We start from the raw sequence: 72,089 nt of genomic DNA on the forward strand, positions 1-72,089 counted from the left end.
AAGTGATCCAGTTTGGTGCATGTGCAAGTGGGCTCAGCTCCCATCTACTTTGCCACCATCTTTTTCTCCCTCAAAACAAAAATCAAATTTTTAAAAAAGATTTTATTTATTCACTTAAAGAGAGTGAGGGGGAAAAGGAGAAAGAGAGGGAGAGAAACAGCAATGTTCAAGAGATATATGCTTGCCTTTCACACACCCCCAACCCGGGACCTGGCCCACAACCCAGGCATGTGCCCTGACTGGGAATCAAACTGGGTGACCCTTTGGTTTGCAAACCAGTACTCAGTCCACTCAGCCACATCAGCCAGAGCCATAAATCAAATTTTATCTCATGCCCACTCCCATTATACTTGCAGTTAAGGAATATTTTAGAAAGTGGTTAAGTACATGTGCTTCTGAGACAAACAAATCTGGCCTACAATCATGACTGCCTTTAACAAGTCATTTAACATCTCTAAGCCTCAGGTGATTCTCTTTCTTCAGGTGAAAAGTAGTAATAAGTAACACTACCTACTTCATACAGCTGTTGTGTAGATTAACTGAGATTCTGCTTATGTAATCCAGATGTCAGCTGAGAAAGTCTTCTTACACTTAAGATCTTGGTAACATTGGCTCAAACTCCTATTCTCTTTCCCCAAGATGTCTGCTAATTTCTGGGGGTTAACAATTGAATGATACTATTTATCTCTGGATTTCTCCCACTCTGAATTCCTGTTCTTCAAAGTATGACCATTGGAGGTTTTTTTTAGCTCCCTCCCAGTTTTAGCCCAAAATTAGAATTCAAACCTTTTATTTGATTTCAACAACAAACTATAACAAAACAAAACTACATCCAAAATATTAACAACCACAAAAGCAATGATTCACAAAACCTTTACTGTATATAACATACCTTATTAAAGGTTTGGGCAGGTAGAAGAAGTTGGTGTAGCGCAGCAAACACCTTAAAATTGAAAAGGCTCTCCAAAGTCCTTTGGCCACTCCTCCAAGTAGCTCAGCTGGTCACTCTCTGCTTCCTCTCTCATGGAAGCAGAGGAACATTTTTTTTTTACATTTTTCTGATGCAAAGCAATTCATCTCTCTATCCCTTAACCCTCCAGCTTAGCATTTGGCTTTTTTTTTAATTTTTTTGAATAAGCAAGGGTCTGGCTGAGTCTTAGAAATGACCTCCTAAAAAGGACCTAATTAAGTTTTTAGATAAGTTGCCAACCACCTACCTATTTTTAATAAAGTGGAGGGTGACTTTTTCTCATTATACATGTAAGGTACTTTACACAAACCTCATTCATACTAAGCATACAATAAAATAACAGCTGTTGTTATAATAACATTTGGACTTATTTGGTCATAAATTAATAAATATGTTGTACATTTATTTATATTAGTATAAGAGTCAAAGGAGATTATCTCTAGAATTGCCCTTAGAGATCTAGTATTTCTCAAAATGTGTTGCTTAGAACACTATTTTCACAGGCTGTTTATACACTATCCAAGAAACAAGATTTTCTCCCCTAATTGTAATAGTCATGCTGCATACCATGTCACACTCTTTGAAACATGAAATACATATTTGAGCCCTGGCTGGTGTAGCTCAGTGGATTGAGTGCGGGCTGCAAACCAAAGTGTCGCAGGTTCGATTCCCAGTCAGGGCACATGCCTGGGTTGCAGGCCATGGCTCCCAGCAACCGCACATTGATGTTTCTCTCTCTCTCGTTTTCTCCCTCCCTTCCCTCTCTAAAAATAAATAAATAAAATCTTAAAAAAATACATATTTGAGTCCATTAAAGGCCTTGAGAAGTCCTACAATAATCTATTAAACTTTGTTTAGCCTTGTATTCTCCACTTGTATTTAAACATAAAATTCTTGATGTTCACCAAATAAATGTTGTGATTAGTATATCATCAGATTTACTTTGGGATATGTTAACCTGTGGGGGAGCTTTGCCCACAGAGCCCCCATCCACTGTGGGTGAGAATAAGTTTACCAAGACATGATCTGCTTGGAGAGGAAAGGTGGCCAGTCTGTCAAAGGAGAAGGACCAGGAACCTTTTCTTCAATGGGCTTTTATTGGGTTTAATTTGCATAGGAATACAGGATGTATACATAAAACTTGTCAATCATTATCAGGCAGAAGTGATCAAATAATAGATAACATTCAGAGAACTCTGAGGGTTTATTCTGAGTCAGGCTCGGATAGTTAAAGGGCCATAAAACTTTGGGGAAAAAACTCATTTCATGCTTCAACCCTTATCATTTAAATTGAGGGTATTAACAAAGTAGGTTTCATAGGATTTTATGCATTCTTTCTTAGGCCTGATCACCCTATAGAACCTGCCCTTTCCAGAACAGGGCCTCACCCACCTCCAGCATTGTTTCAGGTTTAAGGCATTGTTTCAGGCTTAAGGCATTGTTTCAGGCTTAAGTCAGTCAGGAGAAGTAAGGCAGCCAAGAAATTAGAAGACTTCTTGCAGACAGAATGAAGACTCAGGCTATGTGAAAGCCGAGGGGCAAGGTTTCATCACCCCCTTTTTCTATAGCCCCCCCCCCCAAGTCCTTCCCTCAGGGCCCCTTTGTGACTGTGCCTGTCTTAGGTTGTCCCTCCTTTGAGGAATCTTACCTATCATTGGCTAACCAGTCATCTGTTTGGGGCCAAGCAGGGTGAAGTAAAAGGGGCAGAGGCAGCATCATTACCAGAAAGATAAGCTTTGTCTCCTTAATGGCTTATGGTCCCAAGGTCTTTTTACTTATCCTTAGCCACAGGGGATTGCAGCTTCTGAAACCAGGCAGGGTGGTTCCCAACATTAACCCTACTCCAGTCTCTTACAAATGATTAAAGTGAGATGCAAAAAGGAAAGGGCGTAAACCAAAGGCACCCAACTAGCTAGTGGCTCCTGAGTGTGAGGCAGTAACTGAGATGGAGATTGTGAAGACTGTCTCAGAAAAGATCTAAGTATATCTAGTGTTTTCATACTATTCATCTACTTCAATTTCATACTCCTTGAAGGCCTTTGTTCAAAAAGGGTTTACTGGAAGACTTATATTTACACTCTGTGCTTACCCTTCTTTATCTCCTCCAATCCATATTAATGAGGCTTCAAATTCAACTGTTTAAATGAATTTGCTCTTATTAAAGAAACCAATGACCTCCTTGTTAACAAATGTAGTGGTTACTTCTCTGTCCTTATCTTACATGACTTCTTGGCAGCATGCAACACAATTGAACATTCCCTGTTTCTTGAAAATATTCTCCTTTCCTGATTTCACATAACCCCTCACCAGGCTTCATTGTTGTTGCTCTTTATTTTCATTGGTGTTATTTGTTTAGAGACTTTCTTGAACAAAATCTATAAAGTCTGTATTTATTTTCATGTGTGGCCACTGAAGTTTCTTTTTGGTTAGTCTAGTGGTTAACTAAGAGGTGGACAGAGATTTCTTTAAATGTATGAAAACATTAATTTTTCCAGTCTTTGTTGGGGGCCTATGTGAACATGTTGGAGCACATTTTAAACACTCTAGCAGGTAGTTGTCAACTCTGCCTTAACCTTCACTTCCTGCTTTCATATAGCTGCAGGGTTATCCCAAGGTGAGAGATAAGGGCCTTCTCAGCTGTGTATGAGTATGTGCATGACCTTGTGCACATACATAGTCCTACACATGCATGTGCCCTAGATTTCCAGGAGTATGCTAAATATCTTCAAAGTCCCTCATGAATATCTCAGTTCCCAGATTTTCAATTTAAACTTTTTGTTTAGTCTATTGTGTGTCCCAAATTTCATACTGCTGATTGTTTTTGACAAATACCCATGTGAAAAAGCTGTTGGCACTAGGAAAACTGGAGTCCAGCTAGTGTTATCTTTAAGCTATATCCTCAATACCCCCACTTCTCACCATTGCCATCATCCTGATTCAAGATAACATCATATCTCCCTGAATTACTGTCATAATCTCCTAACTGTTTTCTCTGACTCCATTCTGGCCCTATCCTACACACAGAACATCTTTGAAAAATGTTCTTCAAATCAAGTTATACCACTGTTTAAAATTCTTTAGGGGCTTTTATATTATCCTTTGGAGGAAATTCAAACTCTTTCTATGGTGTCCTAACCCCTGAATGACCTGGCTTTTGCCTGCCTCACTTGCAGCAGCTAATACTTTCCCCCTATTGTACCATATGCAACATTCCTGTTTTTTTCTTTCAATTCCTTGAACATGTCAAGCTCTTTCCCACCACCAGGCCTTCACACTACAGATGCAAATGTCCCAGTTTTCCAAAAACTTTCTGGTTTCAGCACTGAAAGTTCCACATTTCAGGAATCCCTCCATTCTGGGCAGAGTGGGACAGCTGGTCATTGTACTTCATAAACAAAGTTATCTCTAATAAGAATACTGTTCTCCCCATTTTAACATGATTATATCCTGTTCACCCCTTAATCTCAGTTTAAATAATCTTTCTTTAGATAGGTCTTCCCTGAATGTATAATTAGAGTAGGGCTTTCCCACTTTTCTCTCTCATAATTCTCTACTATTTTCCTTAGTGCAATTTATAATGATTTATAACTATGTACTTATTTTATTTGCTTTTATTGCATTTCTCTTCCACTAGACTGTAAACTTTATGAGGGTGATAACTGTTTTTGCCTTATTCATTCATGTATTCTCAGCATCCAGCATGATATTTGGCACATAGTAGGAACTCAGTAAATACTTGTTAATGAATGAATGAGTGAATGAATGAATGAATGCTACACCATCATAAGTTGATCTGTCACTCTCTATTTAATGTTAAAGCAGGTGTATTCAGTTGAGTTTTGCCTCTGTGGCCTAGCTGTACTCCTCAGGTGGAGTTAATGCACCCTTCTTACACAGTGACACTGTGTGACTCCTTCCTACTTATTAAATCCCCCAACCCAAAGAAGTCAACAAATCCAGGGGCAAACTGTACCCCTGTTTGAGCAGAAAGGGAAGTCCATATAGTGCCTTTGTGTGAATTGGAGAAAAGTGTCCCTCAATTCAGGCACAATTCTGGGGGGAAATGGCTTGGTGAACAGGGCATAGGCTACATTTCAGTCTTGTTTTGTGTTCCTCACTAGCTATGTAGCCTTCCTTGTATAGGTCACAGATTTTACAACTATAAGTCACTACTTTTATTCTGAAGGGAAATTTGTAAGCAAGGTTAGAGTAGAGGTGTTGAAAAATAAGCAACCAAGACCTAGAAGATGCATTGTTTTCCTCTGGCAGAACCTGAGGTTCTTTTGCCCCTTAATCTCAGTTTAAGGGACAAAAGAAATTTGCAAGTGGCTTTCACAAGCCATTTGAGGCCTGGCTGGTGTAGCTCTGTGGATTGGGTGTGGGCTGCGAACCAAAGTGTAGCAGGTTCAATTCCCAGTCAGGGTACATGCCTGGGTTGCAGGTCATGCCCCCAGAAACCGCACATTGATGTTTCTCTTTCTCTCTCTCTCTCTCTTTCTCCCTCCCTTCCCTCTCTATAAATAAATAAAATCTTTAAAAAAAAGTCATTTGAGCACTGGCCAGGTTTCTCAGTTGGTTGGAACATTGTCCCATACACTAAAAGATTGGGGATTTGATTCCCGGTCAGATCACATGTGTAGGTTGCAGGTTCAATCCCAGTCAGGGAGCGTACGGGAGGCAACTACTCCATATTTCTCTCTCACTTCAATGTTTTTCTCTCTCTCCCTTTGTCTCCCTCTGAAATTGATAAACATGTCTTTGGGTGAGGATTAAAAAATAAAAAAGGCATTTGAGGAGAAAGAATAGAGAAAGATTAGCTCAGTCATCTCAACTCATGGCAGTAGTTAAGCATCAAGAGCACATGTTCTGGAATCCTACAAGCCTAGGTTTGCATTCTGGTTCTACCTTTTGCTAGCTATGTGATCTTGGAGACATGCCTCCATTTTGTCATCTGTGAAACGGCTTATAAAGTCATTGTGAACATTAAATAAGATCATGTATATATGTTTATTACAGTGTCTTATACATAGCAAGTCTTTAATGAAATCATTGCTATTATTGATACATAATATTTATTTATATAAAATGTAATACAGGAAATTTTAGATTTTAAAGAAGTCAGAATGAGTTTCAAAGGTAACTTTGAACAGCATCCCCTTTCCCTGGCAGCCAGTCTTGACTTTACAGCTCAGATTTTGATTAAAAAATAGAATTGGCCCTGGCTAATATAGCTCAGTGGACTGAGTGCCATCTGCATACCAAAGGGTCACCAGTTCAATTCCCAGTCAGGGCACATGCCAGGGTTGTAGGCCAGGTCCCCAGTCTGGCAAGTGATAGAGGAAACCACCCATTGATGTGTCTCTCCCTTTCTCCCTGTCTTCCTCACTGTCCAAAAAAAATAAATAAATAAAATCTTTAAAAAGTAGAATTTGAAAGCTTCTCAGATGGTAGAGCCAGCCCAGTCCCTACCCAGCCTGGTGACGGTATAGGGTAATAAGCAAAGTCACTAACTTGTTCCAGTAGAGGCCTCATTTCCTGTTGAATAGCATGGATGGGGTGGGTTTAGGGTGCTGAACAAGATATAAATAAGCCCCCAAAAAGCCATACCCATACCAAATACCCACATGTTGTACAGTGGCTACCCACAGGCCTGTCCTCAGGAAGAAGGTGCACAGGCATCAGGGATGACTTAGCTCTCTTTGAGTGGCCCAGGCTTCCAAGGAAGCTCTTTGACAGGGGAAAGCATAGCCTAGAGCCCTTGGTATTCTGATGGTGTCTAGGTGGTAGATGTGGTGGGCAATAGGAATGTATTGGCTTAGATGAGGTGAAGGGCATGGAAAAGAGAGAGTCAACCCAGCACTAGAGCATCTCTGTTTGACACTATGATGTTTCACTCCCATAAAGACATATGAACCCATTAAAAATGGCCCAAGTGAACAGCTATAAGCCTTGAAAGGGAAAGAAAGGAAGGGAAAATAGTTAGGGGTCCTAAGTACCAGAACTTTTGAGTTTTGGCTGAGAAGCCACATCCTTTACCCAAGATCACTCAATTGGTAAAAATCTCCACACCCAAGTTGGCTATATAGTACAATGGATAATAACAGTGACAGCATTAATAATAATAGCAGTTGCTGAATATCATATCATGGCCTGGCCTTGAACCAAGTACCTGCAAAGACTACCTTGTTTTGTCCTCTGTACAAGTCAGTGAAATAAGAACCATTATTATCTTTATTTCACAGAGGAGGAAACTGAGGTTCATAGAGGTGATGGAGCTTAGCCCAGGTAAGGCAATGAAACCTGCATTTGATTCAGTGTCTCTTTGCTATTAAAGTTCCTAACCTCAAATCAGAACACATAGCATGTAATTCGACACCAGACATCTCCAGGAGGAAAATCCAGGGCCTCTGGTCACTCACTCCCTGCACATCCCAGACCCTGAATTCTGAGAGGCCCATTTTTTACTTGCTTAGTCCAATCATTTACCATCATGTAACTTAACTAGCTATGCAACTTTGAGCAAGGACTTAGCATAGTACCTGGCACATAGCAAGCATTCTGTAATGTTAGCTCATACAGTTATTGTTATTAGCCTTCCTTAGCCTGTTTCACCTGGATAAAATTGGAACAGCAATGCCCACACTACCTACCTCACAGGCAATAAACTTCACAATAAGTGAAGTCAAATGAACTAATGGATATTTTAAAGAACTTTGTAAACTGAAGGTCAGTGTGAATATACTGTGCTATCATTAATACATTCATCTTTCCATCAAGAAATTTGTACTAAATGCTTATTGTGGGTTGCATTAGACACAAAGCTAAAGTAGACAGGGACCCTGCCCTTGCATTTTCACATGCTCCTTGAATATCTTAATAATTATTTCTTTGTTTCTCACAGGGTATAGATTTTTCACTGCCATGACATAGATTAGGTTAAGTATTAGTTCCAAATCATATAGCAATACAGTATTAATAATAGGTATCTGTGATTGCAGGCAAGTTACTTAGCCTGTTTGTGATAGGTTGAATAATGGCCCTCAAAATATATAAGTCATAGTCCTGGACCTGTATATGTTACATTATATGAAAAAAGGGACTTTGTCAATGTGATTCAATTAAGCATCTTGAGATTCAGAGAATATCCCAGATTATATGGGTGGGACTTAAATACAACCACATGTGTTCTTGTAAAAGACAGGCAGAGATGAATGAGACATAGACAAAATAGAAGGCAATTTGATCATGGAGTGACCACAGATTAGAATGATGTGGCCACAAACCAAGGAATTATAGCAGCCACAAAAGCTGGAGGTGGCAAGGAATGGATTCTCCACTAGAGCCTTCCAAGGAAGTGTGGCCCTGCTGACACCTTGACTTACACCCAATAATACTGATTTTAGAATCCTGGCCTCCAGACCCATGAGAATAATTTTCTCTTGTTTTAAGCCAACAAGATTGTGGCAATTTTCTATAGCAGCCACAGAAAACTAATGCACTTGCCATACCTGTTTTTTGTGTCTTGGGAAATAAAACTAGCAGGATCTACTTTATAAGGTTATTGTAGGGGTTCATTAGGTTAATGCATGACTTTCAAGCAGTCCCTGCCATATTCTAATCACCATATAACTATTAGCTATTGTTGTCATTTCTATTATTGTTATGTTATTATCATTAATGGAGTATTTACTATATTCCAGGCCTAATTCTTAGAGATTTAGATATATTTCTTCGTGCAAGTGAAAGTGCTAGACCTGCAACCTGAGTTTTCTGAATCCAAAATCCATGCATTCCTCTTAAACATTTAATTATAGTTATTATTATCATCACATAAAGATTTCCTAAGAAAAGTTTGTCTCTAGCCTTTACAACATGTCCATTCTATACCTTGCCCTGAATCTATTGTCCCAGAACTCAGGGCTTCTTGGGCAGGAACTCTGCCTTAGTAAGGCAGATGCTCCTTGGTAAGTAAGCCCAGCCCACCCCCAGCTGTGAGCTCCCCACAGAAAGTTCTGGAGAGTGGGGGATGGAATGAAGTGCTATTCCTTACTGGCATTGAAATACCATTGTCTCCTATTTGTAGGACCAAGGGCATCATCACCTTTCTCATTTCTCCTCTGAGAATCTGGCACATGTTAACATTCCATAAATATTCGGTGAATTGTTGAATCTCTCTGGAATGGTTGGAGACAAAATTACATTACCCAAACAAAGACTTTGAGGTCCACAGATACTATGTGAGCACATTCACCATGGAACTGGCAGGAAAGAGATAGTGTACCTAGAGGGAGAAAGGGGAGAGACTAAGGAAGGGACTACTTATGAAGCTGTTAGTTGGCAGGGTAAAGGGAGCCAACAAGGAAGACAACAAGTGATGGCAAAAGACCCTAGGTCTTGCCACAGCAGGGTCCGCTAGCCTGAAGGAGTAAGGGAAGGGAGTAGATATAGAATCCACTGAAAGCTATAGCTGTGGGGAAAGGACTACATAGCAGCAGATGTGGATCTTGGTGAAGATAGGCAGGCTCTGCCAACCTATGTCCCAGTATCTTAATCTATTTAGGCTACTAGAAGAAAATATTATAAACTGGTGGTTTATAAACAATTTATTTCTCAGAGTTCTGGAGTCTGGGAAGCCAAAGTCAAGGCACTGGTAGATTTGGTGTCTGGTAGAGTTGCTGCATTCTTGTTCCTAGATGGTGGTCTTTTTGTTGTGTCCTTACATAACAGAAGGGGCAAGGGAGCTCTCTGGGGTCTTTTTTTTTAAGGATACTAATCATATTCATAAGGGCTCTGGATCTCATGATCTAATCACCTCCAAAAGGCCCTATCTCCTATTAACATCACACTGGGGATTAGGTTTCAATTTATGGATTTGGGATGGGGATGGGAGGAACACAAACATTCAGGTAAATAAATATACCCCATTCTCTCTCTCTCCTTCCATACTTCAATCTTCTGTCAGTGCTTCTCATTGATCAAAGCTAACTGGAGTTCAGGAGATTAGAAAGCCCAGGTGATGCAGTCCACCTGAGTCTGCCTCCTGGCGCACATAACAGGATGGAGAATGGTGGCAAGCGGATCAGGAGGGATGAATGGAGAATATCCAGTATGGCTATTGTCCTGACATCATTCAGCAACACCAGAGCTAAGTTGAAAATAGGACTTTTACTCACTCTGGGCTCATTCCCTGAGGCTTCATGCTTCTAAACATCCTCACCTGGTGATGCTTTAGTGATTGCCCAGGTGCTTGTTATCCTCATTTGTTCTTAGAACTTATAACATTTTCCCCCATTTCTAATGGGTATGAAAAGTAAAATATCTCTAGCATTTCTCAATTCTTTTAATTGATTTTTGATGACATCTTATTTTTAATTATGTTTTCCATAAGTCACAAATGAGTTAATACAAAAGATAAATGAAGAACGTCTCTGTAATATTCCTACAGGCTATACTTATGTGCTTATGCAAAATTAGAACTAAACTCTACATGTTTTTCTGAAACTTTTGGTTGATATTAAATTAAAATTAGAAATTAGCAAAATTTCCCTGGGATATTGAACTTAATTGCCCAGAAATACATTAGCAAATGACAGAAGAATATTGACCTGTCTGTTGCAGGTATTGCAAGCATCAGATCCTTTATTCACATGGAGGAAAAGGCCTGGACACTCTACCTTTGGGCCTTCCAGGTGGCCACTCACCAGTATATATTTACCATGCATAAGTCAGAGGAATTGGCTACTAGAAGCCTGGACTCTGGAGTCAGCCAGATCTAAGTTGGTTTCCAGCTTTGCTATTCCCTTGCTATGTGGCCTTGGCCAAGTCACTTAATCTCTCTAAGCCTCAATGTCTCCTCTGACAAAGTGGAGATATAATGTGCCTACCTTTCAGAGTTGCTGTGAGGGTGAAATGAAGTCATGCTGTAAAGCCTTTAGTGTGCTGTCTGGGGAATGGTCAGCACTCTATAAATAATGCAACTGTTAGTTGTAGTGCTGAACTCAAGAACCTCTCTTTCTTCCCCACCCCTGCTGGTTCCCAGCTAGGGTGTTACACACCATTTCCTGGCTCCACATCTGAACTTCCATGCATACTTCTGGTTACCTTGCATGCAAGAGCCATCTGAATTGTGCTGGAATCATCTCTCATCACTTGGTTGATCTCAGATAGAACACTTCATCTCATTGAGTCAGATTTCTCTCCTATAAACTGGGAGGAATTATAGCCTTTACCTCATAGGATTATGAGAATTCCAGTTATCCCAGGACTCACTTATGTTAGTTGTGGTTGTATGTAGTCTCAAAGACCATGAGACTCCAGAACCTACAGATAAAAATGAGGCCACAGAGTTATATTTCACTGACCTGTTACTCCCAGCAAAATAACCGTGGGTCCCTAGCCCTAATCCCACTCTGCCCCAAGGTAGCCTGAAAAATCACTCCAAGGACACATTCTCTTTACTCCCTGCCAGCCTTCTCTGTAAGGCTTGCACATGATAGGATCATCACTTTGGGTCCCATCTCGCAGGTGAAAATGGCATCGATGTAGTCCTAAGTGTATCCAAACCAGACTATATTCTCAGAAAGGAGAATGGCCCCAACACACACACACACACATACACTTATACAAGGGATCTCAGATTTAGTCTATACAGATTGGATGGGTACCTGAAGCACTGCTCATGTTTCTTTACTTTTTAACATTTAATATTTATTGTACTTTTCCATTACCACCTAGTCCCCCTATATCCCCCTCCCCCAGCAACCACCACACTGTTGTCCATGTCCATGAGTTCTTTTTCCTTTTTGCTCAATCCCTCCACCCTCTAATCCCCCCACCATAGTTGTTATCCTGATCTTCATTATGAGGCTGTCTCCATTTTTCTTGTTAGTTTAGTTTGTTAATTAGATTCCACCTATGAGCAAGATCCTATGGTACCTTTTTTTCTCTGACTAGCTTCTTTCACTTAGCACAACATTCTCCAGGACCACCTATGCTGTCACAAAGGGTAAAACTTTCTTTTTAACGGCTGAGTAGCATTCCATTGTGTAAATGTCCCATGGTTGTTTTATCCACTCACCTACTGATGGACACTTGGGTTGATTCCATATTTTGGCTATTGTAAATAGCACTGTAAGGAACATAGGGGTGCTTATGTTCTTTTTAATTGGTGTATTGGGTTCCTTCAAATATATTCCCAGAAGTGTGTGTGTGTGATAACTGGGTCAAAAGGCAGACCCATTTTTAATTAAAAAAATATTTTTAAAATTTATTTTTAGAGAGAAACATCACTGTGTGGTTACCTCTTGCATGTCCCTTACTGGGAACCTGGCCCACAACCCAGGTATGTGCCCTGACTGGAAATCAAACTGGTAACAATTTGGTTTACAGGCCAGCGCTCAATCCACTGAGCATGTTACAGGGTGCAGCCAAGGGGGGGCAGCCCAAATAGGCATTTGAAATGGGGTCCAGAACTTAAGGTGTCCAGGAGATTTTAAGATGTCTCCATCCCCCACCCCAGGGTGTGGGTTGGGGGAAGGGACAAATGGAGCAGGGCCATTGAGAGCTGTTTAGCATAGCAGCAGCCTTGCAGCTAAGCTCTGGTGTGGTAGTTTGGCATATCTATAACCTTTGACTGGTTGCATAGATATGTTAAGTAGCTGTGATCAGCTCTAAGCCAGGGGAATGGAAGTAACTTCCCCACCCAGATGTAACTGGGGGGGCGGGTCCCCTGCGTTACAGCGCCTGCGTGGGAGCTCAGAGAGGATTGGCTCCAGGACATGGGGCCACACCTGCCCAGACTCATGATGGCAGCCCAGTAAAGCTGGAAGGATACGAGTTCTGGCTTGTGAAGCTGAGTGTGGGAGGAGTCGGAGATGGGGCTGCAGAGGAAGATTGGCCGCGGGGATTTAAAAACCCAGACTTGGCAGCCATTGAGAGGAGGAGAACCATGCTGCTTTAGGGAGGAGAGCCATGCACTGCCCTGAGAAGAAGAACCATGTGCAGCCATTGGAGGAGAACCATGCTGCTTTAGAAGGGAGAACCATGTGCAGCCCTGAGAGAGGGAGAACCACGCGGCAGCCCTGAGGGAGAGAACCACGCGTCTTTAGCAGAGTGGAGACTCCCGAATCCCAGAGAGGGAACCACACGGCAGCCCCGGAGGAGAGAACCACACAGCCTGGCAGAGTGGGGAACCCCACAGCTTTAGAAGGGGGAACCACCACCTGGTTTTAGCAGAAATCCCGGCGACTCAGCTGAGGGTGCCGGGAACCCAGGGAGTTCTCCCAGTCGAGATGGAGTTCTAACTGGGAAGAACCAGAGGACTACCTGAGCCATGGACTTCTATTTCCTTTCCTGAGATACGGTACTCTGGACTGGACAAAGGGGGAAGGAAAGAAGGACTGTGTGTTTGTGGGTGTTTTAAGGGACTTTGGGATTTTGGTAAAGACATTAGGTCACTACTTTAAGTTAGTATAGCATTAAATAAACATTTCCTTTCCTTTTCATGAATCTCTGGCATTCAGAGACGTCTTTCCTCTGGCGGTGGACATAACGGACCCAGGGCCTTCTTTCAATAATAGTATATCATCCCAGGCCCCCCTTGTTGTGTGTTCTGTAACAAGCACACCAGCCAGGGCTGGATCTTATTCTCTTATCTATTCAGCTACCCTATATCTTTGGTTGGAGCATTTAAGCCATTTACATTTAAAGTGATTATTGATAGATACATATTTAGTGCCATTTTATTATTAGACTATTTTCCTCTGTCTTCTTCTCCTTCTTTTTCCTTCTCCTTCTTCAAGCAAGCCCTTTAACATTTGTTGTAGGGCTTGTTTGGTGTTAACAAATTCCTTTAGCTTTTTCTTGTCTGGGAAGCTCATTATTTCTCCTTTGGTTTTAAACAATAGCCGTGCTGGGTAAAGTAGCCTGGTTGTAGGCCCTTGCTTTTCATCAACTTGAATATTCATACCATTCCCTTCTGACCTGAAATATTTCTGTTGAGAAATCAGGTGACAGTTTAATTAGTTCTCCCTTGAATGTAACTGCTGGGAACTCCCCTGCCTGATTTCAGAAACTGTAACCCCTCATGGCTAAGGCTGAGTAAAAAGACCTTGGGACCATAAGCCACTTAGGAGACAAAGCTTATCTTCCTTATAGGGACACCACCTCTGCCCACTTTCACTTCATCCTTCTTGGCCCCAGATGACTGGTTAGCTAATGATGGGTAAGATTCTGTGAAGGAGGGACAACCTAAGACAGGCATTGTGTGAAGGGGCCCCTGAGGGAAGGACTTGGGGGGCTATAGAAAAAGGGGGTGATGGACCCTTGCCCCTCGGCTTTGACATAGCCTAAGTTCTCATTCTGTCTCCAAGAAGTCTCCTAATCTCTTGGCTGCCTTACTTCCCCTGCCTGACTTAAGCCTGAAACAATGCCTTAAACCTGAAACAATGCTGTAGGTGGGTGAGGCCCTGTTCTGGAAAGGGCAGGTTCTATAGGGTGATCAGGCCTAAGAATGCATAAAATCCTATGAAACCTACTTTGTTAATACCCTCAATTTAAATGATAAGGGTTGAAGCATGAAATGAGTTTTTTCCCCAAAGTTTTATGGCCCGTTAGCTCTCTGAGCCTGACTCAGAATAAACTCTCAGAGTTCTTTGAATGTTATCTATTATTTGACCACTTCTGCCTGACAATGATTGACAAGTTTTATGTATACACTCTGTATTCCTATGCAAGTTAAATCCAATAAAAGCCTACCAAAGCAAGGGTCAGGGTGCTCTCCTCTTGAGAGAGTGGCAGTACCATCCCTTTTTCTCCACAGGACTCAATTGTCCATGTGAATTTGCCTCGTCTCATCCATAACATTGTAGACACTGCAGGCCAGTGTCTGCAACATGTAACCACCTGCTTTACTCTTGTGGCTTTTAGGGTTTTCTCCTTATCTTTAACCCTTGTCATTTTAATTGTGATGTATCTTGGTGTAAACCTCTTTTGTTCCAACTTGTTTGAGACTCTTTGAGCTTCCTGGACTTGTATGACATTTTCCTTCACCAGATTTGGGAATTTTTCAGTCATTATTTCTTCAAATAGGTTCTCGATCCCTTGCTCACTCTCTTTTCCTTCTGTCATTCCCATTATGTGGATGTTGTTATGCTTAATGATATCCAAAATATTTCTTAAGATCTCCTACCTTTCTTAATTTTTTCTTTGTGCTGCTCTTCCTAGGTGTTTTTTCCTATTTTGTCTTACAAATCACTGATTCAATCCTGTTTCATCTAATCTATTGTTTATTTCTTCCAGTGTATTATTTATTTCATATATTGTATTCTTCTGACTGGTCCTTTTTCATGGTTTCTATGTGTTGTTTTTATGGACTTGAGTACCTTAAGGTCATTACTCTAAATTCTGTATCTGACAAATTGCTTGCTTCCATTTCATCTAGCTCTTCTACTGGAGAATTCTCTTGTTCTTTCATTTGAGATCTTTCTTCTTCTCATTTTGGCTACTTCTTTGTATTTGTTTCTATGTATTAGGTAGATCTGCAAAGACTCTTGTGTAGCTTTTGTCAGACACTGCTTGCAAATAGCCCTGGTCAACCCGTTTGGAGCTATCAGTGATTCACTGTGTGTGGTTTCTTCTGCTGGCCTCTGCTGGGCTTGTTTGTGTGAAGAAAGAACCTGGCTGTACACCAAGTCTGGCTTTTATCAGCACATGCTATAGGTAGGGTTAGCTGAAGTCTCATAGAGGCCCAGAGATCCACCTTAATTGTTAAACTACTCAGTGATATAGCCTCTAGTCGTAACCAGCAGTTTGGCTTATGCTCCACAGGGTGGGGTAGAGTAGTAATTCCTGCCTGGGGCTATTGCTTCGCCTCAGGCTGCTGCCATTTGGAGAGGAGTGCTGTGCCTGAAAGAGATGTCTCCTGCAGTATGGGAAATGACTCAGCACAGGGATCTTGGTGGCTGACCCTTCAGTTTGATCCCCAGAGCCACCAGTCCCAGACTCCCCTCATGAGTCTCTAGTCTACTCTTCCCTCCCTCTGCTGGAGCCCAGGGTTAGTGGCTACAAATGAAATTTTGTGCATTGGCACTTTAAGAGGTTCTCTGACTCCCCATCTGTCTCTTTCTGGCAGACATAAACCCTGCTGATTTTCACAGCTAGGTGTTATCTGGGTGCCTTTCCATCTCTGGTGCTGTTGGTTGGGGAGCCTAGCTTGGGGTTTAGACCCCACACTTCTCAGAGGGAACCCCCCAGCCATTGAAATACCCCTCTAGAACTTTAGCTATTGCCTGTGAGAACCCCACCAGCCCTCTTGCACCTCCTCTGTACTCCCTATCAGTCTCATTGTGGTGAAGTGGTTTCTTCTGTTTGTCCATGCTTCTCTCCAGCTAGTGTTCATTTGGTTATTCATTATTATTTTTCTTTTGTTTTGCTGTAATTCCAGATAGGTCCTGGGACCAGGTTATTGTAGCTTCCACTTACTCTTCCACCATATTTAATCTACTCCCTGCTCAGGTTTCAATTCCCTGCCACACCCCAACATTGGTGAAGGACCCCTTAGAGCCAGGCCCTGTGCTGTGTACTTCACATGTATTGCTTCATTTAATTCTCACAAATCCCCTCATTCAACACTTTCCAGTAATACTGGCTTCTTCACTGTTCCCACAATTTATACCATGTTTTCAATCTAGAGCCTTTGCACATGCAGTGCCCTCTGCCTGGAATGCTTTTTCCCGAGGTATGCACATGGCTTTCCCACTAACCTGCTTTAGGTCATCTTTTTAAAATTTATTTATTTATTATTTATTATGTTTTAAGTATTTTATAGTTGTTCAAGTACAACTGTCTGCATTTACCCTCCCACCACTCCCCTCCAACCCAGCCATCCCCATCTCCCTCTCCTGATTCCAGCCTCCTTGGTTTTGTCCATGTGTCCTTTATAGTTGTTTCTGAAAACCCTTCCCCCCTTCCTCTCCATTATTCCTTCCCACCTCCCCTGTGGTTACTGTCAAATTGTTCTTAATTTCAATGTCTTTGGTTATATTTTCCTTGCTTGTTTGTTTTGTTGAATAGGTTCCACTTCAAGGTGAGATCATATGATATTTGTTCCTCACTGCCTGGCATATTTCACTTAGCATGCTACTCTCCAGTTCTATCCATGCTGTCAAAAAGGTTAAGAGCTCCTTCTTTCTTTGTGCTGTGTAGTATTCCATCATGTAAATGTACCATAGTTTTTGGATCCACTCATTTACTGATGGACACTAAGGTTGCTTCCAGGATTTGGCTATTGAAAATTGTTCTGCTATGAACATTGGGGTGCAAAGGTTCTTTTGCATTGAACTTTCAGGGTTCTTAGGGTATAATTCTAGCAGTGGAATTGCTGGGTCAAAAGGCAGATCCATTTTTAGTTTTCGAGGGAAATTCCATACTGTTTTCCACAGTGGCTGCACCAATCTACATTCCCTCCAACAGTGCACGAGGGTTCCCTTTTCTCCACATCCTCTCCAATATTTATTGCTTGTTGATTTGTTTATGATGGCCATTGTGACCAGTGTGAAGTGGTATCTCATTGTGATTTTAATTTCCATCTCTCTAATGACTAGTGATGCTGACCATCTTTTCATATGTCTCTGGGCCCTCTGTATGTCCTCCTTGGAGAAGTGTCTGTTCAGGTCTTTTGCCCATTTTTTAATTGAGTTGTTTATCTTCCTGGAGAGGAGTCATGTGCATTATTTATATATATTGGAGATCAAGCTCTTGTCCAAGGTATCATTGGCAAATATGTTTTCCTATACAGTTGGTTCTCCTTTCATTTTAATGCTGTTTTCTTTAGCCATGCAGAAGCTTTTTAATTTGATGAGGTCCCACTTGTTTATTCTTTCCTTTATATCCCTTACTCTAGGGGACATATCATTGAAAATATTGTTGTGGGTGATATCTGAGATTTTCCTGCCTATGTTCTCATCCAGGACTTTTATGGCATCACAACTTATATTTAAGTCTTTTATCTATCTTGAGTTTATTTTTGTGTATGGTGTAAGTGGGTGATTGAATTTCATTTTTTTTTTTTTTGCATGTTGCTGTCCAGCTCTCCCAACACCATTTGTTGAAGAGGCTATTTTTACTCCATTTTATGTTGCTTCCCCTCTTTGTTGAATATTAATTGACTATAGAAAGTAGGGTTTATTTCTGGTCTCTGTCTTCTGTTCCATTGGTTTTTATGCCAGTACCAGGCTGTTTTGATTACAGTGGTCTCATAATACAGTTTGATATCAGGTATTGTGATCCCTCTTACTTTGTTCTTCTTTCTGAAAATTGTTGCAGCTATTTGGGATCATATATGGTTCCATATAAATTTTTGAAATGTTTGTTCTGTATCTGTGAAATATGTCATTGGTACTTTAATAGGGATTGCATTGAATCTATAAATTGCTTTGGGTAATATGGACATTTTGATGATGTTAATTCTTCCAATCCATGATCATGGTATATGCTTCCATTTGTTTGTGTCTTCCTTAATTTCTTTCTTCAGTGTTGTGTAGTTTTCTGAGTGTAGGTCTTTTACATCCTTGGTTAGGTTTATTCCTAGATACTTTATTTTTCTTATTGCTATACAAAATGGGATTTTTCTCCTGATTTTGGTTTCTGATATTTCATTGTTAGTGTACAAAAATGCCTTTGATTTCTGAATACTGACTTTGTATCCTGCTATTGTGCCAAATTCACTTATTAGATGGAGTAGTTTTTTGGTGGAGTCTATAGGATTTTCTATGTATACTATTGTGTCATCTGCAAACAATGACAGTTTTGCTTCCCATCTTTCTGATTTGGAAGCCTTTTATTTCTTTTTCTTGTTGATTGCTGTGGCTAGGCCTTCTAATACTATGTTGAACAGAAGTGTGAAAGTGGACAACATTGTCTGTTCCTGATCTTAGTGGGAAAGTTTTTGCCCATTGAGTATGATATTGGCTGTGGGTCTCTCATATATGGCCTTTATTATGTTGAGGAATGCTGCCTCTGTTCCCATTTTGCTGAGTGTTTTTATCTTATCAAATGCCTTTTCTGCATCTATTGATATAATCATGTGATTTTTGTCTTTCCTTTTGTTTATGTGATGTATTATGTTTATTGATTTGTGAATATTATACCATCCTTGCATACCTGGGATGAATCCCAGCTGGTCATGGTGCATGATCTTTTTAATGTATTACTGGATGCAGTTTACCAATATTTTGTTGATAATTTTAGCATCTATGTTCATCAGCAATAATGGCCTGTAGTTTTCTTTATTATGTCTTTATCTAGTTTTTGGATTAGGATGATACTGGCTTCATTAAAAGAGTTTGGAAGTCTTCCCTCTTCTTGGATTTTTTTGGAATAGTCTGTAAAGGATAGGGATTAGCTCTTCCTTAAATGTTTTGTAAAAATTTTCCTGTGAAACCGTCTGGTCCAGGGCTTTGGTGTGTCGAGAATTTTTTGATTACTGCTTCAAATTTGTCAGCTGTTATTGGTCTGTTCAAGCTTTCTGCTTCTCCTTCATTCAGTTTTGAGAGATTATATTTTTCTAGAAATTTTTCCATTTCACCTAGATATTCAAATTTCTTGGCATATAGTTCTTTGTGGTAATTTCTTACAATCCTTTGCATTTCTCTGGTATCAGTTGCAGTCTCTCCTCTTTCATTTCTGATTGTGTTTATTTGGGTCTTCTCTCTTTTTTTTCTTGATGAGTCTGCTTAAAGGCTTGTAGATTTTTATATTTTCAAAAATGTTTTTTGTTTTTTTTTAGATTTTTGTATTTATTCACTTTTTTAGAGAGGGAAGAGAGGGGAGAGAGAGAGAGAGAGAGAGAGAGAGAGAGAGAGAGAGATCAATGTGCGGTTGCTGGGGGTTATGGCCTGCAACCCAAGCATGTACCCTGGCTGGGAATCGAACCTGCGACACTTTGGTTCGCAGCTCGCACTCAGTCCACTGAGCTATGCCAGCCGGGAGATTTTTATATTTTTAAAGAACCAGCTCCTGGATTTATTGATCCTTAGAATTGTGCTTTTAGTCTTTATATCATTTAATTGTGCTCTGATCTTGGTTATTTCCTTCCTTCTACTTGCTCTGGGATGTCTTTGTTGTTGTTCCACCAGTTCTTGTAGGTGTAGGGTTTAGATAATCTTTTAATAAGGTCTTCCTTGACTGCTATATTTTGAATTGTGATCCCTCTCTACAACCTCGACACTCTAGCTAACCTCATAAATGAATCACACTTATCACTATGAAACATGTGCATATTTACTTACTTATGTTGTTATTTGTCTCCATGAGGGTCAAGATTCTTGTCTGTTTGTTCTGTGCTGTATTCCCAGAATCTAGCACCATTCACAGTACCTAGTAGGTACTCAATAAATATCTGTGGACTAAATGAATCATCCCATGAAGTAGCTGCTATTCATAATCCCCACTTTGTAACCAGAGGCACAGAGAATTAATGTTAATTTGCTTTATACCACACAGATGGGATTCAAACACAAGAGAGTCTGATTTTACAACTCTAACTTGAAAACATTACACTACACCTCCTTTCTGACAGAGAAGGCTTCTTGGTGAGCCAACAGTAAACTCCCAAACTGGAACTGCCTTTGGAACTGGAAGCTTCCTGACCATTTACCTGGCTCTAGCCCCTGACCCTGAGAAGCAAAGGGGGAGCTGCAGTCAGGGTGTAAAAGCCAGTGTGAAGAGTGTTTTGGCCTCTAAGCTGGTGACATGTGAATGGGCCCCAACCCTGCCCATGCAGCATCCCACAAGCTTTCCAGACAGAAATTTCTCAGAGACTAGAGAAAGCCAAAATCTGCACTCTTCTCTACTATGGCCACTATTCATTGAACACTTGCTTTATGCATACTACCATGTGAGGAATTTAACATAAATTATTGAATTTAATCCTCCAGCAACCCTGTAAGTTAGGTATTTCTGTTAGCACTTCTGTAATTTCATGTCTTCAGTTATTAAATGATAATAAACTATTAGGAAGAATATGGTAAAACTATTATTATAATTGTGGCCCTAAAGACATTGAAGACTTTAAGTGCCTCTGATAGATACATGAAATACATCAAATGGAAAAGTTGTTTCAACTTTGTAATAGGCAAAATTCTAAGGTGGCCACTGTAATTCCCATACTATGGTATTTATATTCTTATATAAGCCCTTCTCCTTAAATGTGGGTGGAGCCTGTTACTTGTTTCAAACAAATACAATATTACAAATGTAGTAGGATCTTACAGATGTAAGTAAGGCCTCTAATCAAGTAGTTAACTTAGAGTTAATTAAGAATTGTTTGGGGTGGGCTTGACCTTAATTAGATGAGCCCTTTAAAAGAGGTTCCAGGCCTTCCTAGAAAGAAGAGACTCAAAGAAGTCAGATTCTTTCTTCTGATAGCCTTGAAGAAGGAGCTGCCATGAGTTCTACTGCAGCAAGAAAATGAATTGTGCCAACAACCACATTAGTTTGTAAAAGGATCTTGAGCCTTAGACGAGATACTGGCCCCAGCCAATACCCTGATTACAGCCTTGTGAAACCCTGAGCAGAAGACTCAGCAAAGTTGTCCCCAGATTCCTGACCCATGAAAACTCCAATTATACATGTGTGTTGTTTTAGGCCATGAACTTTGGGGTGATCTGTTGCACAGCAACAGAAAACAAATTTAAAGTTCATGAGTCTAACTCATGTCCTCTTTAAAAAATTCTAACTTAGTCACACTTTAAGAAGAGGTTGAAAAGATTCAGTAAGTAAGTGCTTTAGCTATTTCAGCATTATTTTAGTAGTGGTACAAAACTTGGGGTCTGCAATGAGCTAGACTTGAGTTCTGGGACGAGCCCCAACACTTATTAGCTATTTGACTTTAGATAACTCATTCAATTCATATCCAGTAAATCTCTTGCTGTTTTTAAGATTCTCTCTTTATCTTTAACTTTTGGCATTTTAGTTATAATATGTTGGAGTTGGCCTCTTTGCTTCTTTTTTTAATTGTTTATACTATTACAGTTGTCCCCACTTTTTCTCCCTCTTCCCACCTCCACCAAACCCCATCTTCTCCCCTCCCACAGGCAATCTCCATACTGTTGTCTGTCTTCATGGATCATGTATAAATGTTCATTGGCTAATCCCTTTGCCATCTTTCATCCAGTCTTCCCTCCCCTCCAGCATCTGTAAGTCTGTTCCATGTATCTAAACTTCAGTTTCTATTTTGTTCATTAGATTCCACATACAAGTGAGATCATGTGGTACATTTCACTTCTGCCTTTGAAAATCAAACAAGTACAAACAAGTACATCACAAGGTACAAACAAGTGATCCAATTGTTTTGCATCACCCAGAAATCCAACTGCAAGGGAAAATGGGAAATGTAGCTTCTAGCTTTCCATCCTCTGAAGGTATATCAGAAATGTAAAATAGAAACTAAATGAGCTAAAACACAATATTCTCACAAACTGATTTTGAGATACTTTGCTGCCCTTGCATAGCTATGGCATTTAGGAGCTTCCTGCCCTATGGTCAGATAGACCCATTGTCCTAAAGATGTCTTTGTACTAAATATGTCCATCATTGTCTGCCCTGCCAACAGCAATACAAGCTTCAGGAGAAATGTCCTGTCCCATAGCCTTGTTGAGAGCAGACACTGCATTTTCTTTCAGCCTTTCACCCATAAACCAAGCCAGAAAAAAAACTTTCCCTGATCCTCATATGTCTGACACATTTCTCTCCCAAGCTTTATAGTCAGGCTTGGGAAAGAGTCATCTGTTTCCCTTCTCTGTCTCCTTGTTTACAAATGACTCCTCCATCCACTGCAATCTAGCCATTGCCTCTGACATTCCATTTGGTTTGGCCCAACAGAATAGACTGACCCGGATTCAATTACTGGCTCAGTCATTCACTTGATATATGATCTTGGGCAAATTATATAGCTCTCTTGTCCTCAGTTTCCTCTTCTATAAAAGGGGATAATATCTGTGCTACAGTGTCATGGTGCAGATTAATGATTGCGACATAAATCACCAAAACTTAGCCAAGGTGGCTAAGAAAGGACCCAGAGCCAGAAAAGTCCAATGAAGGGCTTTTATTCAAGTCAGGACACAGTGATCAGGTGGGCTGGCTCTGAATGGACAGCAGCCCCAAGGAAAAGGGTAGAAGGGCTTGCAAGGTATGTATCAGACCCTGGGGGAGGGTGAGTCACCCTGCTGATCTGCTCCAGGTGTCCTGGGTATCTGATCGTGGATGGCTGATTCCGTATAAAGCTCAAGGGACAGGGGATGGGGCAGTGAGAATTCAACTGGTTCCAGCAGGATGCCAGCAGCTATGCCTCAGTTTCTTCTGATACCAGGAATCTCATGGTAAGGTATTTAGCTGGCGACTTATACTTTCTTTGTTCCAGATTAGGCAGTGGCTTAGGTCCATGTCCCAGTACATTCCAACACATATGGGTATTACTTCTTCATGACGCTAAGCTTCTTGATAGCAACAATCATATTTTAAAGGGGCATAGGACAATCTGATGAAGCCTTTTTGGACTGACATTTTGATAAAATAGCAACAAAATGTCACCATATCTCTGAAAATATCCTTACTGAGAATTTAACATCCTTTATCTCCCACATTTCCTTGCACAGTGTTGATGCATAATAGAAACTCTATCAATGTTTGTTAATGATAGAAATGATGAACTAATTTCTTTATCTAAATTGTACTCTCTTGAGGGAAGATAGTTTTTTTTGTTACTAAGATTTCATATGGTTTATTATTTCAAAAATAAATATTAATTTTATCATGATATTTTTCAAGAGACAAGCAATATCTGGTGATGGATAATTCCTTCATTTATCCAAATTCTCAGATTTGGGTGAAATCTGAAGCAAAGCTGAACTCAAGGATTCCAGTAAGAAGACTAGCTCTTTAATGTTTAAAACACACCACGAAAAATTTATTCCACAACTTGATTCAGAGTTAAATTAGATAGAGGACAAGGATTATGAAGATCCCTTATGCTCCTTTATGCTCTACTTAAATCTAGTTTCAAATGTTAATGAAGCCAGGCAACCTTCTTCCTCCTTTGTGTGCATGTGTGTGCATGTGTGTGCATATTTAATGAACAGGAGAAGCAGGAATAGGTGGTTAGCCCTGTCTGAAGTAGGAAAAGAAAATGGCCTACCCCAGAGAATCTGCATCAAAGATTTCCTACAGCACAGTGATGAAGAAATAGAGTTTAGGCTTTCAAAAATATGGATTGTGTTCCAAATCTAAGCTCCACTGTCTGGTTTAGGTTAGCAAGTTCTTTAACCCCTCTGAAAATTCTCTAACCCCTCTGAGACTCAGTTTCCTCATCTGGAAGATGGGGATGATTATAGTACCTCTCCCCAAGGATGGTAATTAAGTTTAAATGAGAGAATTTGTGGTAGGCAGTTAGACAGACATAGGCAGAGCAAGGACAATGTGCCAGGAACAGAAGGTCACCAGAGTGGAATGCCCAGGTGCCTAGCAATGGGCAAAACTGGGAAAACAAAGACCCCCCCCCTCCAGGGTGACCTTTCCTGCCTTAGCATATCACTGACCATGCTGTTTACCCTCCCCTGACATTTTCTACCCTGGCAAGTTGCTAGTCATGTGGTTTAGATCCCCTTAGAGGGAGAATGAACAAGGGGGCCAGAGAACAGCCCTTAAGCATTAAGCCCCCAGGACAATGAGGTTGTTACCCACCTCATCTAAGCCTCAGTTTTGTTTTAGCTCCAGGCATAGAAAGCAGCAAAACCAGAGAAGCACCACCATGGCTGATATAATGACAAATGAACCTCTGCTCTGGTTCTTACCAATCAGTGTAGACCACGACCCTGAGAGGACATACCAGGAAACCTGATGAATATTCTATTCATATCCTACCCTCAGACCTCCCTCAAAATTTCCACCCTTAAAAGCCCTTAGGAGGTGGACCCAGCACATTCTACTTCTGTGAGCAAGCCCACACATTTTTCTCCCCCTTTTCTCCCTGCCAGGTGTGTTATCTTTGCCTTCCTTTCTCCTAAGCTCCAAGGACCCTTCTTTTGTCTCTGTAATTTGTTTTCTGAGCCCATTTCTTCTACTGTTCATTTCTTCTACCTCTGTGACTTTCTAAATAAACTTCTGTTATAGTTTGAGTCTTAACTCTGAATTCTTTCCTAGCCAGATCTCAACTACTAAAGTTGCTGAACCAAAGTCTGGTCTGACTCCACCAGTCTAACACCCAGTGCTGTTTTCACTGCTGCCAACAAATTTACATAAAATCCTTAGCACATGCTTAGTAGTAACAAATGCTAGCTGTTTATATCACAAGTAGAATTCTCTATGAACAAGAGTATATTAATGCCTAACTTGATATCATGGTCATCGTGAAGCTACATCCATGTCTTGGAAACAATCCAAAACACTGCTTACTGATAAGAATAAGCACTCCTGTGTGAGAGTCAGATTTTAAAGACCCTATTTATTTAGAAGCCCTTGGGATATAACTATCATTTTGTGAAATCAAAGGTATGTCTGTGCTAGGAATGCCTTTGGACAAAGGCTTGATGTTAAATATTATGTTATTCATGTAATGGGGTACAGAATGAGGGTCCCCTGAAAATAGGAGAAAATCCACAAACCTTTGGTTGGGAGAAGGGGGAAGTGGATGATATGGCATTTAAGATATTTTATATAACAATGCAAGTTAATAGCTGTGCGTTTCTTGAATGGAGAGGCTGCAGCCCGGGGTGGAAGGTGTATGTGACTTTAGAGCATATAGTGACTCATGCCATAGCCAGGGGAAGTGGATGCCCACCCCAGATGTCCCTGCATCATGGGGAACTCTTGTCCTGACTAAAGATGGTAGCCGAAAGAAGGTAAAATATATGGAGGAACTGGCAAAAGTGGCACATCATAGGAGGGACCAGATATGAGGTCACATAGGAAGTTCTAGGCTGAGCATTTAAAATAAGGATGATGAAGTCCCATTTGTTTATGGGGGGGAATGGAGACAACTGTACTGGAACAACAATAAAAGTGTGGAAAAAATAAAATAAGGATGGGCTGAGAGAGAAAGATGAAGAAGCCATACAGGCTGAGAGAGAGTCAGCAGCCATGTGGTCTGAAAGGGTATAGGGCAGGGCCCGGTCCACCATGAGGTCTGGTGTGTAAGGAGAATCCATAAAGTTTGGAGAAGAAGAGGCCATAGTGGGCTGAGAGAAAGGAAGCAGCTGTGTGGTCTGAAAGGGTGTAAGGAGAGAGATGATGGAGCTGTGCAGGTACCTGCCTAACCAAGCATGGATTCATGGGAGATGTTTGGAGCTGAACTGAAGATTCCTGCTTCTCTGAAGGATGCATGGAGAAGCCACTCTCTTGGGACATATGTCTCTCTGGATTCCACCATGATCTTGTGTAACACAGCACATACTTCCCTGAACCACTACATGGAGGCTGGGAACAGCGCACCCCAGATCCAGAAGAAGAGAGTCGCTGCAAGAGGATGGCAACTTTGAAACCCGCAAGTGCACATTCCAGAGGGGTTAGAGACCTGTTTGCACAGTTGTCTTAGGAGCAGATAAGGATATGGGGAACCTCTGGGCATGGTTTTGGTTTGTAGCCTTTTGGGGGGCATGAGAAGTACTGGGTCTTGTGGGAGAGGATGGCTATGGGCAGGAGTGCCCTCAGCCTCTCTGAAGTAGGAACTCTATAAATAAAACCTGTTTCCTTCAACACTAATGGTTAGGTCATGTGTTAGGGCACCACGTGGCCAAGCCTCAGTTTGCTCAGTTATAGTCATAATAAAATATTATGCTTTCTCCAATGGGTTAGTGATATTTTGGTTGGGTGGATTGAGCAAGAATTAGAGGTGTTTTTGTTTTTGTTTTAGGAATAAGTATTTACTTAGAGGACTGAAAGATGCTTGGTCTTAATGGAGTTCCTATATTGGGGGCTAGTTCTAGATGTAAAATACATCCTTCCTTTTGGGAAAGGTAAAATCCAGAGCTAACCTATCTGGGTTATTTATAAGGCTTGGAACAGTGGTGTCTGATTCAGTAGGTCTGGTATACAGGTTAAGAATTTACATTACTGACAATTCCCAAGTGGTGCTAATACTGATGTTCTAGGGAGGCACTTGGAGAACCACTGCACTAAAAATGAAGTGAAGGAATAATAGCCCCTTCCACATGAGTAGTATATTTTATTTTTACCAATCCTGTTTACATCTATGATCACATTTGAACTTCACTGATGTCATGTTTAGGCAAAAAATATTGTGGAGATCAATTGCTAATGAGAAATAAATGGGAATTCTCAAACTTTAAAATTTGCAGTATATTATGATCTGTATCTTATAAATTGATATCACATCTGTGGGGAGAAAATAGGCTCTGAGGGCACACTCTAAAAAGAGATGAGGAATGTGAGTTACTTGTGCCTATACTCTTTCCCCACTGTATCCAGGAAAACCTTGCCTTTCAATCACAGCATTCTTTTTCCATTGGGTCCAGATTTCTCATAACCCTTGTGATCAAGGTATTCCATCCAGGCAGCCACTACCAGTCAATCAGGGTTGACACATACTGCTATGTCCCAATCATTTTCCAAAGGGACGTGAAGATGAACTAGGTAGAATGGAACTATGTGAATTACCAACTGTAACTTAAACTGAAAGTGTAATCACAAGATATAGGGATTATGGTGACCTTCCAGGTGCTTCAGCAGTCTATAAAGTCCTTTATTGGTGAAGAAAGCTATTCTGGTAAATGAACTATTCATGGAAACAGCATATCTGATAATGTGTAACTGTAAAATACTAAACAACAAAAAAAGCAATTAGAATTTTCATGTAAACTGCCTCACAACTATATTATTGATTTGTTGATCTGTACTTTATTCCTTAGTGAGATATATATGTTCTGAAAAGCCTCAGTAGCTTTTTCTTTGATTCTGAGATTTTGTTTTTCTGTAAATTTTAGATTTTTACATGTTAATAATCTCTTGCACATACACAACAAAGGCATTTTCCATTTGTCACTTTGTCTTATCTTCCTAATACATTTGTGAGACAAGTAAAGCTGCCAAATTTCAGATAAGAAAATTGAGGCTCTTAAAGATTAAATAGCCTGTCCAAAGTCACACAGCCAGCAAGTATTAGAGCCTGAACAATTATCTTTATCCTCAGCCTCTTGAAGTAATGTTCTCCCCACTCTACAACCTGAGTATGTGTAGTATCTGTAATTGTTCCATTGAAAAAATGTGACTTCCCCACTGGCCATTCAAATCTATACTGTGGCACCTATGCTTTATTCCTCCCCTGGATGAGAACCAGGGGTAGTTCTGTGACTTTTCTGGTCACACTTGAATAATGAAAAATTCTCTTACCAATTCAGGTCACAAAATATTATGTGCCCCATTTTCAGTAAAGAGGCCAATCCCACTTAAGAGTAAAAATTACAACAACATACATGTTTTTGATGGATGAATAAAGAAAATGTGATATATGTTGGACTAAGGAGTCTAAACTTTGTCTTAAAGACAATGGGTAGCAGTTGCATTATCAGAATCACATTTTTAATGAGCTCTCTGCCAAGTGAGGATGAGGGATGGGTACAGCAAACTATACAAGTTAGAGGACAATTAAGGTGATTATGTAAGAAGTAATAAGAACATGAACTACAGTAATGTTTGTAGTGATGAGAAGGGGAGGAATTCAAAGCACAAAAAGTAGAATAGACAGCAGGATTTGCATTGGTTGATTGAATTGAGAGGGGGCAGTTAGGGAGAGGAGTACATAAAGAATGGAGCTCAGGTTTCTGGGTTATATAACAGAGCATTTGGTTCTATCCCTGAGATAAGGAAGATGAAAGAGGGGCATTGACTAAAAGTTAAAAGAAAGACCATGAGTGTGGTTTACACATGTGGAGTTTGCAATGTCATTGGCATATTCATATAAATATTCAATAACCAATCTTGAACAGAGGAATGAGTTTGAGATGGATAATAGAGATGGGCAATCAATATCCTATAGATGTAGTTAAAGCAGCGATTTTTGACAAATTCATCCATGCAGTATGAACAAGGAAATAAGGGATAAAAAAAAATCATGATTCTGGTAATATACAAGAGAAGAGAAAGATGAAAAAGGTTATGAGGGGTGGCTAAAGTTTTCGAGGAAAACAGAGATAGTAAAGTCACAAATACAGCTCTCATTTATAAAGGCCTTGCAGTGTGCCAGAAGCTGGCATAGGTAATATTACTACATCAATTTGAAATGAGAGGAAACTGGATGGGACTCAGAATGACATGTTGTTAATTACTATACTTTCCTGACTTGCATAAGAAACCAAGCAGAAGAGAGTTTCAGAGGAAGGATTAGCCAATATCAAATGCTTCAGAGATTAAGTAGAGTGAGGATGAAAATATGTCCTTTAGTTTTGCCAAGAGCCAGACAACAGTTGATTAATTGACGAGTGGGAGGTAAGGAAGAAAATGCTTTCAAGGATATATGACTTCATCAAGACCTTGTCTGTGATGAAGAGGAGGGGTATTATAAAGGAGGCCATAGAGTCATGAGAGAAAGTGCTTTGTTTTGTTTTGTTTTGGGTTTTTTTGCTTTTAATATGGAAATGTATGTTGAAATGCTAAATTGGAAGGAACCTGTGAAGAGAAAACTTGAATGTGTAAGTTATAAATGGGATAATTGATGGCCTGAGGTCCCAGGAAAGTCAGCACAATTGATGACCAAAGCACAGGATGACTCTAGAGAGCACTAGTATCATCACTTCCTTTGGAATGGGGAATAAAGAGGGAAGGCTGAAATCATATTCAGGAAAAAATTACAGAAATTGAAGAAAATCCTACTCAATGGTCTCTATTTTCTCTGAAATAGGAGGTCTACCCATCCACTCTACCCTTTTCCATCCTTCACTGTAAGCAGGAGGCTGACCTCTGTGACACTTCAGTTTGAGTTTGGACAATGGGAAGCATCAGCAGGAGATAGTGGAGTGTAAGGTGACTTGAGGCCTGGGTATTTATTCCCCTAGTTCCCTCCTTACTGCTTTGCTTCAGGTCAAATTTCTTGAAGGTCACTATTTCTTTCTACCAAAGGTCACAGTTCCTGACAGTAGTCCTCTGCAATTTCTGATGACTACTAGCTTTCCTATCCCCCAAATCCTAAGGATTTAACACTCCCCACTATTGCTAGCCTCAGGATCTGCACTATGATGTGTTGGTTTGTAAATGTTTTTTTCATTAAACTCATTTTAATTATCCAGTTTGAATGTAACATATGATTCCTGCCAGGACCCAGACTGATAAAGAAGGCAAAGTAATTTACTGAGAATGAGGAAGGTGATACGAGGAGTAGTTTAAAGAGAATGGAGAAAGTTTGAAATAACTGTCATGGGGAATGGACTAGGGAGCTGATAAAGGACATGCAAAATTGCTGGGCAATGTTGAGAAAAAGCTCCATCTGAGGCTGGAAGGTGCCCTTATATAGAATCAGGGAAAACTGTTGATTGTCTTCATTCGTGGTAAGAATTTTGCCAAAGGCCAAATAACTTCAGAGTATTAATAAAAAATAGTTGAAAAGCAGGCTGACTTAAGAACAAGACTGGAAAGAGAAATCATACAGTTAACTGTTTGCTGACAGGCTGGGAAAAATGGATAATGTAATGACTATATTTCTCCTTACAAGTGTGCAATCAAAACAATCATTTCAAAACAGATTGGTTAAAGAGTTCAAACTTCTTCACATCTCAGTCACACATGCTGGGCCCAGACTAGGATGAGACAAGCAAAGTGCCTAGAGCATAAAATTTAAGGAGGCACTCACTGCTAAGTGCCAATCCTGCCAGACCCTGAAAATGAGTGCCTCCTTAAATTTTGCACCCTTTGTTCTCCCCTTTCTCAGCCTAGCCTAGTTCGAAGAGTCCTGATCCCAGAGACAACTATTAACAATTTGGCACATTTCCTTCTGGTTTGTTCTCTTAATCATTTATCTATTACACTAAGTTGAGGTCATACTGCTTATACAACTTTAGATCCAGCCTCATTTACTTGGCATAATGAAATCGAATCTTTTTTAGAATTGCTTCTATTATATCCCTGTTCACTGGTAATACATATTAATTGTAGCCAAACCAAACAACACACATAATCAAAAAGAAGAAAAAAGAGTCATCTATAATCTCACCATCCAAAGACAATGACTGTTATCACTTTGCTGCACACTGACATTGATTCATGAATCAAAAAAATATTTCTGCTATAGAAATATACTACCAGTTTATGGAAGGCTGTGCAGAAAATGTTTATAGTTAGGTGAAACTGGGAGAAGAGTTTGGGCAAAAAAGAAAAGGCACCAGTTTTCTGTTTTGAATAGAAAACAGAAATACGCTGTCTATGGATCCTACATTTTACTCCCAGTATCAGAGGCTATTATCCCACCCAAGTGAAAAGATTTAATCTGTGAGGAAATTATATAGAAAAAAGTTTTTTTTTTTAAAATCCTGCTTGTTTGAATCTTTATAATAATTACTTAATGGACTTTTGACACTTTCTAAGCTTGTTTTCAGGGGCAACTGTTGTGCCTGTAGTCCTCCAAGTGAAACATATGTGATGTCATGTTCCCAGGTGAGAGTCAGAATGCCTGGTCATGGCCACACTAAATGTAATTATGATCATTTTTAGTTATATGTAATCACCATTTATAGAAGTATTTTAGATTCTAATTTTCCATCAGAAAACTTTGATGTATCTGGATGGCTCCTCCATCACTTAGAGAAAACAACAACAACTCTCTCCATTATCTGGCCCTAGGCTAACTTTTCAACATTTTCTGCTTCTCCTAATTCCTTCAGGCCCATCACTACTGCTGCCACCTTCACCTCCACTGCTATATCCTCTTGCCTTCCACCTGTAATTCTACCAAATAGGATTACTCTCCCTGCTGGAAATTAATCCCTGCTTTCCAAGTCCCCTTCTTGTTTTGCTCAAATTGCCTCTAAAATTCTTCCCTGGGTTGAACAGCTAATACATGTCCAAATGGGGATTAAGAGGTCTAGAAGACTCTGAAGCTATTATGCCATGCTGCCTCCAGAAAATATGTTTTCTCTTTTTAACAAGCTGTTAAATTCTTCTATGAACACCCTTGCTGTTTGAGAAAGTGAAGTTTGAGCCTTCTTCACACTTCTGAAGTTAGTGAGCTGAAGCCATAACAAGCTCAGAGAATCTGGAGAAATTTGTCAGGTCTAGGCCAACAGAGAACTTCTTGGAGACCCAGGCCATCTGCAGTGGCCTGGGGTAGCAGTTGTGAATGACTGAGAATGATTGGGTCTGATAGGGACATGGAAAGAGAGGCTGAGCCAGACCACCTGGTAGAGTATGGCTCTAGATCACATGGTAACCGGGCAGGGTAAGAGATTTCACAAGGTGAATGGCAGCTAAGATGGAGATAGAAGATGTGGGTGGAGGAAATAAATACTACCCTCTACAGAACTCTCTGGTACTGAAGTGTGGATGTATATGGTGGACAGAGAGAGTGAAACCAAGGTGGAGAAAAGGAGAAGGGAAAAGACAGAGAGATACATAGGCAGAGATAAACAGAGAGAATATACCCAGGTAGCACTTTTATAGCCCAGCCAGATGTCACAGAGCACTTTAGTTCCAGAAATGCCCCAGTTTTCACTCCACTGTGAATGCAGAACATACAATAGAAAGTTTCCAGATCTCTCCAATCACTTCAGAAGACTTTTTTTGTCCTTCTGCCTTCCCTAACCAGAATGTCTGAACAGCACTGGAAATGAACTTCCAAATTACAGATGCTTAAATAACACATGAAATTTTGTCTCACCACAAAAATGTCCTAGCTGAGCCCATGTTTATCCAAATATCTAATTTTGCCACCTTCCAAAATAGCATTATACAACACCTGCATGTATGAAATCATCTGCATGTGTTGAGGGCGGTCAAAGGTTAGGGACAAGAAGAAGGTGGAGAGATGCACATCTGGATAGTTGACCTCCCCAAATTTAATGATTTCCCTGCATTGTCTGCACAAAGCCCTTGCACCCATCATAGAGCAGAACATGCAACTGATATGTACACATATTTTTCTTCTCTGGATCTGAGCAAGCCAGCAGATATTCGTGGAAATTACATAAGCAGAAGACAGGATGTTGCCAAAGAAGGAACTTGGTACTATGGAGCAAGGTAGGTAGATAGTATCAATATAAGGTAGTCCTGCAGCTGGATTTCTCATCCTTCAAATTGCTGACAAGGCAGAGTCAGCCCATCTCCCAAAGCTTCCTTCCACTTGGGTCTTTCCTGGACCCCTTGGCAAACTTGAAAGAATGATATCTTGTGCGTGGTGTTAAGTGACATACAGCTTTCAGGTCAGCTTTCAGGTTTGACATTTTATTCCTTTAAAACAGGATTCCAGTCTTCTGTTGATGACATTAGTAGTGGATGATTGGGTTTCCCAAATGTGGGAGCAACGCCTTAAACTCCCTTCAAACCTGGCCTTCAGTATGTACAATGTTTCCCCATGACCCATCCTGTTCTTAACCCTCTTATTAGAGAGAATCTTAAACAGGTGTTGAATTTTCTTGTTGGCCAGGTTCAGTGTTACTTTGTAACCAATGTTGAGAAAACTTCCTCCACTCTCTAAAGCCAGGAGGTTATAATTTGTCAACTCATAAATGAATGCAAAGCCTCCCCCAAATTTCAAAATCCCACATTTCAGCTAGGTCCTCCCCTTGTCAAAATGTTATTCTCCCATTCTCTCTCTCTGTAAAAATAAATAATAAAAAAAAAGTCTGAGGGCTTCAACAAGCATTTTTGGATTTTTGCTCCTCTGCTTACAATTACCTTCAATAATAGTGAGGCTTGAATGGAAACATAATGGGTTAGCTTGGAACACTGAAGTGGGTGTTTAACTGGCTCTGCTACTATCAAAATCTGAGATAAAAATAAGATTGTTCAAGAAGGCCCTTTCCAGCTGGGCACCTTGGGAAGAAGTTAGTTGTGCCACCAGTTTGCAAGCAGCTTTCTATGTTCCGCTATCAATTCTTAAATTAGCCCATTCTGAGCCTGAGCAATCAGGCTGTTTAGCTTCCTGCACTGATACAGTTCATGGAGGGCTATTTTTTTAAAGATTTTATTTATTTATTTTTAGAGAGGGAGGGAGGGAGATAGAGAGAGAGAGAGAAACATCAATGTGTGGTTGCTGGGGCTTATGGCCTGCAACCCAGGCATGTACTCTGGCTGGGAATCAAACCTGCGACACTTTGGTTCGCAGCCCGAGCTCAATCCACTGAGCTACACCATCCAGGGCTAAAAGGGCTATTTTTTTTTTAAGCCAAGTCTATTTTTGTAGTGCTCTGTCAGCTCTGAAATGTTTTTCCTACTGAAAAGGTCTGTCACTCCTTTGTTTTTCCTTTGACACAGATGTGTCCCTAATATAATGTTTACTGGTAGCAAGCAGACTTTATTTTTTAAATATATTTTATTGATTATGCTATTATAGTTGTCCCATTTACCCCCTTTACTCCCCTCTGCCCTGTACCACTCTCCCACCTGCATGCCCCCCCAACTTAGTTCATGTCCATGGGTCGTATATATAAATTCTTTGGCTTCTCCATTTCCCATACTATTCTTAACCTCCCCCTGTCTATTTTGTACCTACCATTTACTCTTCTTATTCCCTGTACCTTTTTCCCCATTCTCTCTCTCCCTGCTGATAACCCTCCATGTGATCCCCATTTCTCTGGTTCTATTCCTGTTGTAGTTGTTTGCTTAGTTTGTTTTTGTTTTCATTTTTTAGTTCAGTTGTTGATAGTTGTGAGTTTGTTGTCATTTTACTGTTCATAGTTTTTAATCTTCTATTTCTTAGATAAGTCCCTTGGACATTTCATATAAGGGCTTGGTAGTGATGAACTCCTTTAACTTTACCTTATGTGGGAAACACTTGATCTGCCCTTCCATTCCAAATGATAGCTTTGCTTGATAGAGTAATCTTGGATGTAGGTCCTTGCCTTTCATGACTTGGAATACTTATTTCCAGCCCCTTCTTGCCTATATATAAGGTTTCTTTTGAGAAATCAGCTGAGAGTCTTATGGGAATTCTTTTCTAGATTTCTGTCTCCTTTTCTCTTGCTGCTTTTAAGATTCCTTCTCTTTAATCTCAGGTAATGCAATTATAATAAGTGTTGGTATGTGTTTTCTTGGGTCCAACTTCTTTGGTACTTTCAGCTTCCTGGATTTCCTGGAAGTCTATTTCCTTTGCCAGATTGGGGAAGTTCTCCATTATTTTTTCAAATAAGTTTTCAACTTCTTGCTCTTCCTCTTCTCCTGGCACCTCTATGATTCAGATGTTGGAATGATTAAAGTTGTCCAGGAAGTTCCTAAACCTCTCCTCATTTTTTTTGAATTATTGTTTCTTCATTCTGTTCTGGTTAAATGTTTATTTCTTCCTTCTGGTTCAAACCATTGATTTGAGTTATGGTTTCCTTCCTGTCACTGTTGGTTCCCTGTACATTTTCCTTTATTTTACTTTTCATAGCCTTCACTTCTTCCTCTATTTTGCAACCATACTCAACCATATCTGTGAGCATCCTGATTACCAGTGTTTTGAACTGTGCATCTGATAGGTTGTCTATCTTCTCATTGCTTAGTTATTTTTCTGGAGTTTTGATCTGTTCTTTCATTTGGGCCATGTTTCTTTGTCTAGGCATACCTGTTATGTTGTAAGGGGTGAAGCCTTAGGTATTCGTCAGGGCAGGGCAACCCACATTGCTGGGTTGTGGTACTGTATATGGCGGAGGGGCCCAAGAGGGAACAGTGCCACTTTGCTGTGCTCTCAACTGGCTTTCAGTCACTTCCTCTGCTACCCACAAACAAATTGGACCCGTCTGGTGCTGATTCCCATGTGGGTGGTTTTGTGTACATTCTAGGACACCGTGGGTCTTTCCGAGGAACTCTCCTGTGAGGATGGGAGTTTCTTCCACCACTACAATCCCCACAGGTTTTTTCAGTCAGAGGTTTTGGGCTTTATTTCTCCCTGCTGGAAACCTGGGTTTTATGGTCTGTCTCACTCCTCAGTTGTTCTTCCTGGTTTATCTACATGCAAATGTGGGAATGCCTCATCTACCAGCCTCTGCCTTGTTGCACATCCTCTCTGGCCCAGCTGCCCATCTCTGCCCCTCCTACCACTCTAAATAAATGTTTCTTTAACTCCTTGGTTGTTGGACTTTCATATAGTTTGATTTTCTGGCAGTTTTTTTGTTTGTTTTTAAATTTGCTGTTGTCTTTATTTGGTTGTGCAAGGAGGCACAGTATATCTACCTACACCTCCTTCTGCTTGGCCAGAAGTCCTCACAAGCAGACTTTAGAACAGCAAGTCTCAAAGTCTGCATTCTTAAAGTGGGATTGGGGGAACCGCGAGGGTCCTTGAGACACTTTCCTCCTTTTTCCAACTACATAACTGTGTGTGGCAGGTTTTTCTGTATATATTGCATCCCAAACAACATGGCAGCAGACTGAGTACAGAAGCAGATATGTGAATCCAGCTGTCTTTCATTAAGCCAGACATTAAAAAATTTTGGTAAAATGTAAACGAATGCCACTCTTTGCTAAATTTTCTTTTGTTTTAGAAAATATAGTTATTATTTATAAAAATATTTGTGATGGGCTTCTTATTCTGTGTAAATTAATTAATAAATATTTTTTTAAAATTTCTCAGACTTAATTTCTAATATAAGACATAACAATAGATATTGTAACCAAGCAAACCAGCACTTAGCCACCTAGTGCCTTGATACAGACCCAACAATTAGTGTTGAAGGAAACAGGTTTTTATTAACAGAGTTCTTACCTTGGAGGAGTTGAGAGCACTCCTGCTCAGAGCCCTTCTCTCCCAGGAGACTCAGCATTTCCCATGCTCAACAAAAGGCTATAAGCCAAACCATGTCCAGAAATTCTCCATACCCTTATGTGTCCCTTAGCCAGTCCCACAAGCAGATCTCCATTTCCTCTGGAATGTGCATTTGTGGGTTTCAAAGTCACCATCCTCTTGCAGCAGCTTTCTCCTTCAGGACCTGGGGTGCGCTGTTCTGAGCTTCCATATAGTAGTTCAGGAAAATATGTGCTGTGTTACACTGGGTCATGATGGGGTCCAGGCAGGCACACATCCCAAGAGAGTGGCTTCTCCATATATCCTTCAGAGAAGCTGAACTCTGTAGTTCAGAATTCCCACTCACAATTCATCTCTCATGAATCCATGCTTGGTTAGGCAGGTCCCCACAGCTGCATCAGCTCTGCCATCATTTCTTCTTACTCTAGACCTTGTGGCATGCTCTTACTCCAAACCATGCGGCTTCCCCCTTTCACAGTAGACCTCATAGCTGACTCCAGTCCTCGCCCTTTCAGACCACATGGCTTCTTCTCTTTCAGCCCACCCTCATTTAAAATGCTTGGCCTGGAACTTCCTATGTGATGTCATATGCAGCCTCTCCTATGATGTGATGTGCCATTTTTGCCAGTTTCTCTGTATCTTTTACCTTCTTTCAGTTGCCATCTTTAGTCAGGGCAAGAGTTCCTAGTGACACAGGGACATTTGGGGTGGGCATCTGCCTCCCCTGCCAATGTCATGAGTCACTATACGCCCTTAACTTCATGTACACCTTTTGCCCTGGGTGGTAGTCTCCTTTCCTTCAGTAAAGGCACAGCTATTAATTTGCCATTGTTAAGCAAAATATCTCAAATGCTGTATCATCCACTTCTTCCTTCCCCCAACCAAGGGTTGTGGAAGGTTTTCTTCTAATTTCAGGGGACCCTCACTCTGCACCCCACTACAATATGACCCACAAAATCCAAAGCTTTCAAGGTTCTCAATCATTTTTAAGAGTATAAAGGGATCCTGAGACAAAAACATATGAGAATCATGGCTTTAGAGGGTTCAGAAGAAATGTGCAGAAAAATATCAAAGCACTTGTGTGTTAAACTTGTATCACTGAGGTGTGGCCCTTCAGCAGGGAGACAGGAGTCATCACTTTGTCTTTTCTTGACTCCTGCCTCCTCTCTTCAGGTATTATATTTCTCTAGTTCTTCTGGTTGTGCCTGGAGCACAGGGATATTTGGAATAGGCATCAGAGAGACTACAAAAAAAAAAAAAACAATAAGCACCCCACTTAAAGTAACAAGAGCAGTTTTCTGCATAATGGTTATAAGTTCAGGTTTTGGTGTGAGACAGATTTTGGTCAAAATCTTTTTTAAAATATATTTTATTGATTATGCTATTACAGTTGTCCCATTTCCCCCACTTCATTTCCCTCCATGCTGCACACCCTCTCCCACCCACATTACCCCCTTTACTTCATGTCCATGTGTCATAAGTTCTTTAGCTTCTACATTTCCCATACTATTCTTGCCTTCCCCCTGTATATTTTCTACCTACCATCTATGCCACTTATCTCTGTACCTTTTCCCCCTCTCTCCATATCCCACTCCCCTGTTGCTTACCCTTCATGTGATCTCCATTTCTGTGGGTCTTTTCCTGTTCTAGTTGTTTGCTTAGTTTGTTTTTGTTTTTGTTTTAGGTGTGGTTGTTAATAATTGTGAGTTTGCTGTCATTTTACTATACATGTTTTTTATCTTATTTTTCTTAGATAAGTCCCTTTAACATTTTGTATAAAAAGGGTTTGCTGATGATGAATTCCTTTAACTTGACCTTATCTGAGAAGCACTTTATCTGCCCTTCCATTCTCAATGAAAGCTTTGCTGGATAGAGCAATCTTGGGTGTAGGTCCTTGCCTTTCATGACTTGGAATACTTCTTTCTAGCCCCTTCTTGCCTGAAAGGTCTCTTTTGAGAAATCAGCTGACAGTCTGATGGGAACTCCTTTGTAGGTTACTGTCTCCTTATCTATTTCTGCTTCTAAGATTCTCTCCTTCATTTTAATTTTGGGTAATGTAATTATGATGTGCCTTGATGTGTTCCTCCTTGGGTCCAATTTCTTTGGGACTCTCTGAGCTTCCTGGACTTCCTGGAAGTCTATTTTCTTTGCCAGAATGGGGACGTTCTCCTTTCTTATTTGTTCAAATAACTTTTCCACTTGTTGCTCTTCCTCTTCCCCTTCTGGTACCCTTATAATTCAGATGTTGGAACATTTAAAGATGTCCTGAAGGTTCCTAAGCCTTTCCTCATTTTTTGGAATTCTTATTTCGTCATTCTTTTCTGTTTGGTTATTTCTTTCTTCCTTCTTGTCCACTCCATTGATTTGAGTCCCAGTTTTCTTCCCATCACTATTGGTTCCCTGTGCATTTTCCTTCATTACACTTAGTGTAGCCTTAATTTTTTTCATCTAATTTGCAACCAAATTTAACCAATTCTGTGAGCATCCTGATCACCAATGCTTTGAACTGTGCATCTGATAGGTTGGCTATCTCTTGGTTGCTCAGTTGTATTTGCTCTGGAGCTATGATCTGTTTTCTGTTTGGGACATTTTCTTTTTGTTTTGTTGCGACTGTTGCATATGCGGGCAGAGCCTTAGGTGTTTACCAGGACAGGGCAGCCCAGTATCTGGGTTGTGACACTGTATGTGGGGCAGGGGTCCAAGAGGGAACAATGGCGCTTGCTCTGCTCTCTCTTGGCTGTTAGTCCCTTCTGTCGCTTCTCATAAGCATATTGGGCCTGTCTGGTGCTGATTCCTGTGTGAGTGGGCTTGTGTACATTCTAGGACCCTGTGGATCTCTCCAATGAACTCTTCTGTGAGGCTTGGAATCTCTCCCTGAGCCTCAGCCCCCACAGGTGTCCCGAATTGGTGCCTTGAGGATTTATTTCCCAGTGCTAGGACCCTGAGTTGCAAGGTCTGTCTCGCTCCGCAGCCTCACCTGGTTTATCTGCATGCAAATGTGTGATTGCCTGGTCAGCCAGCCACCTTGCACACTGTGCCTCGCTTCACAATCAGCGCCTTGCTGGGTCTGCCTGCTGCCACCCTGTGCCCAGGGTCTTCCAGCCACTGCCTGTGCACCCAAGGTCTGCCTGCTTCCATCTTGCACACCCAGTGCCACTGCTTTTTGTGCCACTACGCCTTTCCACCCAGCCACTGAACTCTGCCCCACCTACTCGTCTGGATGAACGTGTCTATTTTAACTCCTTGGTTGTCAGACTTCCATACAGATCAATTTTCTCTCAATTCTGGTTGTCATTTTGTTTTTAAATTGTTGTCCTTATTTTGGTTGTGCGAGGTGGAGGCAAAGTGTGTCTACCTCCACCTCCATCTTGGCCAGAAGTCCACTGGTCAAAATCTTATCTTTGTAATTTATTGCTTAAGTGACTGAACAAGTTACTTAATCCTTCTGAACTTAGTTGTTTCTTTATCTGTAAAATCGGGACACCTATTTTAAAAGTGTTTTCATGAGAATTAAAGGAAATAATACATATGTAAATACCAGGCATATAGCAGGTACTCAGCAAATGGTAGTGCTTATTATTCAATATGGCATTTGTAGGGAGTACAACAGTTTTAAATTTGCTTGTAACCATCCATCTTCTCATGATGCCCCAGTGCTCTTCCTCTAAGTTCTTCTTATGAACTGCCATCCCCTATATACATGTGCATTTGTACATGCATGTACACACACCCACAAATTCACTGGACATATAGTTACTGAGCACTCACTATGGGTCAGGCACTATTGGGAATGAGTTTAAAAGAATAAACATGAAAGGTCAGGTTCCCCCTGTGAAGGAGCTCCCAGTCTAGCAGGAGAGCCAGAGAAGTAAGTGGGCAATTGCAACACAGTGCTAGGACAGAGATAAGCCATGTGACTGTGGGAAGCCAAGGAAGGACTAATTCTCAGATCTCAGCTCAAGCATCACTCCCTTGTGGAAGTTTTCTCCCTCTGATCCCCTGGCTTCAGGTCATATAAAGCCATACATTCTTTCCCATTAGAGCATTATTTTAGTGCATTATTATACTAATTGAATTGCTTAACTGAAAACTGTCTCTCCCACAAATCTGTAAGCTCCATAAGGGCAGAAACAGTGTGTAGTTTTGCTAACCACTGCCTATTAGAGAGTTATTTTGTGCCTTAGTCACAATAACTACTCAATAAATGTGAGTTAAGTGAGGGAGTGAGAACACAAATGCTCCTAATTACCAATGTATACTGTCTTTCATCCAGCCCATCTCCACTCTGCCTCAGAGAAGCAGAGTCTCATATCCATACTGTATTGCCTCTACCTTCCTCCATGTCTGAAATGTCTCTTCCCCTCCTTCTTCCCAATAGCTTCACACTTGCAGGACCTGGCTCAGAAAACATCTGCCCATTAAGTGAATGAACTAAATTATTCTTAACCTCTCAGGCCCAGGTTCTCCCTGATCAGGCTTCTCTCTCCCATTTAAACTTATTACTACTTTGTAACATTAGAGATCATGTTTTCATAAATAGATCTTGTTTCCTCTAAGAAGGAAAGGGGGCCTATTCATTATGCATTGTGTAGTGGCTAAGTATCTGACTTTGAACTTGACCTCAAATTGTGGGTCTGCAACTTACTAGCTGTGCAACCTTGGAAAGTCTCTACCCCCATCTGGCCCTCAGTTGACTCATCTGCAGTAAGTATTACATGGTTGGATGATATGACCTTTGGGGTTATTTCCCACTCTGAGGATTTAATGAGATGCTAGAGAAATGAGTATTACTAAATTGCTGTTGAGTCTTGACACAGTGTTCTATGAGAAAGGAAAAAGTGAAGAAAGACAAATATTGTCCAATAGACCATCACAGTCAAAGGAAAAAAAAAAACAAAGACTATTCTAAAATGTGAAGAGTAGTAATTTCTGGATAGAATTACATGTGAAATCTTGTGTGTGTGTGTGTGTGTGTGTGTGTGTGTGTGTGTATACACCTAAATATATATGTATCTCCTTACCCAAGGGTATGTTTCTTGATTTTTAGAGAGAGAGGAAAGGAGAAAGAGAGAGAAACATCGATGTGAGAATGTGAGAGACAAACATCCATAGGTTGCTTCCCATATATGTCCCAACTGGAGACTGAACCCACAACCTAGGTATGTGCCCTGATTGTGAATCAAAACCACAATTGTTTGGTATAGAGGACGACCATCTGGCATGGGCAACTTTTATATTTTCTACATTTTCTAAGGTATTGGCTCTCCATTCAGTTTTTTTCTAGCTTTTCCTTCCCACACATATTAAAAACAGTTCCCAAACTAAATAATATTGCCTACGTTTGGATTATGTATACATTTTAGGTCTGCTTGTGGTCTAAGAAGGAAATGTATAAACAACAATTCCCTGAGCTTCCATTCAGGCCAGGCACTATGCCAGGCTTTGGAACAGTGGAAATTTGGGAACAGTGGGAATGTAGGCATAGCAGGAATGAGAGAGTAACAGGTTCCCCTGGGGGCAGAAATAACTGAACTGCTCCATTCAGGGCAAAGGTTTTACACTTGTCATGACAGAGGTGTCAGAGGCTGATTCATGACTGCTGAACGAACATTTCTTTACACAAGACGAAGGCATTTGCTTCTTTTCTTTATGGGGGTAGGTTTCCTCATTTCTGAATTTGGTCTGCTTTCCCCCTGATCTGATCCTCTCTCTGGCAGGCTTTCTTCTTTTCTTTTTCTTTTTATTCTTTTATTTTTTAATTCCCAGTGAAGCAAAGAACAGCCAAAGGAATGATTTTTCATTGGCGTTACAAATTTGGCTGAGTCCCAATAACATTATTCCCCACCTCTGAGGACCTGAAAGCTTGACGTGAACTTGAACTTTTATAACATACTATCCACTTTCCATGAGGTGTTCTGAATAAAAATATACTGCTATTGTTGAGATGAACCAACTACCATGCTGATTAAATGTTAAATAATAATAATATGTTTAGTGATGCAATAAGCTTGATTTATACTCATTATTATTATTTTTGCTTTCTTCCTAATTCATGGAGTTGGATCATGTGGGTTGTGCCAACCCATTGTAAGGGGAAATTAGTAAGGGAAATTAGTGATGGGCTACACACATTTCTTTTCACCTAGCACATCATAATGAGAATTTACCTGTCAGGCCTCCTGACACTAATCTTTGCCTGTGGCTCTTTCTGATCTGACTTTCTAAATCCCCTGTAGTTATTTACATCTTTGAAGTCTGGTTCTTTAGGGAGATTGAGAAATGATGGTCATGGGCAATATATTATTTCTGGGGTGGAAAAAACAGCCTTTTCAAAGCTTTCTCTCATTTCCACCAGAGCATGAAGTATATTGTGCTTCTCCCAGGTATCTGCAAATATGTGGGTGGCTGCATGAAGCTGCTTTATAGAGTGGGGAATTGCTTGGTCATGCCTAGCAATCAGCAAGGGTTATACTTGAATTTATCTGATTAAGTACAGACATTTGGGGGGAATATTTGACTTGTGATCAAGTTCCTAAGATGTACACTTTCTCTTGAAGCTCATTTCCACATTTTAGAACAATTAACAAAGAACCCATCTGGTTGTTTTCATATGCTTAACTTTCTAATTGTGTGACTATAAGGAGAAGAGAGAACTTCTTTTCCTCTACCCTGTTCCTACAGACTGTTACATGTAGCTTTCCATTAGTGTTGGAGACAAGATTCTGCAGTCATTCCATTGAGCTCACACTGAATCCAGACAACAGAGAATATGAGCTTTTCAAGGACAGAGGCCGGGTCCTATCTTATCTCTTCCCTCTCCCCACACCACACCCCAGGCTGACTGTGCAGCTCATAAGGGGAGAAAAACCTCAGGAGAGGTAGACTGGATTTTCCAGATCCTAAATGAAGACACATCAACCTGAGGGGCACAAATGTATTGGTGAAGACAAGAAGGCAGATGGTGTAAAGTTTGGATCAACATGCAAGTTCTAAGCCCTTGGAGTCATCATATGATCAGGCTAGTGATCTCCTAGTTTTGTGATGCTCTGTTATCTTGAGAGCTGATGTAAACCTAGCAAAGCAGCACCTATATATAAACTTCTGGATTAGGAGGTGGAAGAGCCTTCCACAGGAGATTTGAGGTCACTTACACTCAGATTCACATTCTGGATATACACATCAATAAATGGGAAATCCTAGACAGGTAAGAACCTTTATGCCTCTTAACTATAAAATGAGAGTTATATCAGCACCTACTGCAGAGACTTGTGAACGTTAAATGGGATCATCTGAATATATAGAACATGTAGAACAGTACCTGGCATATAGTAAGAGCTATGTAAGCATCAGCTATTATGCGCATTATTTTATTTTATCATCTTTTCAAAAACATGTCAAACAACCTGTAACTACTCAAGTACTTAAAGTGAGAGAGGTGAAGAGAATGATAAAGTAAGCATGGCCAAATCAAAAGCTAGCAAACTGCCAGGAATTAAGCTATCAGTTCAAATCACAATAGGACTTACATTTTGAGATTGTGAAGGTATAGCTGTCTGTGTCTTGTTCTCCCCATTTTCTCTTCATGTTCCAGACCATTCCTATTCAGTCAAGGCACTTGGGCTCTTCTGAATTTAATCTTGATGTGTCAAGGTAAGAAGGTCCTGGCCCACACTGACAATTGTCACTCTTGTTGACACCATTCAGGTAAATTAATTTGGAAACTGGTGACCTGATGTACTGAATATGCCTGCAAGTGTAGGGGATTTTCGGGGTATGATAATTATTAGTTTAGCCCCAGGACATACTTGTGATGAAATGACAATTCATTTTACAATTAATAATGGGAACTATTTTGCAATAGTTCATACAACAATCATTACATTTAAATGAATACATGACACATTTTTTGTTAATATCATCATAAGGTCATACAAAATGTGGGAAATGCAAAAATGGAAGGTACTTATAACAAAACTCATGCCCATCCCAGACAAGTTTTGATTATATTTGGCTATCAATGTCTTAAATCCAAGAAAATCAACATTTTGATCTTAAATCTAAAATTGGGTACTTTGCCCATTTTTTTCTCCACAAAGGACATACAGATGGCCAACAGACATATGAAAAGATGCTCAATATCACTAATCATCAGAGAAATGCAAATTAAAACCACTATGAGATATCACCTCACACTAATTAAAATGGCTATCATCAATAAACCAACAGACGAGTGCTGGCAAGGATGTGGAGAAAGGGGAACCCTTTTGCATGGTTAGTGGGGATGTAGATTTGTGCAGTCACTGTGGAAAGCAGTGTAGAGATACCTTAAAAAATTAAAAATGGAACTGCCTTATGACCCAGTGATCCCAGTTCCGGGAGTTTATCTGAAGAAACCTGAAATACTAACGGGAAAGAACATAAGCAACCCTGTGTTCACTGTAACATTATTTACAATCACCAAGATATGGAAGCAGCCCAAGTGTCCATCAGTAGATGAGTGCATAAAACAACTATGGGACATCTACACAATGGAATACTACTTGGCCAAAATAGAACATAATTTTACCCTTTGCAACAGCATGGGTAGACCTGGAGAACATTATGCTAAGTGAAATAAGCCAATCAGAGAAAGACAAATACCATACGATTTCACTCATATATGGAATCTAATGAACAATCTGAACTAATGAGGAAAATAGAGACAGACTCATAGATGGAGAGCAGGCTGACAGCTAAGGTTGGGGAAGACTAGGGGGTGGAGGGATTGAGCAAAAAGGAAAAAAGACGCATAGACATGGACAACAGTGTGCTGATTGCTGGGGGGAGGGGCATATAAGGGGACTAAATGGTTGATGCGGACCCAAGATCATGGGGTCCGCAACATTGTGGATGGTAGAGAGACATTCACACAGACTACCGAGTCCTGTGGAGGAATAGGGCGAGCAACTTCGCTCTCAAGTGGAGCCAACAGCCTTGGCCTCTGCCATGACAGGCCTTTATTTTCTTTTTCTGGTCACATTACATGATGGTCCTCATTTACTATGCAGCGATTGGCTTTCGGTGGTTACCTTTCACAGAAAACAAAGGAGCCAATGCTGCTAATCACATTACAGAAGAAGGATATTTGCAAATGAAAAGAGAAAAGTAGTTGAACCAGTTACACTTGTCCTTGGAAGGGTTAGCATGGATTTTAGGAAGTTACAGCAAGCACTTGCTGTCTCAATTCAAGGTGAGTTTTGCTTTTTTAGCAACAAGCAAGACTCAAAGCAGCCTAAGTACATTTCAGGCCTGATTCCCCACAGGAGAACCTGTCTGTCGGCATGGGACCTGTGCATCTTTGAGTGGAAGCTGGACTGTTCTGGGCCCATACAGAACAGTCTCCTACAAATGATAATGGAAAAAATACAATAATTTTTTTAGCCCTGGCTGGTGTGGCTCAGTGGATTGAGTGCTGGCCTGCAAATGAAAGGGTTGTCAGTTCAATTCCCAGTCAGGGCACATGCCTGGCTTGTGGGCCATGTCAGGTCCCCTGTAGGGGGCACGTGAGAGGCAGCCACACATTGATGTTTCTCTCCTTCTCTTTCTCCATCCCTTTCTCTAAAAATAAATAAGTAAAATCTTTAAAAATATATGTTTTTTTTTTAATGAGGAGGTGATTCTGGACTGAGAATTTTCACTTCTGTATTCCCTGTGCTTTCTGACACCTACTTTCATCATTATCCTATCCTTATTTTAGCATTGCCCTTTCATGTACAGCCTCCAGATTACTCAGTAGTATTTCCTATCTCTAGCCTGGGTGTCCTCCAAAATAAGGACACCAAATGATTTGTCCTCCAAATAAGTTTATGTGGCTAGAAGGATCCCTTGGTCCTCCTCAATGCTGGCACTCAGACATGAAGCCAGTCTGGACTCACTCAAGGTTGTGTTTTGTTTGCTTGGCCCCCAAAATAGGGAAAATAGGAAAGTTCAAATATACAGGCACCTAGTCTTATAATTGGGTACTGAAGGTGTCCTTGAGGGAAGAATTAAACAAAATAAAAAGAAGTGTAAGGGTCTGCAGGTTTTAGGTCACCAGCTTCAGCATTTTAAATGCCACCACAGTTGTATTGGAGTATGTTAACTTTTAAAATATGCACCTAACCTTTTTGGCCTTTGTCATGAGAGCATTTACTTGTAATCCAAATTCATATTTAAAGTGCATAACTAGAGTACATTTCTCAAACATTCCTGTCTCAACTCAAACACTCGCAGTACTGTTTGAGAGTTTATGTTTGCCGGATGGCTGAACTCCAGATCTTCATTAAAGTCAGTGGAGAAGAAAATTAACTCACTTTTAAATTGCTGTTTCTGGAGTTGTGGAACTTAAAAGTATCCAAACAAGAAATATTCCATTATTTATGGTGGTAACACATTTGTGACCATTGAAGTGCTCAGCTGGTGCTCTTCTATCCTTCCCATATGGTCTGTGCTGGTGGCAGAGTTGAGGAAGAGAAAGGCAGTACATAAAATAAATCATGGCTCTGGGGCCCAAGACTAATACTTCTTTGTTAGTGCAAGGTGCAGAGGTATAAAGAGGTAGATGACAGATTGTGAGTTGAAATTATAAAACCATCTCTTGCCCAACAAGGAAAAAGACTTTTTTGGAGTCTTACTCTTCTTTTATTTTTTCTTACTACAGTAGCCTTTAGGGCCCAGAAGGTATTCACTAGTGCTAGTATGGGTCCTTTGGTGGAAACTAGAGATTGTTTGGTAGTGAAAATGCATAGTTGCTTGGTACTATTAGGCTCATGTATGATGAGAAAACTTAACCAATTGCTTCCCATTTTATTCAATACTGAGGTGAACACTGGACAACTCTTTTATTATCTCTTGAGATTTTGAACTCCCAGCACATCTTTGTGATATCAATTCCAGTGTAACCTCTCTCCTTTAATAGCAGAGGTTCTTAATATGAGTTTAATGTAATCCATAAACCATTTGAAACAGCATGCTTGTGACCTTCTGTGAGTAGGTGTAAATCTGTTTCTTTTCTCAGACAATACGTAGTTTTCATTGGATTTCCAAAGTGGCTGTGGCCCCAAAAAGACTAACAACAACTTCCATGTCTGGAAAAACTTGATTATCAGCTGATTTCTCAAAAGAATCTTCACAGGCAAGAAGGGGCTGCAAAGTAATATTCAAAGTCATGTAAGGCAAGGACCTACATCCAAGATTACTTTAGTTAGCAAAGTTGTCATTTAGAATGGAAGGGCAGATAAAGTACTTCCCAGGTAAGGTAAATTTAAAGGAGTATCATCACCAAGTCCTTATTATATGAAATGTTAAAGGGACTTATCTAAGAAATAGAAGATGATCCAAACTATGTAAACAATAATATGACAACAAACTCACAACTATCAACAATTGAACCTAAAAAAAACTAAACAAACAGAACAGGAACAGAATCACAGAAATGGAGATCACATGGAGGGTTATCAATGGGAACAGGGAAGGAGAGAATAGGGGTGGAAAGGTACAGGGAATAAGAAACATAACTGGTAGACATAAAATAGAGAGGGGTATGTTAAGAATAGTATAGGAAATAGAGAAGCCAAAGAACTTATATGTACAACCCATGGACATAAAATAAGGGGGGTAGGCTTGCAGGTGGGAGGGCTGCAGAGCAGAGGGGGGATAAAGGGGAGAAAAAATTGGGAAAACTGTAATAGCATAATCAATAAATATACTTTAAAAACTTGACCTGTCATGTTTCCTTTCAGATTGGAAAACACAACATTAATTCAGAATGACTGCTATATACATCAATTCTTCATTTCTCACAGGCTACTTGTTTCTGACAGATTCTCCCCTTCCATATTCCCTGTGTATAATCCACTCCTAATAGAGGCCTTGATCAGTCAAGTCAGACTGCCCTGATGCTTTGGATCCTTGTTTAAATTTCTTCTTTCCATGTTTAGACACTTACAATCTTCTCCTGCCATTCTACACTGCTGTGTTTGCAAACCCAAGGTTATCCTCTGGCAGCTGAAGGTGACTGGAGAGATCTATGATGGATGTTAAGACTTCTGTGATCCACACTCAATAAAGAGATGACAGGGCCTCTTCCTACTGTCCATCTCATAATTCCATGGGAAGCAGTGAGGTTGGCTTTCTGCCTCTGCCTGAATGCCTCTGCTGGTCAGTCTGCTCAAACTCCTGTCTGTCCTAAGCACACTCTCTAAGGGAAATTTCTTCCATTCTAGTTTCCTTCCACTGTGTATTGCACCTGATGCTCTAACCTGCTGTAGCAGTCTGACGTCTGCTGTAGCAATTCTGTTTCAATAGCTGTCTTGGGCATGAAAGTGTGGGTGGTTCTTTTAGAGAGGATAATTAATGAGTGATGATGATTAAAAAAAACTACTACAAGTAATAGCTATCATTTATTGAGTACTAACTATGTTCCAGTCCCTGTGTGGAACGTTTTGTACACATTATTTCCTGGAATCCCCAAAACATCCTTGTGAAGCATGAACTGCTTTTGCAGCCTGGACTGCTGAAATTCAGTTATCAAATACAAGAGTTGAAATTCAAACCTAATTTCCAAAACAAGTGCATGTATTCTCCACACACCTCATATTGCCTTCCCAGTGAAATCAAAGCATGAGTGTGCTACCAGAGGTAAAATGGCCACTGCTGCTGCTTTGGTTAAAATCAGTGTCTAATGCTCCTCTGCTAATGGATCTGCTGCCAGCAGCCTCCACTTTCTGAGATGATGCTGAAGTCTTATCTGTGGTTACTTTGTTCATTTCCATTTAAATTCTTCTTCCACAGTCAATACTGATAGTTACAAAGGTTTCCTCAACTACTAGATCTGGAGTGAGTGACTCATCCAAACACAATTATTATGCCATCTATTTGCCCATCATAATTAGCTATTCATTTTAAACCTCCAAAATGCCTGTTTTGGTGGTTAATAACAATGGAAAAATAAATTAAGGCATGTATGCCAGTGTGTATGTGTGGTCATTAGTGTGGTCATTACTGCCTTATTATGTGCATCAGTTCTATTGTCCATCTCAGAGCTGTAATCGCAGATGAGCTTCCTTTTCTCCCCAGCACACTATAGCAGCCGTCTGCTCCTGCTGTTCAATCAGTATGTGATTAGTGAATGCAAATTAATATTAATATCAATCAGCCTAAGCTAAATCAGCCCTTCCAAAACAGGGAAGTGAATCTGCATAAAATCAAATGAGATAATATATGTGAAAGTACTCTGAAAATTACAAAGCACTATGCAAATCAAGGAATTTTTATAATAAAAGCATAATGTATTACAAAGTCAAACATGAATTATTTTTTTAAAAATGGTCTGCTGGTTTAGATTAGCTACACCATTAGCAAATCCTTTATAAATATTTGTTCAATGGTATTGTTGAATTGAGATAATCAAGAGTTGCCTGTACATGAAAACAAAGAATTCCACAGAAGATTTAGCAAATACAATAGGTTCGAGAGCAGGTAATAAAGTTTAAAAGAAGATGGATGACTTCAAATACAAAAGAATATACTTTATCTTTTCATTAAAGAAGACTCTTCAAATCTCTCCTTTATAAAAACCAGGTGATTCGAATTTAGCTTGTAAAAATCTACACGTTGCTGTACAACAAGATCCTCACTGCACTTAAATTTGAAGCAAAGTGCAATCCTCATTAAATAATTTTTAATATTATTTAAGGTAAAAAATGTCAGCTCTTGTCAAAATACTTCAGTGGTGGAAGTAAGGTTTGTGAAGAATTTTGATGGCTTATCATTTTTTTATCTGACATCATTTACTAGTTTCTAACTAGTTTTGTCTTTTTCTTGTTTGTTTTGTTTTATTAAATTTATGTAACTAATTTTGAAACATGCTTAAGGAGAATTCCAATTTACCTTAAGACATACTGTTTGTAACAATGATAATTTTATTTATTTTAATAGAACAAATTACTTTCAGGGTTAAAACAATTTCCAAGATTAATTGTGTAAGCATATTATTAACTAAGGCACAAATTTTATTTGTCTTATGGTGTGCTTATCTACCTTGCAGAAGGAAAACAGAAGGTAGTTGGATAATAGACTGAAATTAGTCAATGAGTAAACAGAGCCTTGTGCCTGAGATTTAGAAAAGTTGAATAGCTTGGTCTCTGGGTGAGTCATAAGAATTGATTCCATATATGAATTCTGAAAGTTTTGTATATCTTATCACTTGGAAGCTGTAAATGAAAACTGCTAACATTTGGAACATTTAAGTTAGGCTAAAAGAAATGAGGTAAGCAGCCTAGTGGAAAATGGTAAAAGAAATAGACAAAACTTACAAAACCCTTCCTGTGGCTTTATTTGCTAAGGAGATAAACCAGTAGCTTGCTAAAATTATAAACAAAGGAAATCCCAAGTGAATTTCATGAGTTTCTGGAAGTACATCTTTAAGAGCATTATTAAGAGGCATTTTAGGAAATAATGAATGGCAATTGGAGAATTAATAATATAGCCTTTTAAAAGATTAAGAATGCTTTTGTATACATTTCTTTAATATCAATGTACAACTGGTATGGAACAGAAAATTTGACACTGAGATAAGATGAGGATCCTATTCTTTCCCAGAATGACTATATATTCATATTAGTATGTGAATATAACAGAAGGCTTAAAAATAACTATATGTCTCCAGTATAACATTGTTTTAAAGTAGTGATTAAAAAAAAGTTTTCAAATCATAGTGCTACCTTGATTTAGAACATTTTCATTTACTATGGATTGTTGAAACAATTAATGTAATGTTTCAGTTAAAATAGCAGTGTAGGTAAATGCAGTACTCATACCCTACCACAAGCACATGAAAATTACAGCTAAACTACAGAATAACCATCATTCAAAAATGCCTGAAATCTAGTCAAATAGAAATCTACCACTAGATATTTAAAGAAACCTGAGATTGATAGGAGATTTGGAGCCCAAGACTGGACCGGTCCCACACCCACATGTGGCAGATAAAAATCAAGAAGGGATATCTCATCTGTGGAGGTCCCCCCTGAGGAATGAGGGATCCCAGTCCCACACCAGGCCCAAGGTTCCAGTGCTCAGAAGAGAAGTTCCCATAACTTCTGGCTGTAAAACCCAGCAGGGATTCTTGCTGAGGGAGACAGAGATCTTCTGGAGTCCCAGGCCATTCCTCTTAAAGGGACCACACACAGACTTACTCTGGCTCACTCCCTCTGAGCTCCAGAGCTGAGACTGCAGCTCAAAAAGCACCAGGGACATATAGGGAGAAACTGAATTGTCTGGCATCAGGGGGAGAGCTGGGGGCGGATTTCTCCCAGACAGAAGTACTGGCAGAGGCCACTGTTTCTTTGATGAGCCCTCTCCCCACAGCCAGCAGGCAAGTGCCTAATGTGGGTCTCCATCCACCTGACTCCCACTGTTTGCCCCGCCCTGGTGATTCCCTGAGATCCTGCCCCTCCAAACTTCGGAGCCCACCTAAGCTGTTTCTAGTGGCTTTTCCATACAAATAGCTTGCTTTGGCTCATAGTTCAGACTTTCCTAAAACCTCTCAAACATGCAGCATCTGGCCTCAGCATGCCCTGAACCACTCAGTAAGTGGCCCCAGGCCTAACACTAGCAGAAGCCAGCTGTGGTTCACATCTTGGCCTCTCCTGGCACCTCCAAGCCCAGCATAAGTGGCAGCTATCTGTAAATCACTTTGCAGCTCAAACTGGGTGTCCTTGGGTAGAACACAAGTGGCAGAGGACCTTGGCCTACACCTCCCTGGAGGCCCCAGAGCCAGCACACCTGGAGGAAAGCTGCATACTACACTGAAGCACCATCCAACCACCTCCTCAGCAACACACTCAAGGGGTGGACTCTGAAGGCACCAGAACCCCACTGAAGTAAGTGCTACTCTGTGGGGTAGACCCCTGCACAGCTGCTCCTCCACAATCAGTGGTCACAGCTAGTCACTGCAGCTGATTGGCCTGGGGATAATTGCTCCTATTGACGTGCCAACACCAATCAAGTGTCAACTGCAAGAGGAGAATGTACACAACCCACATGGGGTTTGGGGGGTACACCTGGAGTGCCCAGCTTGGGGATCAAGGAGTCTGTGCCTCTGGACCCTACAGAACACCTACTACATAAGGCCACTCTATGAAGCCCAGGAGATAGAGCAGCTTTACTTACTACATAGAAACAAAAACAGGGAGGCTGCCAAAATGAGGAGACAGAGAAACATGTCCCAAATGAAAGAAGAGAACAAAACTCCAGAAAAAGAACTAAACAAAATGGAGAAAAACAAACTACTAGATGCAGAGTTCAAAACACTTGTTACAAGGATGCTCAATGCACGTAGGGAAGAGTAAATTAACTTAAGAAAGAACTTCAACAATATAAAAAAGGACATGGAAACCATAAAAAAATAACCAGTCATAAATGAAGGACACACTGATTGAAATGAAGAAAAAAAACAAAACAAAACTTACAGGAAAGCAACAGTAGAGCAGATAACATCAATAATTAAATCAATGATTTAGAATATAAGGAAGCAAAAAACACCCAATCAAAACAGCAAAAAGAAAAAAGAATCCAAAAAATAAAGATAGTGTAAGAAACCTCTAGGAAAATTTCAAGCATACCAACATTTGCATCATGGAGATGCCAGAGGGGAAGAGACAGAGCAAGAAAATGACAACCTATGTGAAACGATAATGACACACAAATGTAGGATGCACAGAGAGTCTCAACCAAGATGAACCCAAAGAGGCCCACACCAAGATACATTATAATTAAAATGCAAAAGGATAAAGACCAAGAGAGAATCTTGAAAACCATAAGAGAAAAACATTTAGTTACCTACAAGGGAACTCCCATAAGACTATCACATGGTTTCTCAACAGAAACTTTGCAGACCAGAAAGGAGTGGCAAGAAATATTTGAAGTGATGTAAAATAAGAACATACAGCCAAGATTACTCTAGCTAGTAAAGCTATTTAGAATTGAAAGACATATAAAGAATTTCCCAGACAAGGAAAAGCTACAGGAGTGCATTCATCACCACCTATTATACCAGTATTACATGAAATGTTAAAGGGATTCCTTTAAGAAGAAGAAAAAAGATAAAAAATATGAACAATAAAATGGAAACAAATACATATCTAGCAATAAAATAATTGAAGAAATACATATTTAAAAGGCAAAATAAATGAAGAAGAATAACAGAAACAGACTCATAGGTACAAAGAACATTTTGCCAGTTGCCAGATTGGAGGGTGATTGGAGTAATGGGCAGAAAAGGGGAAGGGATTAAAAGTACAATTTGGTGCCCTGATGGGTTGGGCTCAGTGGATTGAGCACTGGCCTATGAACAGAGACATCACCAGTTCAATTCCCAGTCAGGGCACATGCCTGGGTTGTGGGCTAGGTCCCTAGTAGGGAGCACTCGAGAGGCAACCACACATAGATATTTTTCTTTCTCTCTCCCTTCCCCTTCCTCTAAAAATAAATAAAATCTTTTTAAAAAGAAGCACAAGTTGGTTGTAGAGAACAGTCACTGTGATGTAAAGTACAGCACAGGGAATGTAGTCAATAATATTCTAATGACTATGCACAGTGTCAGATAGGTACTAGATTTATTGGGATGATCACTTAAGTTATATAATGTCTAATCACTGGAATGTACACCTGAAACTAATATAATATTGTATGTCAACTGTAATTGAAAAATAAAAAAAAAATTAAATTAAAAAAAGAATTAATGTAATTCAGTCATGGATTTTAGGAGTATAATATATATATAATAAATATAATATAACATAACTAAATATTATTTGAGTCCCACATTTATAAGTTAATGTCAAACATAATGTTAATTTCAACATCTGTTTCATAGCAAGTCACAATGAAAAGTTTAAAAGCTTGATATTTATGTCCCCTCCCAATTCCCCAGGGTCTGATCTTACCTAGTATAAAGAAGGCATTTTACTTCTGTTTCCTATAATTTCTTATAATAATATATGTTGCTTCACCTCAGTAAGATTACCAGAATTATGATTGCAACCAGATGATGTTTCTGTTTCCTAAAGAAGATGACACTTGGTTTACATATGAGACTGTGGCCTCCCTGCCATATTAAAACCTACAACCTAGAAGTAGCAATCAGGTCAAACAGAGGCTGTCATAGAGCCCTTGTTTGGATCTCATGGTTTGTCTATTGCTTGACAAGTGGGTGGAAAACAGTTTTCTACATAATGATTCCACAAGCTTTTGATTACTTATACCTCAGTCTCCTTAAAACACTCCCTTCTCTTGGCTTTGAGGGGATACTCTTGCTTCTCTGCCTCTTTTAACTTTTCCTGCTTTCATCTTATGGATGGTCCTTGAGATTCATTTTTTGAACATCTGGTCACCTCTCTACTGTCTGCTTCAAAGCTCTTACCTGCCCTGTCTGGTGTGGCTCAGTGGATTGAGTGCTGGTCTGCAAACCAAAGGGTCACCAGTTCAATTCCTAATCAAAGCACATGCCTGGGTTGTGGACCAGGTCCCCGGTGGGGGGGTGTGAGTGGCAACCACACATTGATGTTTGTCTTCCTCTCTCCCATCCTTCTCCTCTAACAATAAATAAATAAAATCTTTTTTAAAAAAGCTCTCATCCATTCTTATAATTCAAACTATCACCTATTTAAAGGGGAATGCCTTAAATTCTGTCTCTAGCCCTGACTTCTGCTGTGAACTTTCCTGTCTAGTTCATGCTACAATTCATAGGCCCAGCCATTACCTCTATGCTACTTGCCTAAAACTGGACACATCTTATTCCAAATCTACACTCTTCCCTAAAACTTTACTCAGTTTCCCTGTTTTTGTCAAAGTTAGCATTGTTCACCTACTTACCATTTATCAAGACTACTGATCTTGACAACAGCTTTGACTCAAACCATTACGAAATAATTATTACTTATTAAGAAATTACTATGTGCCAGAAACTGTATATTATCTCATTGACTCTTCACAACAGTCCCATGAGGTAGGTATCATGATTATTTTATAGGTGAGGATACTGAAGATCAGAGAATATAAGATGCTCCAGAAATAAGTCCCGGTCCACCTGAAGCCAAAGCCTGAGTGCTTTATCAAACTGCAGAGGTAAAAAACTCAACTGATGTAGAATTGTAAACCAGTCCAGCTACTATGGGAAACAAATGGAGATTCCTCAAAAAATTAAAAATAGTACTACCATATGACCCTGAAATTCCACTTCTGGGTATTTATCTGAAGAAAGCAAAAACACTAATTCAAAACAATATAAGCTCCCCTATGTTCACGGAAGCATTGTTTACAATAGCCAAGCTATAGAAGCAACCTAGCTGTTCACTGATACATGAATGAATAAAGATGTCACACACACACACACACACACACACACACACACAGAGTCCACAGTGGAATATTACTCAGCCATAAAAAGAATAAAATCTTGCCATTTGTAACAATATGGATGGGCCTAGAGAGTATTATGTGAAGTGAAAAAAGTCAGACAGAAAGACAAATGCCACATGAATTCACTCATATGTGGAAACCAAACCAAACCAAACCAAACCAAACAAATGAACAATAAAGTGAAATGAAACACACTTGTAGATAAAACAAATCAATTGTTGTCAGATGGGAGGGGGTAGGTGGAAAAGGAGAAAGAGATTAAGTATAAACTTTCAGTTATAAAATAAGTCACAGAGATATAAAGTACAGCAAAGGAAATGTAGTCAACAATACTGTGACAACTACATATGGTGACAGAAGGTACTAGACTTATTATGGTGATCACTTCCTAAAGCATATAAATGGTGAATCAGTATGCTGTACATCTGAAACTAATATAGTATTGTAGGCCAACTATACTTTTTAAAAAAAACCTCAACTGCTTAAAAGGCACCAGGCAGTGTAAATGAGCAAAGCAGACCAAATTCAAGAAAATAAACAAATAACAGCACAACCTGTCTCCACTGGGGAAACAACAGGAGCAGTACATTCCATAGTGCACAATTCATTTTAAGCCATGAAAAAAATCAGTTTTGCCAGATCTTCCAACTCTTTAAGAAAAGGCAGATATCTAGATTTTTATGAAAAATCCCCAATTTTTTTAAATTTTATTTTAATCATTGTGAAAAATCCCAAATTTTAAATGTAGGCAACCTGTCGGTTTTTTATTGTTTTATTTCTATAATTTTATTAATAAAATGTGACATATATAGAGAAGAATTGAAAAACTTTTACATTGAATACTTGTATGTATACTCATAATCAAGATTCTATTATTAACATATTATTATACTTGCTTTTCATGTATCTATCCCTCAATGTATCTTTTCTTTTTTAAAATTTATTATTTATTTATTTTATTCTGGTTTATTCTATTACAGCTGTCCCAATTTTTCCCCATTTTCCCTCTTCTGTCCAGTCTACCCTATGCTCCTACTGTCCATCCCCACACTGTTGTTCATGTCCATGGGTCATTCATACATGTTCTTTGACTACCCGCCCCCCCCCACACACTCTTCTGGCAGCTGTCCTATTTCCCTGTTTCCATGTCTCTGAATCTGTTTTGCTCATTAGTTTATTTTGTTGATTAGGTTCCACTTATAAGTGAGATCATATAGTATTTGTCTTTCACTGACTAGCATATTTCACTTAGTATAGTATTCCCCAGTTCCATCATGCTGTTGCAAAACCCCGGAATAATCACCACAATCTTGAGAAAGAAGAACAAAGTTGGACAAATCAATACCTGATATCAAACCATACTACAAGTTTACTGTAATCAAAATGGTCTGATACTGGCATAAGAACAGACACATAGATCAATGGAACTGAATAGAGAGCCCAGAAATAAACCCATGTCTCTATGGTCAATTAATATTTGACAAAGGATGCAGGAGCATAAAATGCAATAAAAATAGCCTCTTCAATAAATGGTATTGAGAGAACTGGATGGTACATGCAAAAAATGAAACAAGATCACCAACTTACACCATACATCATAATAAACTCAAAATGGATAAAGGACTTATAAGTTGTGGTACCATAAATGTCCTAGAGGAAAGAAAACATAGGCAGTAAAATATCAGATATCCCACATAGCAGTATTGTAGCCAATATACCTCCCAGGGCAAGGGAAGTAAAGGAAAAAATAAACACATGGGACTACATCAACATATCCTTTCTTTTTTTAAGTATATTTTATTGATTATTCTATTACAGTTGTCCTGTGTATCAGTGCATTTCAAAATCAGTTGAAGACATCAGAACACTTCATATAGACTCATACATTTACAAATACTTTACAATGTGTATTATTTGAGTTAAGTATTAGTTCATGGTATTTCACTCTTGTTATTTAGGCAAATTCTACAAACAATAAAATGCATACTATTAAGTGTACTATTTGATGCTATTTTGACAAATATATTCACCTGTATAAGCCAAATGTGTATCAAGATATAAAAACATTTTAGAAGATTTTATTTATTTATTTTTAGACAGATGGGAAGGTAGAGAAAAAGAGAGGGACAGAAATATCAATATGTGGTTGTCTCTCATGTGCCCCCCGACTGGGGACCTGGCCTGAAACCCAGGCATGTGCCCTGACTAGTAATCCAACCAGCAACACTTTGGTTCACAGGCCAGCTCTTAATCCACTGAGCCACACAAGCCAGGAGAAGATATAAAAACATTTTATCACCTCAAAAATTTCCTTTGTGCCTCTGACTTGTAGCATTCTACCTTTTCCCAACCCAAGATAACCACTAATTTGATTTTTTTTTCTATCATGGATTAGTTTTCATGTTCTAGGACTTCATATAGACTCATACATTATGTACTATTTTGTACTCAGAATAATGCTATTGAGAGTAATTGATGTTGTTGGGAAACCTACTAAATTTAAAAAATTCTTGTGTAGAAAAAAATTAAAATTCATATTTGCGATCTGTGTGGTATCATGATGCAACCTCTGCACTTTAATTGAATGCCTCCTTTCTTCTTATTTCCAAGTGCCATCAAATTCATGTTCCTTTGAAATATCATTATTGGTCTTCTTTCATTTCTCACTGCTACCACTCTACCATCATTCTATAATAGATTGGTTTCAGCAGGGCAATTGAAAAGGTCTTATGTGACATTCCAGAGAACAAGCTTGTGATATAAGACTTAGAAGATGGTTTAGTTAGCTATATCTAGAACTGGCTGGGAGCTGTGGTCAGAGGTAGATTATAAAACAGAAGACAATGTGAAAGGGACTCACTATTAGAGTACCACAGAGCTCTCTTCTTGATCTTGCACTGTTTGACATGTTTTTTCAAGACTAGATAAAAATAGTCATGTTTTAAAGTTGCAAATGACTCAAAGAAATGGAGAGAATAATATAATGGATAATACAACTAACAAGGATAAAGTAAAAGAACTACATTTATGTTTTAAAAAGGCAATTGCAGAAGTATACCATGAAAAATATTTTTGCTGACAGCACCCTAAGTGAAAAATATCTCAAGTACAGTGTGAGTCACTAATATTTTAAGTATATTTTATTGATTATGCTACTACAGTTGCCCCATTTTTTCTCCCCCTTACTCCCCTCTGCCCTGCACACCCCCACCAGCACCAACCCCTTAAGTCATGTCCATGGGTCATACACAGAAGTTCTTTGGCTTCTCCATTATCTAAACTATTCTTAACCTCCCCCTGTCTATTTTGTACCTACCAATTATGCTTCTTATTTCCTATACTTTTCCCCCATCCCCCCCTTCCCCTCCCCACTGATAACCCTCCATGCGATCTTCATTTCTGTCATTCTGTTCCTGTTCTAATGGTTTGCTTAGTTTGTTTTTTGTTCTTGTCTTTTAGGTCCAGTTGTTGATAGCTGTGAGTTCATTGTCATTCTACTGTTCATAGTTTTGATCTTCATTTTCTTAGATGCATTCCTTTAACATTTCATATAATTAGGGTTTGGTGATGAAGAACTCCTTTAACTTGACCTTATCTATGGAGCACTTTATCTGCCCTTCCATTCTAAATGATAGCTTTGCTAAATAGAGTAATCTTGGTTGTAGGTCCTTGCCTTTCATGACTTTGAATATTTCTTTTCAGCTCCTTCTTGTCTGTAAGGTCTCCTTTGAAAAATCAGCTGATAGTCTTATGGACTCCTTTGTAGGCAACTCTCACTTTCTCTTGCTGCTTTTAAGATTCTCTCCTTATTTTTAATCTTGGGTTATTTAGTTATGATATGTCTTGGTGTGATCTTCCTTGGGTCCAACTTCTTTGGGACTCTGAGCTTCCTGGACTTGCATGTCTATTTCCTTCGCCAGATTGGGGAGTTTTCCTACATTATTTTACCAAGTAATTTTTCAATTTATTCTTCTCCTTTTGACACCCCTACCATTCAGATGTTGGAATGTTTAAAGTTGTCCCACAGGTTCCTCAGCCTTCCCCATTTTTTTTTTTTGAATTCTTGTTTCTTCATTCTGTTCTGGTTGAATGTTTATGTTTCCCTTCTGATCTGAATTGTTGATTTGTGTCCCTCTTTCCATCCCTTCACTGTTGGTTCCCTGAATAGTTTTCTTTATTTCACTTTGCATAGCCTTTAGTTCTTCCTTTCTTTTGTAACCATTGTCAATAAGTTCTGTGAGCATCCTGATTAGCAGTGTTTTGATCTCTGCATCTGGTAGGTTAGCTATCTCCTCATTGTTTAATTATTTTTCTGGATTTTTTAACTGTTTGGGCCATATTTCTTTGTCTTGGTGCATCAGTTACATTGTAAGGGGTGGAGCCTTAGGTATTTGTCAAGGCAGGGACACCCATTTCGCAGGGTTGTGGTGCTATAAGTGAGGGAGGTGTCAGAGAGAGAACAATGCCTCTTCCTTGGCTCTTGCCTTGCTTTTGATCACTTTCTGCATTATTCACAAGTGAATTGGGCCTTTCTGGTGCTGATTCTCAGGTGGGTGGGTTTGTGTATGTTCTAGGACCCTGTAGGTATCTCCAATGGACTCTCCTCTAAGACTGGCAGTTTCTCTTGCCAATGCAACCCCTTCATATTTTTACAGCCACAGGTTTTGAAGCTTTATTTCCCCACAATGGAACCCTGGGTCGCATGGTCTGTCTCACTCCCTAGTTGTTCCTCCTGATTTATCTGCACATGAATGTGGGACAGCCCAGTCCACCAGCTGCTACCTTGCCAAGGGTCCTCTCCACCCCACCTTCTCATCTCCATCCCTCCTACCAGTTTGTATGAATGTTTCTTCTTTAACTCCTTGGTTGTCAGACTTCATACCGTTTAATTTTCTGGCAGTCCTGGTTGTATTTTTCTTTTAAAATTTGCTTTTGTCCTTCTTTTGTTTGTGCAAGGAAGCAAAGCATATCTACCTATGCCTCCATCTTGGTTGGAAATCCAAATGTCAAGTCACAAATATTTTGATAAGAACAAACACAAATAGACCAAAAAAAAAAAAAACCAACCCAAGAAAGCAGTCATAACCCACATTAATAGAGGTGTACAAGGAAATAGCTCTAACTTAATACAGTGATTAGAAGCATAGTCTTGGAGTAAGAAAACATTGTTCTCAGCTAAAGACATAAATTTGGGACTTGTCAGAAGATAGACAGTATTTAGAGCCATGAAACTAGATGAAATATAAAGACATGAGTGCTAACACTAAAAACAGAGAAGAGATGTTTATATTAGTTTTCTAACACTGTCATAAAAAAATACTTGGTAGCTTAAACAGCAAAAAAATATTTTCTTTTATTCTTTTTTTATTTTGTATTGTTTTCAGGTATCCAGCTAAGTGTTTAGACAATTGTATACTTCACATAGTCTTCTCCTTGATATTTCTAGTACCACAACTGTTACCATACTTAGTTATCACAATATTATTGACTATACTTACTATGCTTTACTTATATCCTTGTGACTACTTTGTAGCTACAAATTTGTGCTTCTTAATCTCCTCTTTCACCCAGTCCTCCTAACTTGCTCACTCCCTCTAGCAACCATCAGTTCACTCTCTGTGTTTATTAGTCTGTTTTAATTTTGTTTGTTCCTTTATTTTGTTCTTTAGATTCCATGTACTGTGTATAAGTGAAATCATATGGTAGTTGTCTTTCTTTGACTGACTTATTTCACTGAGGATAGAACCGTCTGAGTCAATGTATACTGTAGGAAATGGTATGATTTAAATCTTTTTCTGTCTGAGTAATATTCCATTGTATATATGTACCACCACTTTTTATCCACTCATTTATTGATGGGCACTTGGGTTGCTTCTATAGTTTGGCTATTCTAAATAATGCTGCAATATACATAGGGTTGCATGTATTCTTTCAAATTAGTGTTTTGGATTTCTTTAGATAAAACTCCAGAAGTGGAATTAATGGGTTATAAAGAAGAGCCACAGAAATTTATTTTCTGATATTTCTGGAGGCTAGAGGTCCAAGATTTAGGTGTCAGTGCTATTGGTTTCACCTGAGGCCTCTTTCCATGGCTTGTAGATGGCTTCTTTCTCACTATGTTCTCACATGGCCTTTCCCCTGTGTGTGTGTGTGTGTGTGCCTTCAGTGTCTCTGTGTATCCAAATTTCTTCTAATAAGGACAGCAGTCAGATTGGATTAGAGCTTACCCTAATAGACTCATTTTGACTTAATCACCTCTTCAAAGACCCTATCTCTAAATAGAGTCACATTCTGAATTGCTAAGGAGTTAGATCTTCAAAATGTGAACTGGTAAGTATGCAATTCAGCACATAATAAGGTCCAAGAATTGAGCCTTGGTCCTCTAACATTTAGAAGTCAGGTAAAGGAAAAAGAAAGGGTGACCAATAGAAAAGACTGGGGAGTAGTAACCAAATAAAGGAAAACCCAGGAGAATATGTATTTCTGGTGGCCTAGAGAAGAAAGAGGCTTTAAAATGGAGGAGTATTCAGTAATGTCAAATACTGCTAACAGATGAAGAAAAATGAGAACTGAGAATGACCATTAGATTTGTGAAAGATAGGAGCCATTTTGGCCTTGATAATAGCTATTTCAGTTGAGTGGTATGACTAGAAGCCTCCTAAAAGAGAAAGTTAAGTGAAGATGTAAAGCTATAAACTAGAGAAAACTATTCTGAGAGGTTTTTCTGTGACCAGGGAGAAATAAATAAGAAGAGAGAAATTTAAAAATTTCAGGAACAAAGCCCTTAAAAAGGTGAGATGCATTGAAATCTAAGTTTTGGTCTTAGATAAAAGAAAGAGCATATTACCTAGTGCTACAAGAAGAAAGGCAGTCAGAGTATCTGGGTTCATGGAACTGGTGGTGAGAAAATGAGGTAGTTTTGCTTTGATGGATGATACTGCCACACCTATCTCTTTTCCTGCTGTAACTTCTGCCTTGTACCCTCTCTCCCTCACAAAATCTTCTCTACCCATCTAGACTCAGACTCTTTGCTTCAGAAAGAGCACTGTATCTAGAAAAAGAAAACCTGGTTTCAAGTGTCAGCTCTTCTTAATATAAGCTGTGTAACTTCAGACAAGTCACTGACCTTTTCTGATCTCATTTCTTCATCTGTACACCTAGAACAAAAATCTCTCCACAAGCAATACACTTTTAAATGCAAAGATAAAAATGAGATCTCTCCTAATAAATTCTATCTATTTTAATAAGCTTCCATGGCCACTTCAGTCTTTTTGGAGTCCCTTTGGGTCTTTACTGCTTATCTGCTGTCTGACAGTGTTAGCTGGTTGTTTTCAAGTGTATTATTGTTGATTCGATCATGAAATTATACATTTCTGAAGATCAGGAACTGATTTCTATGTATTACATAGAGGTAGTGGGTGGGAAGAGGAAGGGACTAATTCCTCGACCATCTGATACTTGCCAGGGCATTAAAGTACATTATCTAATTTAATTTTTCAACAATCTGGGGAAATTGACAGTATTTACAGATCAGAAAGCTGAAACCCAGTGAGCTTAAGAAGCTTCCCCAATGTCACATAGCTAATAAAGTGGTAGAGCCATAGTGTGAACTCAAAACTCCACACTCCAACCCTGGGCTCTTTCCACTACTCCATCCCACACTCACTTATTCCAGACAATTTTGGCTGCATTTGGACCTCTTGCTGAGGTTTTAATTACTGAGAGGAAATGATATTTTTATTAGAACACATTTTTTGCAGTTGTAATGCCAAACAAACAGCTTCTGTTTTTGTCATATACATTTATGATAGTGCTAATTCCTATCCAACTTTCTGGAAATTGGTAATCTTGCTACAAGCAAAACTATTTTTATTTCATTAACCTTTCTTGTACCATCATTATAAGGATGTCAGAAATTATGAGTCATGTATTGCTGATACCCAAAAGGACCTCACAAAACATCTATTCCAACCTCCTTCCTTTTCACAGATGAAGAAATTGTGGCTTAGAAAGGGGGGGGGGGTTGACTTGCTAAAGAGCACACAGTGGAAAGTAGCAGAGAGAAAACTGGCTTTTTCTCCCCAGTCTCACAGTCTTTCCTTCAGTCTACTAAACCCATGTTATAAGCTGCCCCTTTGTCATTAAAGTAGTAGCACCAAGGACCCATAGATTTTTCTCCAATTTGTATGGAGTTGAAAGGGTAAAGCCTCAAAGCATGCCTTGCTGGGCTAATGACAGTCCTGAGAAATGGGCAGCTGCAGGTAGAACTTAAGGTTATTTTAAATCCAGCTCTCCTCCCTGGAATATTGGAACTCCTCTGATCAATTACTTCCCTTTTAAGTTTAAAAATGATGTGCAGGAAATATCTTTGTAGAAGACTGAACCAAGGGGATATCTAGGTGAAGAATAGGTGATCCCAAAGAGTTCAGTTGCTGCTTCCATCTTTCTCAGGAGATGAGCTTCCCCATAAATGTTTTTTGCCCTTGAGGGAAGACAGATTAATACTGATTGAAAGATGATTCCTCCTTAATTAGGACTTCCTATGGCCCTGCTGGTTCTACAGCTAAGCAGTGTGTGATGAGGAGAGGGGAGCAAGCCATTGTCTATATCATTATGAATTTTTCAAAGTGCACACCACAGTTCTTCCAATGCCATATTGTGACATAGGGTTAATTATCTGACACGTTATAGTTGAAATGGCAGGATTTCATGTATGGAGCTAAGGATAGAGTACTATCCATAGATCTGCTTGCAGCTGCAAATGCCCAGTGTGTGAAGGGAAAAAACAACAGCAGCAAAAACAGCAAATAATACTTCAAACCTTCTGTTTCATTCAAGGAGTCTCATAAAAGAGCAGATAGCTCCCTTATGTCCTTTTATGTTTTTAAAATCCTTCTAAAAGGCAGAATCCAGCCCTTCTAACCTTGATAATCTTAGCCAACCTACACATCAGTTACTGAATCAGCAAACAATTATTGAGCACCTACTATATGCTATAATCCATGCTTGGTGCTTGGTCCAGAGTCTGCAAAGCAGGGTCTGGAGGGCAAAGAGGATGACAAATTTGAGATAATATGTAACCATTAGCTATTCAATCTAGAACCCAGTTTATTTATTTCCATTCGTGACCTATACCAACCTTGGATAAACCCAGCAACCAAGTGTTGCCTGCAGGATTCTGTGAAACACATATTCAAATCCATTCCAAGAACCTCACTATAACTTACTTCAATATTGACTAGCATCCAAACATCAAGAACAGCAGTCCAAATGTATTTTTTTCAGTTTTAATAGGTTATATTTTGGGAGGCTTACTGAGAATTATTTTTGAAGCTGCTTTTAGTTTTTCCTTAGTAATATTGTACTATATACCCAGTGCCTAAAGCAGCCAATGAATTCAGGTCTATTGAATAATTTTCTGTGCAAAGACAGCTGTTCTATGCCCTGCTATCGACCTTCTTCCATTTGCCTGAGTATTCTCATTATGTAGCAGCATACCCAGAAAGGGCTATTTTAAAGGACAGAAGATTTTCTCTTTTTTTCCTTTTAATAAATAAGCTTTGTAAGACAAGAACCAAGGTGACTTCCTGCTTGGCTTTTGTTTTTAGGTCTTATTGAAGGAGAATATTGATTCAACTATCTGGAATATCTTCCATCTCCCTGAAGATGTTAGAGGCTGGAAGCCATACAAAAGCACTGGATTAGGAGTCAGGAAGTTAGGTTTATAGCCCTGACCCTGCCGCTAGGTAGTTTTATGACCTGGAAAAAGTAGCTAATAATCTCTGGGCCTTAGTTTCCCTTTCTCTAGAATTAAGGAAACAGAACAGAAGTTAAGAGGTAGTATTTTCACTTACCAGTGGGGTGGATTTAAAAAACTCAACCTCTCTGAGCCTCAGTGCCTTGCCTGGAAAATGGAGATAGTAATGGTATTGCCTTTATAGTGTTTTGTGAGGATTAAATAAGAAAGTACATGTAAATTATTAGTACAGTGCCTGGCACATAGTGCAGAGGAAATACAAATAATTTTTAGAATTCCAGGCTAGATTTAATCATGATAGCCCCTTCAGACTCTAATTTTCTGTGAACTCTTAATATCAGTACATTTTTATATATCATTTTAAGTGAGCTTTTTCTTCAAATTTTTGACTTTTGTAATACTAAGTTAGCATCTCAAACATGTTAAACATGTAAAATGTATTTAGTATGTTAAATAATTGTTACAAAATTAATAAGAAATCTTATTGATAGTCACCTCTTTTCTTTATTTCATAGAATTGTTTCTGGAGAATTTTTCTCCCTGAGACTCAAAGAATGAGAAAGCAAATATTTAATATTCATGTTTATAAAAGAAATACTAGAAGATAGAGACCATTGATTCTCACATCAGCTTGTGCTTTAACACATAAGAAAGAAACAGGTAAAGGATTTGCTGCCTTTGTCAGGAATCCAAAGAATTTCCTTTGTTATCTTTGTAAATGTGATATTGTAGAAATTCACTTTGAACTATGTTTTACTAGTATTCAGTAAGTGGTGTGTGGTTTGGGTGACTTCATCTCATATGTGTGGGAGAAGTGATTAACTTACAAGCCTATGGAACTTTCTAGAGTAAAAATCATCAGCAAAAACCAGTAGCATTGTTTTAAAATGCTGAGTCCCTGTGAGTGTGCTTACTGAATTCAGGCTAATATTTCCTATGTGGAACTTTAATAATCAATAGGTATAGAATATAAAATAGACTGTGAGAATTATTTTTCGATCTGGGAAACTAATTAAAATGCTTTATATTCTTCAATTAAATGGAGCTGGGGAAAAATTAGAAAGCTGAATGCAAAAGAATTAAACTAGGCTACAGTTTATCGCCATGTAAAAAAAATAATTTGGGATTCTTAGGGAATCCCACCAGTGGAATTATCAGGTCAAAGGGCAGTTCAATTTTTAAATTTTTGATGAATTTCCATACTGTTTCCAGTGGCTGCACCAGTCTGAATTCCCAGCAACAGAATTCAGAAATGACAATTCAAAAGAACCTATGCACCCCAATATTCATAGCAACTTTATTCACTATAGCCAAGTACTGGAAACAGCCTAAGTGCCCACCAGTAAATGAGTGAATCAAAAAACTGTGGTACATTTACACAATGGAATACTATGCAGCAGAAAGAGAGAAGGAGCTCCTACCCTTTGCAACAGCATAGATGGAACTGGAGAGCATTATGCTAAGTGAAATAGGCCAGGTGGTAAAAGACAAACACCATATGATCTCACCTATAACTGGAACATAATCAACAAAACAAACAAGAAAGCAAAATATAACCAGATACGTGGAAATGAAGAACAAACAGACAATGACCAAAGGTGAGGAGGAAGGTGGGTAACAGGGGAAAGAAGGGGAAGGGTCAAGTCAAGGAACATGTATAAAGGACCCATGGACAAAGACAGTGATGGGGAGGATTGAAAATGGAAGGAGGGAAGGGGGTAAGGCAGGGGAGAGTAATGGGGGGGAATGGAGAAAACTGTAATTGAACAACAATAGAAAATGGAAAAAGAAAATTAACTTTGGCCAGGCAAAAAAATTAATTCAAAATGAATCAAAGACCTAAATATAAGGTCTGAAAAAATTAATTGCATAGAAGAAAATGTAGGTAGTAAACTCATGGACCTTGGTCTTAGAGAAGATTTTGTGAATTTGACCCCAAAGGCAAGAGAAGTAAAGGCAAAAATAAATGAATGGCACTGTATCAAACTAAAAAGCTTTTGCACAGGAAAAGAAACCACCAACAGAACAAAAAGGCAACCAATGGAATGGGAGATGATATTTGCAAACAACAGCTCTGGCAAGGGGTTAATATCCAAAATATATAAATAACTCATACAACTCAACACTAAACAACAAACAATCTGATTAAAAAATGGTCAAAGGACCCAAACAGACATCCCTCCCAAGAGGACATACAAATGGACAACAGGTATATGAAAAGATGCTCAGCTCCACTAGTGATTAGGGAAATGTAAATTGAAAGTACGTGATACTACCTCACACCAATTAAAATAGCTATCAGCACCAAGACAAGTAATAACAAGTGTTGGAGAGGGTGTGGGGAAAAAAGAAACTCTCATTCACTGCTGGTGGGGATGTAAACAGGTACAGCCTCTATGGAAAACAGTATAGAGTTTCCTAAAAAAAATAGGAATAGAGTTACCAGCCATGGCTGGTGTGTCTCAGTGGATTGAGTGCCATCCTGTAAACCAAAAGGTTACTGGTTCAATTCCCAGTCAGGGTGCATGCCTGGGTTGTGGGCCAGGTCCCAGTAGGGGGTGTGTGAGAGGCAACCACACATTGATGTTTCTCTTCCTCTCTTTCTCCCTTCCTTCCCCTCTCTAAAAATAAATAAATAAAAAATTTAAAAAAGAATAGAGTTATGATATGACTCAGCAATTCCTCTTCTGCGTATCTACCTGTAAAGCTTGAAAACATTTATTGACAAAGATATATGCACCCATATGTTGATTGTAGCACTATTCACGTTGCTAGGGCATGGGGACCATCAAAGTGTTTTTCAATAGAGGATTAGATAAAGAAAATGTGGTATATATGTATACAATGGAACACTACTCAGGCATAAAGAAAGATGAAATACTGCCATTGCAACAACATGGATGGACCCTGAGAATATTATACTAAGTGAAATAAGTCAGAATAAGCTAATAAGCATATGATTTCAGTTATATGTGAGATAAAAAACTGAAACTCATAGACACAGAGAACAGTATGGTGGTCACCAGAGGGAAAAGGGGTTAGGAGGGTGGTAAAGGGGGCCAAATATATGGTGACAGGATGTGATTTGACTTTGGGTGGTAGGTACACAATGCAATGTACAGATTATGTATCGCAGAAATGTACACCTGAAACCTATATAATCTTATTAACCAATGTCACCCCAATAAACTTAACTTCAAAAGGAACATTTCTCTTTTAAAACAGCCAGTGTTGGAGGTGGGAGGAGTATAATATCAGTCCCATCAAGCTATACTCTGCTCAACATACCTCATCTCACTTACTATGGCCTGTAAGATCCTCCATGGCATGCCTCCCTCTGACTTCTCTCCTTTTCTCCTCCTCCTTACTCTCTTGGCTCTAGTCATACAGTCCTGCTTGTCTTTTAAACACATCAAGCAAATTTATGCCCCAAGGACTTTGCACATGCTTTTTCATCTGCTTGGAATGGTCTTGTTCTAGATGTCTACATGTAGTTGTCTCTTAACATTCATGATTTATACTTATATGGCACCCCATCAATGAGGCCTTTTCTCTCAAATATAAAACAGCAATCACTCTCCTCCCCAGCACTTCATACAACCACTACTTTGAATCCCCCTACCCCATGGCATTAAATACCACCTTATACATATATTGATTATTATGTTGTCTGCTCCTCTCCTAGATTATAAACTCTATAAAGGAAGGGGTTGTATCTGTCTTATTCTCTGCTATAGCCCCATGCTTAAAATATGATTTTTGCACATAGTAAACCCTCAATAATTAAATAGTTGTTGAATGAGTGAATGAATGAAATGAAACTCAGTAGCTCTCTATTTAATATGGATTTAATTTAATGTAATGAACTTAATTTTAAACTTGATTTATGAGAAATTTAAAAGTTGATCTTTTATATGCCACTATGTATTTGTAGAAAGGCTGTAATAAAACCATTTAAAAGTATCATCTAAAAATAAAAATAATAAAAATAGCCCTGGCTGGTGTAGCTCAGAGGATTGAGCGTGGACCACAAACCAAAGTGCTGCAGGTTTGATTCCCAGTCAGGGTACATGCCTGGGTTGCAGACCATGACCCCCAGCAACCGCACATTGATGTTTCTCTCTCTCTATCTCCCTCCCTAAAAATAAATAAATAAAATCATTAGAAAAAAATAATAAAAATAAAAGTGCTTTATGAAAACACAGTTGTCTGTGTCTTCCTCTCCACTGGGTTTCAATGTTTTTTACTTGTCAACAATGTTGAAATCAAAATGGCCACATACAATGGTAGAAGAGCTGGACATGAAAAGATGAGATCTAGGGTTCGTGCCAGGAGATTTCATTTTTTCCACCTAAGTGTGTATTATTTTATCTGTGTCATCTGAAATAGGAAGCTGTGGGATAATTATATTTTTAATTTTTGTTGATTTATTTTAAATGAGCTTCATTTGCAGGACATCAAGGCCTCTGGACATTTTGAAAGTCTCCCTTTAAGTTACTTGGGAACTGGAAACAGTTACTTGGCCCCTGTATGGGCCCTTCCCTTGGTAGCATGGAACAGATTTTTTAATCTGTTGGTGAAGAGCCTCTTGCTCATGTTAATGCTTATGGGACAGGATAACCAGATCCAGTTTAGATACATCTGTTTCTCGGCTTTCACCTTACCTTGGTAGCACTATTGCATCATTTCCAAGTGTATGCCAGCAAAACTAACAGAAGCAATCATTTTGCATGTCCGTGAGGAGGTACAAAGTGGGGTTGTCTCTTTAGACTGAGCATGTACATAACAACATGGCCAAAAGCTGTGCCTCTATCACATTTACATCATCTATTATATATACTGAACTGGTGACAGTTCAGAAAGTAATTATCAGCCTGACTAGGAAACTCAATTCATGCATTCAGCTAATACTGTCCTAATCTCTTAACACAAGTTTGTTTCTTGTGTCCTTCATGAAACATTTTTAGTTACCAGCTCATAAACCCATACTCACCATGTTGAGCTTTGTAATAAGGACAGATCATTCTCTACATATTTAAGAAAAAAGTAGAATCTCCATTTAAAGTCAGTAGGATCCCCAGAAATGTGAATGTGGTAGGAATGATAGAAAAGATAGTTTCTCAAGCTGAGACTGCACATATGCAGTAAGTAACAATTCTATTGAACATGGGTCAGAACACATCTGAACATCATGTTCAAATGTAGATATTACATTTGGAGTGACTTTGGAAGAATATACCTAGGAAGGTGACCAAGATGAGCAAATGTCTAGAAACCATGACAGACAAGAAACAGTTGAAGTAACTGTATGTTTAGCCTGGAAGAAACAAGACTAAACTAACCCACACTGGCACTTAAAAGATTAGACAATGGAAGAGGTAGTACACTTATTTTGTTTTACTCCAGAAGCAAACTCTAAGGTAAATAGATGAAAATTACAAGAAGGTACATTTCAGGTAAACAATATAAATAAGCAAAACTCATAAAAATTAAAACTATCCATAAAATAGAACACATTTACTCAGAAAGTACAGGCTTCTTCCTGGAGATGTTCAAGTGGGCTGATCCTCTGGTAGGAAGCCTATAGAAATGATGCTTGCAGGGGTGAAAAACAGGTAAGCTAATCTCCAAAGTTATCCCTTTCATACTCTAAAGTCTTTTTTTCTATGATGCCAGTCAAAAACTAGGAAAATAACAGAATATACCTTTATTTAGTCATCCATCCAAACATCCAGTCATTAATCCACTTAACACTTACTGAGTGACTAATATGTGCTAGGTACTATGTTAACCACAAAATATATAACACCCAGAAATGTAAGATACAGAAATATAAATAAGCTATTACAGTATAGGATGTTGCATGCAAAGACAGATGCATTTACAGGTGACAGAAAGAGTCATGGAGATGTTATGGGGAAGTAGAATCTAGGAAGAGCTCACAAAAGAGAAAGTTATACATCAGTAGAATTTTAAGGGATGAATTGCAGTTT

At 39.4% G+C, this 72,089-nt stretch overlaps 1 long non-coding RNA gene across 1 annotated transcript; it reads right to left on the reverse strand.

Moving 5' to 3' along the window:
- Window positions 1–14,617: 14,617 nt before the first annotated feature.
- LOC118498434 lies at window positions 14,618–31,386 on the reverse strand. The gene is made up of 3 exons (XR_004900924.1): window positions 31,376–31,386; window positions 25,227–25,232; window positions 14,618–14,721 (listed from the first exon to the last, which is right to left on the reverse strand). It is a non-coding gene; the product is annotated as an uncharacterized LOC118498434 (long non-coding RNA).
- Between the last annotated feature and the right edge of the window lie 40,703 nt (window positions 31,387–72,089).

This window comes from Phyllostomus discolor, chromosome X (assembly GCF_004126475.2).
Source record: "Phyllostomus discolor isolate MPI-MPIP mPhyDis1 chromosome X, mPhyDis1.pri.v3, whole genome shotgun sequence".
In the NCBI taxonomy this organism is placed as follows: Eukaryota; Metazoa; Chordata; class Mammalia; order Chiroptera; family Phyllostomidae; genus Phyllostomus; species Phyllostomus discolor.